This window comes from Nomascus leucogenys, chromosome X, assembly GCF_006542625.1.
Source record: "Nomascus leucogenys isolate Asia chromosome X, Asia_NLE_v1, whole genome shotgun sequence".
NCBI classification, from domain to species: domain Eukaryota; kingdom Metazoa; phylum Chordata; class Mammalia; order Primates; family Hylobatidae; genus Nomascus; species Nomascus leucogenys.
In genome coordinates this window covers 26,267,887-26,339,975 of record NC_044406.1, presented here as the reverse complement: position 1 = coordinate 26,339,975, position 72,089 = coordinate 26,267,887, and the positions used below count along the sequence as shown (strand labels likewise).

Here is a 72,089-nt window from a genome sequence, read left to right as displayed (position 1 = left end):
TAAGCACCATGCCTCTATAAAAGAATCAGGGATCCTTGGAAAAGTGGTTTGTTCCGGGGCAGGGGTATAGGAAATCAAAATCCAACTCTTTCCCTCCCTCCCAGTTGCCCTTTGATCAAAACCACCCCTATTTTCATTCATTTAACCCCTATCAAAATATAGCCCTCCCTTAATTTTCCAAATGATACTGAAATTAACCTAGTTAAAATGCTCCTCAGATGGACTCCTCAACCCAAGGCAAAAAGTGCCAACACAATGGCCTCTGGGCATCCCACCTCCCTTGAGGGTATCACCCTTATTTCTCAGAAACTGGCTGGAGATGAAATACATAGAACACCTAGTTTTTGTACTGGGACAATAGCACAGGGCATGTTCCATCTCTGCACTAGGTGGAGAACTGCTAAAAGCCAAAAGCCAAAATCTAAAGGCAGTTCTCCATTCCAGACTGTCTCTTAACTCTGAGACACACCACCAAGGATCCTGCCCCTCTCACCACTCCCGTACCTCCTCTGATCCGCCACCCAGCTTAAAATTATCTCCCCTTGAGGGACTTGAGATTTTCCAAAGTCCCAAATTGCCTTGCCTCAGGGCATTTACACTTGACTACTCTCCTCTGGACCTCCCCTTTTCCAGCCCCCTCCACCATACATTTTTTTCACTTGTCTTTTATGTCTTACACGGTATCTCACCATCTTCCTTAGAGGATAGCTGCTACTGACTCTAAAATTTTAAGGACAGTGGCTTGGACTTCTTTTTCTTTTTCTTTTTTTTTTTTTTTGAGACGGAGTCTCACTCTGTCACCCAGGCTGGAGTGCAGTGGTGCGATCTCGGTTCACTGCAAGCTCCGCCTCCCGGGTTCACGCCATTCTCCTGCCTCAGCCTCCCGAGTAACTGGGACTACAGGCGCCCGCCACCACACTCGGCTAATTTTTTTGTATTTTTAGTAGAGACGGGGTTTCATCGTGTTAGCCAGGATGGTCTCGAACTCCTGACCTCATGATCCGCCTGCCTCAGCCTCCCAAAGTGCTAGGATTACAGGCGGACTTCTTTTTCTTACAATCCCTGGTACTGCCATGGAGCTTAATGTTTGAGGAATAAAATGCTGGTGAACAAGAGGTCAAATTTATTAACTCTTTAATGCTTTCTACATTCTTGAATAAGCAAAGCAAATTCAGGTATTTAACTTTTATTTTACAGAACAACAGAATAGAAGAAACCAGGAAATACAAGAGTTTACTGTCTTTTACTTTTTTCTCTATTTCTTAATCTTAACTATTTTACTGCTGATTATTTCACATTTCTAAGGAAACGTCTATTTTGGTGTCATGTTTTCTTGTTCCAGATCACTAAATAAGATGAAAGGTTTCTCAATTTGTTTTAACAGATTAAAAAAAGCCTCTTAACTCTTAAAGTGTCATAAACAACATTAAATATGTAACCAATATTATTCATACAGCTAGATTCTAAAGCTAATTAACCTTTTTATAAAATAACATTTGAAAACTTTCAACGAAAACAAAAGATAAGTGTACAAGTTACTCATGTAGAACAGGAATACAGATATAATATGTACTATGTTCCCTCTAACACCGCCAGGGTCCCCCACTACTTAAAAGATTTAGTGTTCTCTTCAAAGTGAGGAAAGTGCTTCAGACTTCTCTAGGGGTGAAGCTGCTGGAATTGACCCTGGAACGTGCACTGGCCCTGGCACACTAGTGGGAAGCATAGCTGCAAATCTGCCTCAGACTCTCTCTTCTTCATCTCGCAAAGCTTCTTCATACAAAGATGGAAAGGAACTGGGGACAGTATCATGGATCTTGGCCAAAAACTCAAGGACTCTCTTACTGGTTTCTGCATGGGCTCTGGGACCCCACAGAAATTCATACCACACAGGATCACTGTTGAGTACCTGCCGGCGCTCCAGGTATCTTTCCTTTATGAAATTTTGGATGATGAGCTTCTTGGGCTGCCCATAGAAATAGTGGTTCTTTCTGGCATCTATCCCTATTACATTAAGCACCTGCAAGATATCTTCCTCAGTGGCACAGTTGCCCTTCATAAAGATCACACACAGGATAGTCATCAGGAGGCCAGTCTTGGGCATGATCTCCTCACCACTCAGCCTTGCATCACAGGTGCGATTCAATTTGCTGATAAGGGCATAGTAGTGCCTGGTTGGATGGACTTCCTTCACATCAATGCCAAAGGCCAGCACCATGAGCTCAGAGGCTTTCTTGAGGATCTCATGGAAGTGCGCCTTGTCCTTTTTGATGACATGCTTTAGCATGTTATGATTTGTTATGGGCTCCTTCATGTTGTACTTGCGCAGCAGGAACTGCACCAACAACATTGCCTTCTGGTCTAGAGGGGTTGTGCTCAAAAGATCACTGGTGGGTGGTGCCTGGGAGGTGCTTGGTTTTTCCTCATCTTGGCCCTTGGCATCTTCGTCAAATTTTGTGCATGAAACACTTGCAGAAGTACTAGTAGTGGATGGGGCTCTCTGAGGGCCCGGAGATTTGCTACTTGGGCCAGCACCAGGGGAGCTCTGGAGATTAACACCATAAAGAGGAGAGGAGGAAGTGGAGGGCCTTTCTTCCCCGGCTGCAGTGGCCTGAGCACCGCAGATATCCTGGGTCTCACTTCGAGCCTGGCGGCGTTTGTCACGGGTACGCAGCTTACTTTTCTGACCCCAAGGCATGATTACTCTGGGCAGGAAGTATAGGCAAGAGAGCAAGTAATTCACGCACCTGGAAGAGGGAGAATTAGATGGTGTGTACACCTTCAGCAGGGAGAGACCACGTTGGTTTTAACCAAAACCACCTCTACAGGCTCCTATTAGGGCCTGCCAGAGCCAATAACAAGAAAAGGATTCTATGGGACTGCGCCTCTATCCTAGATTATTAGGATTTTCAGCCCCACCCCCATTAGACCAAGGCTCCCACCTCCCTAAGATCCCCGGTGGCAAAGAAGTGGCTCTTCAGCTTGAAAGCCCTGCCTGGGGCCTCCCAGGGTAAACTGCAGGGGTCTGACATCTGTGTGACCACCCTCTGTTGTGAGGTTGAGATTTCCTGCACTGGGATTTCTCCCTTTGCTTACCGGAATCCACCAGCTTCAGATCAAAGTCTTCACTTCCTGAGACCCCAAAGCAGAAATGAGAGTGCGTTGGCCCTAACAGCCATGCCTGGAGCCACTTAGCTTGGAGGGGTGGGGTTGGGTGGAGTGGATTCGGGTTCTGAGTCCTTCCTCAGGCCCAGGGGAGATTTGCAACTTGGCCCAGCACCAGGAGAGCTCTGGAGATTAACACCATAAAGAGGAGGGGAGGAAGTGGAGGGCCTTTCTTCCTGCAAATCACCTCTCTCCTCTGAAGAGCCTAGGCTGGCTTCCTCAGACTATGGGTCTCATCTTCCTGAGACCCTTGAGGTGGAAGTCAGAGGGTATCTCATGCTGATAGCTCTGCCCTGGGCCTCCCAGGAGTGAAAGCAGGGCTGGGGCTCAGCACTAGCTGGGCTCCTTGCCTCTGGGGTAGGTTGCCCTATCAGATTTCCACCCTGGGTGTTGGGGGAGGGGAGGAGTAGGGAGTTCTGGCTTTTTCATTAAAGGCTTTGTGGGAAATACCTACTCCCTGAAAGTTCTGGGTAGTTTCCATACTGAAAACCTTGAGAATGGGTCAAAGTCTCAGGCTAGATACGTATGGGGAAGCTGCACCACAAAACAGCATCCCAGTTTTGGGGGGTTATTAAGCACAGCTTCTAGAATCATGCTGTTTCAGCCAACCCAAACTTTTGTGCTGTCGTGATATTATCATATGGTACTGACACACAGGGTCTGAGGTGCCATCTCAGATTGTATTATTCAGTGAAGCAGTATAAATTCATTGTCTCAAGGCACATTGGGAAGAAGCAAGGGCCAAACTTCAAAATCTTTCCTCCAACTAATTCTGTCATCTGCTTCTATTTCCGGCTACGGACCCTGTTTCCACTTGAGGGCATGCCCCCACCTGTTTCCCACACATAAGTAATGGTTCAACCCAGACTTCTTGTCCTTCAGGAATTTCTCATTTTTGCTTCTTTGCTGTTGTTGATACTGTTCTCTCATTCTTTCTATAGTTTCTACAGAGTTGATTTTGGAAAATACTAGCCAAATTCTGGTTGCCATCTTGAATGCTACATGTAAGGTAGTGCATGGGTCTGCTCAGGTTGCCATGACAAAATAACACAGACTGTGTGGCTTAAACAACATATATATATATTTTTTTTTTACCTGGAAATTTATTTACCTCCAGGTTCTGGAGGTTAGAAGTCCAAGATTAAGGTGTCCTCATGGTTGGTTTCTGCTGTGGATTCTCTTCTTGGATAGCAGGCAGCTGTCTTCTTGCTGTGTCCTCACATGGATTCTTCTCTATGTTCTTGCAAAAAGAGAACTTTGGTTTCTCTGCCGTTTCTTAAAGACCAGTCTTTTTGGATTAAGGCCCCACCCTTGTGACCTCATTTAAACTTAATTATCTCCCTGAAGGTCCTATTTCCAAATAATGTCACATTGGGCATTAGGGCTTCAACATACGAATTTTGAGGAGGATACAATTCAGTACACAGCTGGCAGTAAATCTGTAAATAATTTAAGGAGGATTGGCATCTTTATAATATTCTTTTCCCCATAAGTAAACACAGGGCACTGATCTATTTATTTGGGATTTTTATAGTTGCCTCCAAAAAGACTGTGTGCATTTTTGTTAGGTTTCTTTTTAGGCAAATTTGGGTATTTGCTGCTATTATGGTTGAGATATTTTCTATTATTTGCTCTTATTACTTATTGATTTTGTATGTCAAGGCTCCTGAGTTTGCCATAGTGATATATACAATAGCCTTCTGAAGTCTGTTATTTGTTGAGTATTTTGTGCACTGGTTCCTGTGGATTTTCTAATTAGAAGAGCTTATTGTCACCATTTATTATCTCTGTCCTTTCAATATTCATACCTTTTATTTTAATATTTTTATTGCTCTGGTTATGTATTTCAGTTCACTTTAAAACAGTAGAGATGCTACGATACATTTGTGTCTTGGTCCTCATTTTAATGGGGATGCTTTTAACATTTCACCTTTCTGTAACTTTTCTGTAGATTTTAGGAAATGGAAATCCTATTCTAATGTTATTTTGCTTTTTTTTTATACCATGAATCAGTGTTAAATATTTTCTTCCAAAGGCTTTTTCTGTACCCCAGGAAATGATCAAATGCCATTCTCCTCTAATCTATTAATGTAGATAAATCCCAATCAACCATTTTTTTCTAATGTTCTATCATTTTTGCATTTCTTGGATACAGCCTATTCACTCTTACATTAAATATGTTATGAATTTATTTAGGATAGATGCCTCTGTGTGAGTGAAACTGGCTCATGTGATCTATTCTTGGGGTGTCCTTATTTGTATTCAATAAAACTATACACCAAACAAAAGAACATGAAACAAAACAACAAAAGCAATGATTACATGCTAAAAATGTTTAAATCCATGTTAGACTTTAGATTAGTTAATCATATTATACCAATGTCATTTTTTGCATTTTCATAATTGGACTATTATTACGTAAGTTGGTATCGTCAGAGGAAGGTGGGAGAAAGGCACATAATAACTCTCTGTACTATGGTTGCAATTTCCACTAGTGTAAAATAATATCAAAATAAAGGGTTTAAGGATTTCTGGTTTTAGCACCAACATACAAAGGGCTTGGGAGTTATCTTTTTTATCTTTACAACAAGAAATAGCTGGAAAAATTGAAAACCAATGACTTTCCTTGGACCCAACAGAGAACTGAGGTCAAAGAAGTCACAGAGCAACTTGCTACCCTGAAATCTGAAGAGACAGGCACATTCAAATAATTACAGTTATTTGCTTACCTGGAGCAGAAGCTACTGAAAGCCATAACAGTGGAACCAATTAGTTCATTAGTAATATTGACAAATTGCTGTAGGCTGAATGCAGACTAGTGTGAGATTGCAAAAAAAAAACACCTAGGGGTTGCTATCACAGAAGGGACCACACTAATGCAGCCTTTCCCTCCAGGAACTCCACCAGGTTCTCACAATGAGGACCTGAGAGAAATCCCCTGGTGGTTCTGGCAGGGGGAAGGAGAAGAATAACCATTACATAATCTTTCCAGGTCCTTCCATATTACAGAGGTCTATTCTCCAGACTAACACAGAAACCTTATCCCACCTAAGGGAATTAATTTCCACCCCACTATCACTCCTTTCAGCCTTCCTGTCTTATGTAATAAAAAAAAACATAGTCAACATGTGATGATGATAAAAAAAAAATAGATTGGTAATGATGCAACCAGGTAAGGAAGCAAAGGGCTGGAGTGGGTGGGTGGGGTGTTAATACTCTTGGAGGAGGGACAGAAATATTTGTGATCATTCCCCCTAAAAGCAGGATTACTAAAATACTAAGATTTAATTTTTAAAAAAATTATAGAACACTTTCTTTTTCCCACATCCTACCACCACAGAAACAAGCCTCTAGTATAGTAACAGTGGATTACAGCTGAAAGATCTGCAAAACACAGCTGCTCTCTGAGGACAAATACAAAGAGAAACCCTAAAGCAAAGACAGGATAAAAAAATCAAAGACACTAGAGGAATGTGAAGCCTCTAGTACCTATACTATAGCAAACATTAAACACAAGCCAACTCCTAACCATGTTAATATCAATCATCACATTAAAAGCATATGTTCCCTGGTAACTAACACTGACGTATGTCTGGCTTTCAACAAAAAATTATACAGCATACCAAAAAGCAAGAAAGAAAACAATCTAAAGAGACAAAGCAGGTATCAGAACCAGACTTAAACATGATACAGATGTTTAAATTATCAAACAAGAAAACTTAAATAGGTATGATTAGAATTTTAAGGGCTCTAATTGAAGAAACAGATGGCATGCAAGACCAAACGGGGATTATGTTGGCAGAGAGATGGAGACTATAGGAAAGAATCAAAACTAAATGCTAGCAATCAAAAACACAGTAAGAGAAATGCAGAATGCGATTGACAGGCTTATTAGTTAACATGACACAGCTGAAGAAATAATTACTAAACTTGAAAATAGGTTAGTAAAAACCTCACCAAATGAAACAGAAAGGGGAATAAAAAGAATTAAAAATTAACAGGATATCCAAGAACTATGGGATAATATAAAAAGGTATAAATACAGGTAATTAGAATGTCAGAAGGAAAATAAAGAACGGGGCAGAAAAAAAATACTTGTCATGATAGTGTCGAAGGATTTTCTATCACTAGTGACAGACAGCAAGGCATAGACGACCCAGTCAGCTCAGAGAACACCAAGCAAGATAAAGAGCAACTCTAACAGATTATACCTAGGATATCATATTTTAACTGCAGAAAACAAAGACAGAAAAAATTATGAAGAAAGTGGACTGGAATTACTTTCCTACAGAAAAGAAAGACTAAAATTAGAGCAAAATTCTCATCAGAAACCAGGCAAGCAAGAGTAGAATAACATGAAATCCTTAAAGTGTTAAAAGAAATAGAAGTTCAAACCAAGAATTCTATATCTAACATAATTATCTTTCAAAGGAGAAGAAAAAGTAAAGACTTTCTCAGACAGACAAAAACTGGAGCAATTCATTGCCAGCGTACCTGCTCTGCAAGATGTTAACTTCATCATGCAGAAGGAAACTGATATAGGTCAGAAATGTGGATGAACATAAATGAGCATCAGAGAAGGAATAAATAGGGGCAAAACGAAATATTTATTTTTTGTCATTCTTAACTTTAAAAATTATTTCTTTAAAGCATTAATAGTAACAATGTATGGGTTGATTATAGCATATGGATAAGTGAAATGAATGAGAACAGTGTTACAAGGGATGGAGGGAGAAATTGGAAACATACTGTTATAAGGAAGGTATACTACATGTTAAACAGTGTAGTGTTATTTGAACATGGGCTTAAATTATTTAAAAACGTATGTTGTAAACCCTAGGAAAACCACTGAAAAAGTTTTAAGTATGAAGTATTTATCAGGAGAAGAGATTAAATAAAATCATATAAAATGCTCAAGTATAACCAGACAATGCAAAAAAAAAAAAAAAAGCAGATAGAAAAAAATGCAACAGATAGAAAACAGTTATAAAAGAACAGATTTTAAGGCTGGGTGTGGTGGCTCATGCCTGTAATCCTAACACTTTGGAAGGCTGAGGCAGGCATATCACTTGACCTCAGGAGTTTGAGACCAGCCTGGGCAACATGGTGAAACTCCATCTCTACAAAAAATAGAAAAATTAGCCGGGAGTGGTAGTTTGCACCTGTAGTCCCAGCTACTTGGGGGGCTGAGGCAGGAGAATCGCTTGAGTCCAGGAAGCAGAGGTTGAAGTGGGCCAAGATCACGTCACTGCACTCCAGCCTTGACGACAGAATGAGACCCTTTTAATACAACTATATTAATAATCGCTTTAAATGTGAATGCTCTAAACACAGTAGTTAAAAGGAAAAATTTGTCAGATTGGATACAAAAATATAAAAGATTCAACCATATGCTGTTGATAAATCTACTTTGTACATTAACACTCAGGTTAAAAGAAAAGGGGTAAGGGATTTTTAGGGCAGTGAAAATATTCTGTATGATACTTTAATGGTGGATACATGACAATATGCATTTGTCAGAACTTGTAGGACTGTACAACACAAATAATGGAACCTAATGTAAATTATGGACTTTAGTTAATAATTATCAATATTCATTAATTAATTGTATCAAATGTGCCACACTAATGCAAGATGTCAATAATAGGAAAAACCGTGTGTGACAGGGGAAGCGGTAAATAAATGGAAATGATATTTCTGGCTCAGTTTTTCTGTAAACCTAAAACTGCTCTAAATGTAAAATGTATCAGTTTTTAAAAAGCAAAGAAAATCCACATGTATGGTGGGCAAATAACCAGCTTACAGTATTTGAACTAAACTTGTACTATAATTGAACTAAAACGTATTAGATTCACTAATTCCTTGTCTTATTTTTAGCACAGAGTCCCTGTACAATGGTTATTGCCCACAACGTAACAGCTCCAGATCATCTGCCACACCTTCCTTGTCCAACATTCAAGGGTTACCTGAGAACACCGAAGGTCAGGCCAACAATTTAGAGGTGATGACTAGTGACATCTATTTAATGTTCCACAATGCTGTCTCCTTCAAGAAAGTGTCCAATGACCTCCTCACTTCAAAAAAGGGTCACCTGCAGAAAAGGAAGCAGTTTTGAGATGATGTGATAGATTACGTTGTTAACAACATACCTCTCAACTGGCTGGTAGGTTCCCTTTATTCTCAGCTGACTGAGTCTCAGAATGCTCAAGACCAAGGTGCAGGGAAGAAAATGACAAGCCAGGAAATATATCAAGCTGAACATAAAACACAGCAAACTTGTCCCGTTAGCCAATGCATGGTACAGCCAGCCAGACGGCTTTCTTTGATGTTGAAATTAACCTGCTAGGCAAATATGGTAGGTAGCTAGAAATGGGTCTTTAATTGTAGGCATTTCCAGCTGCATAAAGATCTTTAACGTTTTTTGATTAAGCAGTTAAGTTCTGTTGCTTATCTGGCTGTCAAGAAAAGAATGACAGACTTGTCAGAGTCTAGTCAGAACTCACTTATGACATTTATGATTTTATTCTGTGATCATTGTGTTGCTACTGTTATTGTATGACTATAATAAGTAGAAAAACATGGCCGGGCGTGATGGCTCACGCCTGTAATCCCAGCACTTTGGGAGGCCGAGGCGGGTGGATCATGAGGTCAGGAGATCGAGACCATTCTGGCTAACACGGTGAAACCCCGTCTCTACTAAAAATACAAAAAAAAAAAAAATTAGCCTGGGATGGTGGTGGGCGCCTGTAGTCCCAGCTACTCGGGAGGCTGAGGCAGGAGAATGGCCTGAACCCTGGAGGCGGAGCTTGCAGTGAGCCGAGATTGCGCCACTGCACTCCAGCTTGGGGACAGAGCCAGAGTCCATCTCAAAAAAAAAAAAAAAAAAAGAAAAGAAAAAAGAAAAAGGAGGCTGGGAGCGGTGGCTCACATCTGTAATCCCAGCACTTTGGGAGGCCGAGGTGGGCGGATCACAAGGTCAGGAGATCAAGACCATCCTGGCTAACACGGTGAAACCCTGTCTCTACTAAAAATACACAAAATTAGCCGGGCATGGTGGCAGGCGCCTGTAGTCCTAGCTACTCGGGAGGCTGAGGCAGGAGAATGGCGTGAACCCGGGAGGCAGAGCTTGCAGTGAGCTGAGATCGCGCCACTACCCTCTAGCCTGGGCGACAGAGCAAGACTCCGTCTCAAAAAAAAAAAAAAAAGCAAAACAAAACAAAGTAAAACAAAAAAAACAAAAAAAGAAAAACATTCATATAGGCTATGGTGTGAACTGATGTCTGTTCCAGCGTTATTCATGGTTTGTCTTGTAATGCATGCTTGTAAAACTTGATTTTAGCTTTTAAAAAAAATTCTCATGTAGGAATGCTACTTTGAAATTCAATAAAATATATTTTACAGTAAGTCAGTTTAAAAAAAGTAAAGGGATGGAGACAGATATACCATAACAACACTAATCAAATAAAAGCTAAAATAGCTACACAAATTTTAGACAAAACAGATTTCAAAACAAGGGAAATTATCAGGGACAAAGAGGGAAATTATGTAATGATAAAGGGGTCTATTCCCCAAAAGGACACACCAACTCTAAATGTGTATACATCTAACAGAGCATCAAAATACATGGAGCAAAAATTGATTGAAGTAAAAAGATATAGTATTATAGTACATTTAATACATTTTCAGTAATTTATAGACGGCAGACAGAAAATCAGCAAGGATATAGATGACATGAAGAGTACTAATAACCAACTTGACTTAACTGACATGATAGAGTATTCCAATCAACAGCAGCAGAATACACATTATTCTCAAGCTCACCTGTGACATCCACCAAGTAGACCACATTCTAGGCCATAAAACACACAGTAACAATTTTTTTTTTAAATACAAATTGCATAAAGTGTGTTCTCAGATAACAGTATAATTATATCAGAAATCAATAACAGAAAGATAGCTGGAAAGTTCCCAAATATTTGTAAATTAAACAACGCACTTCTCTACAACCCAAAGGTCAAAAAAGTTTCAAAAGAAATTTAAAAATATTTTGAACTAAATAAAAATGAAAATCCAAATAACCAAATCTTGTGGATTGCTGCTAAAGTAGTTTTTCTAGAGAAATTTAGAAGATCAAATTCATGTATCAGAAATGAAGAGATATCTAAAGTAGGCCGGTCACGGTGGCTCACGCCTGTAATCCCAGCACTTTGGGAGGCTGAGGCGGGCGGATCACCAGGTCAGGAGATTGAGACCACGGTGAAACCCCGACTCTACTAAAAATGCAAAAAATCAGCCGGGCGTGGTGGCGGGCGCCTGTAGTCCCAGCTACTCCGGAGGCTGAGGCAGGAGAATGGCATGAACCCGGGAGGTGGAGCTTGCAGTGAGCCGAGATTGCGCCACTGCACTCCAGCCTGGGCGACAGAGCGAGACTCCGTCTCAAAAAAAAAAAAAAAAAAAAAAGATATCTAAAGTAAATAACCTAAGCTTCTACCATAGGAAACCATAAAAAGAGGAGCAAATGAAAAATAAATAGAAGAAAGTGGATATTTTTTAAAAGAAGCAGAAGTAAAAGAAAAATACAGAGCAGAAATAAAACAAGAAAACAATACAGAAAAGCAATAACATCATTAAAATAACCAAACAAATTACTGGCCTCTAGCCAGGATAATCAAGAAAGAGAGAGAAGATATAAACTACCAATATTAGGAATAAAAGGGGGTCATCACAACTCACGACTGATCTTATAAACATTGAAAAAATAATAATGGAATACTACAAACAACTCTGCTTACATATTTGATAACTTAGATGAAATGCGTCAATCCCTTGAAAGATACAAACTACCCAAATTCACATGAGTTGAAATAAATAACCTGAACAGTATTGTATCTATTAAAGATATTTAATCAGTAGTTTAAAACTTTCTTTAAAAAGAATCACCAGGCACAGATAGTTTTCTTGGATGAATTCGACCAAACATTTAAGGAAGAGAAAATACCAATAATCCACAATATCTTCTAGTAAATAGAAGAGACAAAATTCTCAATTCTTTTTATGAGGCTACCATCACTCTAATACCAAAGCCAAATAAATACATTACTAGAAAAATAACAACGGTCCAATATCACTCATGAATATAAAAAATATCTTTCATAAAATATTAGCAAATAGAATACAGAAATATGTAAAAAGAATGAAATACATCATGACCAAGAAGGGCTCATTCCCAGAATGCAAGACTGAGTCCATATTTGTAAATCAATCAATGTAATTCATATTAACAGATTGAATATAAAATAAATGTAATTACATCAATACATGCAAAACAATAATTTGAAAAATTTAATACCAATTTATACTTAACACATTTAAAAATTAATAATAGAAGGGAACTCCCTTAATTTGATAAAGGATATATAAGAGAACTTATCACTAACACCATACCTAATGATGAGAAAATGAGTATTTTCCACCTAAGTTTGGGAATGAGACGAAGTTGATTTTTCATTATTCTTATTCAATATAATAATAGAAGCCCTGTTTAGTACAAGACAAGCAAAATAAGTAAATAAAAATTATATATGTACAGGAGAAGGATAAATAAAAATTGTCTTTTTTGCAGAGGAAATGATTGTCTATGGGGAAAATCCAAAGAATCTAAAAAAACCCTTCCTGAAACAAGTAATTATAATCACTTTGCCATTTATCAACAATAAAGAATTGGAATCAGAAATTAAAAAGCAAAAATATTTACAATCACACAGAAATACTTAGGTATAAGTCTATTAAGATATGTACGGAATCCATATGCAGAAAACTACAAAACACTGATCAAGGGAGATTTAGATAAACGGAGCAGTATTTTCTGTTCCTGGAATGGAAGACTCACTATTGTTAAGATGTTAATTCTTTCTAACTTGATTTATACACTCAGTGCAATTCCAATAAAAATCCCAGCAAGTTTTTTGTAGACAGCAACATACTGACTCTGACATGGTATAACAAAGATCTTAGAATAGCCAATGCAATACTGACTAAGAACAAAGTTTGAAGACTCATACTATGTGATTTAAAGCCTTAATATAAAGCTATAGTAATCAAGACAGTATAGTGTTAGTGAAAGAAAGAACAAATAGAATGGAGAATAGGATGCCCAGAAATAGGCTCACACAAATACAGCAAACTGATTTTTCACAAAGGTGCAAAGGCAAATAAATGGAAAATGATCATTTTTTTCTCAGCAAACAGTGCTAGAACAGTTGGATATTCATATGGAAAAAAATTAACTTAGACACTAAACTGAGACCTTACACAAAAAATTAACTCAAAATGGATTATAGTCCTAAAACAAAATGCAAAACTATAAAACTTCTAGAAGAAAACATAAGAGAAAATCTGTATGAGTTTGGGTTTTGGAATGAGTTTTATTAATATATACAATACCAAAAGCATAATTAATAAAAGAAAAAACACTGATAAGTTGGACTTTATTAACGTTAAAAAGTTTTGCTCCGTGAAAGACACTGTTAAGGGAATAAAAAGGCAATACTGGAAGAAAATATTTGCAAATCACATAACCGATAAATGATTGGTATCCAGAATGCGTAAAGAACTCTAAAACTTCAAAAATAATAAAACAAGCAACCAGTAGTGGGTTGAATGGTGACTTCAAATAGGTATATCTATCTCCTAACTCCTGGGTGAATGTGACCTTCTTTGGAAAGTTTGCAACTGTAATTAGGTTAAGGATCTCAAGAAGACATTGTTTTTGATTTAGGTTGAACCATAAATCCAATGACAAGTGTCATAGAAGAAAGATCAAGGGAGATTTGAAACACAGACACACAGAAGGGAAGGCTGTATGAAGATAAAGACAGATGGAAGTTTATAAGCCAGGAATGTGAAGAATTGCTGGGTAGCCATCAGAAGGTAGGAGAAAGGCATTAAATGGATTCTTTCTGAGAGCCTCCAGAAAGAATCAACATTTCTGACACCTTGATTTCAGACTTCTGGCCTCTGTATCTGTGGGAGAATAGATTTATTTTGTTGTAAGTCACTCTGTTATAGTTGTCCTAGGATACTGATACACAACCTTATTTTTTAAATAGGTAAAATATATGAAAACATATTTCACAAAAGAAGATTTTTCTGTGGCAAACAGGCATATGAAAGGATGCACAACATAATTTTTCATTAAGGAAATACAAACTAAGACAATTATTTACTAGTACACACATATTAGCAGGGCCAAAATATCAATTACTGGTGAGGATGCAACTAGATCTTTCACACAATGATGGTAGGGATGCAAAATGGTACAGCCACTTTGGAAACAGTTTGGCAACTTCTTATAAAGTTAAACATAGTCTTACATGGTCGAGCTGACCAAACATGTGAAAACCTAACGTCAACACAAATAATTGCACAAAAATGCTTATATCAGCATTATTCATAATTAGCAGAACCCAAGATATCCTTAATAGGTGAATGAATAAACTGTGGTGCATGCACACAACGGAATACCATTCAGCAATAAATAGCAATCAACTATAAATCCATACAATAACATAGATGAATCTTTAATGTATATTGGTAAGTGAAATGAGCCAATCTGAAAATATTACATGTTGTAAGCTTTATGTGACATTCTAGGAAAGACACAACTACAGAGACAATAACAGATTCAGTAGCTTTCAGGGGATTGTGGGGAGTGGTTGAACAGATGAAGTACAGTGAATTTTTTATGATAGTGAAACTATTCTGTATGATACTGTAATGATGGATATGAGACGGATTGCATTTTTCAAAGCCCATGGAACATTATAATACAAAGAGTGAACATTGATGTATACAAACAAAAATCAATTAAAAAATCTGGGTATCCGAGCGTGGAATGCAGACTGCAACAAAAGAATTGTATTAAAAATGTGTAAAATGATGTCACTGAAAATAATAGGGAAAAAGAAGTGCTGACCTAAGTAACTTTGGAAATGAGTGGAGACTGTAAGACTAAAGAAAAAAAAGGAACTGTACAAAGACATTAAACTTGTTTCTCACAAGGCCAACAATCTGAAATCAATATTCTAGGACTATATAAATAATTATGTATACAGATGCTGGACAGTGGGAGCCAATTTTGTTATGGAGGTAAGTAGAGGGGATGGCTAAAATGAATTATGTGATACTAGAATAGAGCTAGAAACATCAGTAAGAGTAATGTTCAGCTTAATATAGGTACAGATGGATAAATATTGAAATAATTATAGATCTATGTTCATATACATTTAGTATACAGAATTTTTCCAATATCTAGCTGCTAAGAAGGCTTAGAAGTAAGACTGTAGCACCAATGAAACATTTTGATCTAATAAAGTAACCTAATACTGGATTATAACTTGGAGTATAAGATAAATATCCACAAGTTCATACTGATATAAATAAATGATTGAATGCATAAGTAAATCAAGGAGAATATGCAATTTTTTTTTTAAGATGGAGTCTTGCTCTGTTGTCAGGCTGGAATGCAGTGGTGCGATCTTGGCTCACTGCAACCTCCACCTCCTGGGTTCAAGTGATTCTCCTGTCTCAGCCTCCCGAGTAGCTGGGACTACAGGTGTGTGCCACCATGCCCAACTGATTTTTGTATTTTTAATAGAGACAGGGTTTCACCATGTTGGCCAGGATGGTCTTGATCTCTTTTCCTCGTGATCCACCCCGCTCAGCATCCCAAAGTGCTGGGATTACAGGTGTGAGCCACCGCGCCTCGCAAATCTTTTCTAAAGAAGAATTCCACACCAACGTGGTACTGCACGTTGTGCACATGTAACCTAAAACTTAAAGTATAATAATAATAAAAATAAATAAATTGCAAATCAACAGAGCATCATGGGAAAAAGGAATGCAGACTTGAAGTACTGGAGGAAAAGATCCAGCTATTCAATATTTTTAGGTCTTTTGCCTGATTTCTATTTGCAATGTCTGTATCTGGACTCCACATTTGATAAATTCCAATGTTTGCTCTTTAACATAGTTTATTTACAACCCCAATTTAAATGATCTAATTAAAACCTTCAAAAAAAAAAGAATTCTAAATAATTTGTGTGGATAGTCCATCCTCGATGACAATAGGGTTAAGTGAATACTGAGTGTAAGGGAACTCTGTCTTATCTTGGCAACTTTTCTCTAAATATAAAACAATTTTAATTTTATTTTAAAGAAAGGGTTTAAACATCGCATGAATATTGCAACTTGTGGCACATTTAACTAGTGTTCACCAGTGCCCAGTTCTCCCACTCAGCCCCCTCTGCTTGGGGGCCTCCCACGGCTGACAGCAGGGACAGAGTTCTGTGGAGTTTGCTGTTCTGATGTGGGAAGTTCCTTCGGACCTCACTCAGAATCCTTACCTTAACGTGTGGCAGAGCCTGGACGCCTCCATCTGCTGACTCTCAGCTCCCAGAGTCCTCACTGAGGGAATTCAGAAGGTGCTAAATCAAATGATCCCTGTCTGGGATCTAACACGGCTGAAATCAGGGGTTGGACTCTGTGGGAGTCCCTCCAATCTGTGGTGGGTGGTTCCCTCAAACTTCACTCAGAGTACTTATCTTGCCTAGAACAGGGCCTGGACTCGACCGGATGCCTCCTCACGCATATCAAAGCCTTCACTGCCCTGAGGTGTCAGAGGCAAGGTGGAAGAAAAGAGAAACTACTTCCTGTGTCCCCTGCTTAGTGCCTCCCAGGGCTGATGGAAGGGTGGTGCTCTAAGCTGACCCCCTCTGTTCTAGACAAGGACGTACCTGCAGTACTCAGGTTTTGAAAGAACTGGCCGGGCGCGGTGGCTCACGCCTGTAATCCCAGCACTTTGGGAGGCTGAGGCGGGCGGATCACGAGGTCAGGAGATCGAGACCATCCTGGCTAACACACTGAAACCCCGTCTCTACTAAAAATACAAAAAATTAGCCGGGCTAGGTGGCGGGCGCCTGTAGCCCCAGCTACTCGGGGTCTGAGGCAGGAGAAATGGTGTGAACCTGCAGTGAGCCGAGATCGCGCCATTGCACTCCAGCCTGGGCGACAGCGAGACTCTGTCTCAAAAAAAAAAAAAAAAAAAAAAGAAAGAAGTACTGGACAGTGCTGTGCTCTCTCTGCTGAATTGAATCAGCCAGCCTTAAACAAAGGCTAACTCCCTGTCTTTCTAATCATTGCCATCTCCCAACCCCCAATTGCAACAGGGTTTAGTTAAGGGGCCCCTGTACCTAACAATCATGCCTGGAGCTCCTGAGGTTGACCCCAGGGGTGCAGGGATGGGGGGGTTGTGGGGGGCCTGTGGGCAGGGCAGTATGTTCCAGTGTTAAGTGGTTCCCGCAGACCTTCCTCAAGGTCCTCATATTTATTTCTGCTGAGGCTTGGACTTCTTCCCTTTGCTGACCTGAAGCCGATACCCTGGCCCAGTGCTTTCACTTCTCAGTAAAAGGTAATGAAATTTACTACAGATCTTTTGAAAATGTTAAGAATGCCTGGTACAGATGTTTTTTACATTTTAATTCAATCAACTCCACAGAACTCTACCCCTGCTGTCAGCCGTGGGAGGCCCTCAAGCAGAGGGGGCTGAGTGGGAGAACTGGGCACTGGTGAACACACATATCACCATCACCCCCAGTCAATTTTGACAATGAACTGCATCATCTGCAGTAATTCCCCACCCATCCTGCAAGATGTTTATGCCTGGGGCCAGCCTCCTACCCTAGGCAACGCTCCTATCTGGCGGCAACACAGACCACTTAGCAGAGCCACAGGACATTTGCCCTGTGGCAGCAAATAACTCGGGAAGCAAGGGAGACAGTCAGACGTAGGGAGAGCATCGAGATCTTTTTCTCAAGACATATCCACATTGAAACCTTTATTTGCAGAGTCACTGAGGTACTTAGCCTCAGGGAATTCCCCCTCCAATTTTCCACTGCTTGCAGCTACACACCCTCTCCCATTATTCTGGTACTCCCTGGCCTATTTCAACTGTCATCATTTAGCGTCTTTCCCATACACATAGCGCCAACCTCAATGGTGAAAGGGTACTGTGTACAAGAGAAGAAATGCCCTTCTCCAGCAGGAAGCTAGGCAGCTCACAGCTGCAGTACAATGGCAAAGAAGTACACCCCACTAGAATAGTGAAAAGCTCTCCCAGTTTCCATCAAGAACGTTATTCAGTGACACAGGGGAGCTAGCTGTACTTTGCCTGACAGTGAGTAGGGGAGATTCTAAGTTAGGGTAAGGTATCAGGCATGCCTGTGGTGATTTTCTACAATAGATCTTCCCACTCAGATCACTCTACAACTTCAGATGGGTAAAAATGATTCAGAAATTTGTCAAGCTGCTCTCGTGAGTTGTTCAGGACCCTCCAAGATTCCACATCTTTTCTTTTTCTGATTCATTCTCAACGAAATGGTGAACTCTGCATACAGATCCTTGACTGTCAGTCTGCCCTAGGCTCCCTGAGCTTGGTTTAGCATGTGGTCTCTCTCATGGACTCTGGAAATTATTCTGTCTCCCTCCTGATGTTTCTTACTAACTGAAAGTGCCCTCTCTGGACATTTCCTGGGACTTAGTCATTCTGACCAAAGCCGTGCTTCTCAAAGTAAAAGGAAATTTTCATTGACATTTCAGAATTTTAAAGCTTGCCCAGAGGTGTCTTGGTACAGAAGACATCACTGCAGAAACCCTGCTTTGTAAAGATAGGGGGTTGAATTAATTTTGGATTACCATAATTAGAAAACACGGAAATACAAAATAACAGTGAGAATGTATTTTCACCCAAAAGAATGAATAAATTTAAAATTGATCAAGTAAAATTCCTGTGAGAGTATAAGATATTCACATACACTAATACGTGAGAATATAAATTGGTATAGCATTATCAGAATGGAATTTCAGCAATATTCAAAAAGCTTACAATCATCACACTATTTCCACTTTAATTCAATTCTCAGTTTTCCATGTCTTTCCTACAAGAAAACACCCAAATTTGCCCAATAATTTATGTTCAGTGATGTTGATATCAATTTTATTAGTCATAGCAAAAAATGGAAAACAACTTACATGTCCATCAGGAGGATAATTTTTAAATCAATTATGACACATACACATTTTAGAATTCTAGGAAGTAGTTAAAAGAATGAGACATATCTATAGGTGTTCTCACAGAATGATTCAGCATTTATTTCATTAAGTGACAAGTGCAAGAGGCAAAAGAATATGTACATCTTTGTCCAGGTATATTAAAAACATACAATGTATTTTGTCTAGTATATCTATTTAAGGAAAAGCCTAAAATATATTTTAAAATAATATGCACAAGAATTTGAATTGTGGTTATTTCTGAAGGGAATTGAATTTTGGAGGAATGCAGTAAGGAAAGGGGTTGTGATTTAGCCATATTGTCAGATTTTTTTTTTTTGCATCATGAATGTATGCACTATTATTTTTGTAATTAAAATGTTTCAATAAGACAAAATAGAAATAGTACCTGTGTATTGTTCATATACGGTAACTGCAAGAGGATTTAATGGAAGAAGCCTAAAATCTGAAAGGCTTAGCACAACAAAAGTTTTTGTCTCATGCACTTAAAATCTGATGTGGGTTAACAGAGGGACTCCACTGTTAGGCAACCCAAGTATCCAGGCTGTTTTCCTTGTAGTTTCGCCAATGCACTACAATGTAGCAGCACTGTTTCTTTTTATACTTCAGTTGCAAGGGTAGTCAAATAACTCTTCCTAACTATAAGTGAACTGGGAATGCAGTCTCCTCCTCCCAGGAAGGACAACACTTGCAAACTTTCCATAAACAGTTACATAGTGGGTGATCAGCGAGGTGTAACTTTCACAATTTGTCTAAAAGTCTTCTTCATTCATGGAGAAGTTTCTGAGAAGGCCAAAATTGCCTTGCAACTGGCTAAGTTTTTCTAGTGCCTACTATGTAATAGATGTTTTCATGTATTACACTATTATGCTAACTTTCTTTTTTTTTCTTTTCTTTCTTTCTTTTTCTTTTTCTCTTTTTTTTTTTTTTTTTTTTTTTTTTTTTGAGACAGTCTTGCTCTGTTGCCCAGGCTGGAGTTCAGTGCCATGATCTCGGCTCACTGTAACCTCTGCCTCCCAGATTCAAGCGATTCTCTTGTCTCGGCCTCCCAAGTAGCTGGGATTACAGGCATGCAGCACCACACCCAGCTAATTTTTGTATTTTTAGTAGAGGCAGGGTTTCTCCATGTTGGCCAGGCTGGTCTCAAACTCCTGACCTCAGGTGATCCGCCCGCCTTGGCTTCCCAAAGTGCTGGGATTACAGGCACGAGCCACCGTCCCCCGCCACAATTACGCTAACTTTCTAAAGGACTCTTTAAGAGTTACCAACAACTATGGTTTACCCTTCTTTACTCAGTAGCACTGTTCTCCACTTACCTTTACAATAGTCTCAGTATACTGAGCATTTCTTTCTTCCTTTCACTACATGATCAAAATCATAATTTCGGAGTGTCTTCTATCTATCACTTGATGAATATGCCTGAACACTTATACAGGTGTCTTTACACACAATGAAAAACCAGGATTTTCCCTTGGGGCAGATGCAGACAAGAGTTAGCTGAAACATGGAGATTATTTTTACATTTCTCATAAACTCTAGAAGGCTGGGGAAACATTTTCTACAGTGTTGGTAGACTGAATAATTGCTACAAAAGTATATACATGCACTTATCCCTGAAAACCATGTGTACGTTATGCTGCGTGGCAAAGGCATTTTGCAGATCTATTAAGATTATTAAACCACTTTTAATTTTATTTTATTTTTTAACTTTTATTTTAAGTTCAGGGATACAAGTGCAGATTCGTTACATAGGTAAACTTGTGTCATGGGGGTTTGTTGTACAGATTATCTCATCACCCAGGTATTAAGTCTAGTACCCATTAATTATTTTTCCTGATCCTCTCCCTCCTCCCATCCTCCACTCTCCAAAGGCTCCAGTGTGTATTGTTCTCCTCTATGTGTCCATGTGTTCTCATCATTTGTAAGTGAGAACATGTGGCATTTGGTTTTGTTCCTGTGTTACTTTGCTAAGGATAATGACCTCCAACTCCACCTATGTCCCTGCAAAGGACATGAACTCATTCTTTTTCATGGCTGCATAGAATACTGTGGTATACATGGTGCACAGAATACCATGGTGTATATGTACCACATTTTCTTTATCCAGTCTATCATTGATGGGCATTTAAGTTGATTCCATGTCTTTATTATTGTGAATAGGGCTTCAATGAACATACACGTGCATGTGTCTTTATAATAGAATGATTTATATTCCTTTAGGAAACCACTATTAAATTAGGTAGATTATATTGAATTATCAAGGTGGGCTCAATCTAATGACATGGGCTCTTACACACAGATGATGTTCTCCGGATAGAAGTAGAAAAGAGATACAGCAGAGGAGGAAGTTAGAAAGATTGCAAGTATAATAAGGATTCAATCTGCAATTGCTGACACAAGATAAATGCAAAGAATAGAGAAAGGTCTCAAGAAATTATGGTTGCCATAGACGAATGCAGTCAGAAAGTCGGGCCTTTGTCTTACAAGTGCAGAAAATTGAAATCTGCCAACAACCTGAATGAGTTCTAAATGGGATTCATCCCAGAACCTTGCAATAAGAGTACAGGCTCTGAGAGTTTGGTATGGGCCTTGTGAAACCCAGAGCAGAGAAATCAGCAGAGCCAACCTGGATTTCTCACCCAGAGATGTGACATAATAAATGTGTGTTGTTGTAAAATGCTAGATTTGCAGTAATTTGTTACTGCATTGAGAGAAATCTACCACAACTTCCTGGAAGGACTACAGGGTTTGTTAGAGTCCAGTCTTTTTAGATGGTTGCTAGACAGTGACTTCCTTGATCCTTCCTCATTTACCACTTATATGGGAGGTTTTGGTTTTTGGCCACTTAGTTAAGCTCATTCATCAGTACCCAGTCTCAAATAGGTCACCAGATTAAATTCTCCTGTCTTCCTCATCCAATTTTCTGTCTAAAATCTTTAGCTTCAGAGTTATATGCCAAGAACCAGCAGATTCTGTTTCAAATCTGACTCAACTCACAAGCAAATTTGGAAAAAAGTTTGGTTGGAGTGGAAGCACCCAGAACAGATAAGCAGGTACGTAATGTTCACTGCTTAAGTAAACAATTACATGGAAGGAGCTGTTGTTATCAGAGAAGTTGCAAGCTGAGTGATGTGGCAAACAGAGGACATCTGCAGCGAGTTGGAATGCTCTAAGTCAGGAGAAAGGAAGGAAAGTTATTCTGGGCTTCCTTTCCCATAGCCAGCAGGGTGCAGCCTTCATGGAAGGAAGCAGGGAAGAGCTGGACAGCAGGTAAGGATCCAGATTTGGGCACAAGGACTCACAGGGGCTGACTCAAGGAAAGAGCCATGTAATTTGGGAAGTGCTGGATCTGGTCCCATGTGCCAGCACCTGGGCAAAATCAGCTCCCAAAGAACCCTGGAGCTAGGGGTGGATGGACCCTATGAAATGAGGCCCACAGGCAGTCTCCAAATGGTGTTCAATGCTCGTTTTCTCCATTATTTATTACATCTGGATTTAGTACATTGGCCCCAGATTCCTTCTTTTCATTGCCCAGAGACATAGCGCAGTAGTGAGAAGAGAAATGAATTAAGAGACACAAGTCAGCTTAGTCAAGGAGGAGAGGGAACAATGTGGACTCTAGAAGAATTCAGAATAGGGGTCTAGTCCCAGTATTATCACTTACAAGTTAGGGAAACTCGGGAAAACTGCAGAGTTCTATGAGCCTCAAATTCTTCATCTGTGAAGTTGGTTTGATAAACAGTCCTCTTGCTCCCTGGCTCATGTATTTGGCTTCTCAGTATACTGTACTGTAAAGTAGGAATGTTGGAATGTATCTAACTTATGCAAGACATCTGGCACACTACCTTATATTGAGTTTTAATAAATTACAGTTATTATTATGTTTATATTGACCCAAAACCTACCAATTTTCCCTCTTTTTGTTTGCTTTGTTTTATCCAGGAATTGTCAGATAATTTGCAGCCCACTAGCATATAGCACAATAAATCAGCCAAAATGTTGCTTAGCAGGTTAAGCTAAGTTACACGCTATACAACTTTTTTGAGGATATGTTATTTGTTGTTGGTATGGGGGAGTCTTATCCAGTTTGATGCAACTCAGAGCTCCTAGAAATTGTGTCAAGGTCTACCTCAGTCCCTCCCTTCCAACTGCCCTTCGCTCCAAACCACATGTATTTGCAATTATTTCACCCCATAAAAATCTAGTTTTAGTTTATAGTTTACCAAATTATATACAAGATAACCTAGTTGAAATGCCCATTTAATGGATGGGCTGTGCCTCTCCCAAATCACTGCAGATTGCCAGCACAGTGGCTTCTGAGCTTCTTATATGAGTATCACCATTATTCCTGAGACTCTCCCTTGTGGTAATAGGTGTAAATCACATTTTCGTGCACCTTGTTAAATCATCTTTTTGTGCATTGCGTTCACCCACACTGAGATAAGAGCACAGGACATCTTCCATTTGTGCACTAGGTGGAGATTTCTCTCTGGTTTATTTGTGACCTAAAGGTGACTACTAAAAGCAATTTTCCATTCCAGCCTTCTCAAGTCTGAGACACACCATCTGAGGTGTTAGCCTCTACGCACCACTCCCAGAGGCTCATCTGACCCACAACTCAGCTTAATTTAAGACTATGTCACATTGAAGGACTTGCAGTTTCCCAACCCCAACCCTTTGCCACAGGGCATTTCGACTCAGCTGCTCATCTGAAACCCCAAAGTCCTCACACCTTCTTTTGACTTGTGCTTTTGGTTAGATTATCTCACTGCTATGGATGGAATGATTGTGTCCCCCCAAAATTCACATGTTGAACCCTAAATCCCCAATGTGATGGTATTTGGAGGTGGGGCCTTGGGGAGGTAATTAGGCTATGAGGGTAGGGCCTTCATGAATGAGTGCTCTTATAAGGGGATGAAGAGACCACAGCTTTCTCTACCATGTGAGGATACAAGGAGAAGATTGTTAAGCATTGAGAGAGACTTTACTGAGAACCTGACCTGGAAACTCGATCTCAGACTTCCAACTACCAGAACTATGAGTAATAAATGTTTGATCTTTAAGCCACCCAATCTATAATTTGCTATAGCAATCTGCACTAAGCCATTCACCATCTTCCTTTCATGTTAGCTACTCCAAGGCTTTTCATTTCTATGGGTATAGATGATTCTTGTTTATCTTAGCACTGCAAGTACTAACACAAGCCATCCAGAGTAGACGCTCAATTATTATCTGGGAAAAAAATAAACCCCTGAGAAGGAGGTCTAATTTATTATGATTTAATTTCTCCCACATTCTTGGATAAACTAAGTATTTCCAAGTATGTATATACAAATGGATTTTACAAAAAAAAACAGACTAAAAGTGATAAATGAAACCAACAATTTACAGTCTTTTATTTTTTCTCCACTTTTGATCCCAACTATTACAATTCTATGTCCTTTCACATTTCCGAAAAAAAAATACCAAATTTACTGCCATAATATCTTGTTTCAAACAACTAAAATGGAATGTTCCTAATTTGTTTCACAAAATAATAAAACTCTTACATTCACAGCAATGTTTAAGTAATGCCATTCATAAACTTAGTTTCTAAAGTTACTCAAACCTTCTGATAAAAGGAACAATATTTTGAAAAAACTATCCAGGAACTTATTACAGAACAAGAAAACAAACATGTTATACACTGTGTTGCCTCCAATCCCACCCTGACCTTCCACAGCTTAGAATGTGGACTTTTCCTTTCAACCACAAGGCGAAAAATGCTTTGAGTTCTACTAGGGGTGGGAGAATCTACTAAATATGGCCTTAGAACGTGCATTGGCCACAACCCTAATGCGAGCCCTTGCTGCAAGTCTGACTTGAGCCCTTTCTTCCTCGTCTCTCAAAGCCTCTTCATACAAGGTTGGGAAGGCACTGGGGACAGTATAGTGGATCTTCGCTAAAAACTCTAGTACTTTCATCCTGGTGGTTTCTACATGAGCTCGTGGACCCCATAGAAATTGATAGCGTGGAGGATCACTGTCGGGCACTTGCTGATACTGCAGGTAATTTTCTCTCACAAAATCTTGGGTGATGATCTTCTTGGGTTCCCCAAAAATGAAGTGCCTCCTCCCCTCATATAACCCCATCACATTCAATACCTGCCAGATTTGTTCCTCAGTGGCACAATTACCATTTGTGAAGATCACACCCAGGATAGTCATCAGCAGGCCAGTCCTGGGCACACGTCTGTCATCACTCAACTTTGCATCATAGGTTGGTACCAGTTTGTTGATGAGGAAATAGATGTGCCTATCTGGATCCATTTCCTTCAGGTCAAGTCCAAAGACCATCTCCAGGTGATATGAAACTTTCCCCAGGATCTCACTGAAGTATCTCCTGGGAATTTGGACTATATCTCTCAGCATAGCTGCCTTTATAATAAGCTCTTTCATTTGATACTTGTACAGAAGATAATGCACCAAAATAAACACCTTCTCATCTAGAGGGCTTCTGGTCACGTGCTCATTGGCAGCCGGGGCCTGTGAGGATCTTGGCCTTTCCTCCGTTTGGTTGTTGGTGCTTTCATTAGACCTTACATATGAAACAGCTGCAGCAGTAGTGGTGGTGGATGTGGCTCTCTGAGGCCCGTGGAGATTGCTGGTTGTCTTGGCAGCAGTTGAGCTCTGGATGGTACTCCTGAAATGAGCAGAGGAAGAGGAGGAACATTCTCTTTCCACTCTTGCAGTGGCTTGAGCACCCATCAGAGGCTCTGGCTCTTCTCGAGCCTGACGGCGTTTCTCACGCGCATGAAGCTTACTCTTTTGCCCCCGAGGCATGATGACTTAAGACACGGTAGTAGACAGTTAGACAGGTGAGTTCTGTGACCTAGAGGAAAGAGGATGAGATGGTTGGGTCACTTCAACTGGGAGACACCTCCGTGACTTTATTGAAGGCCGCCTCAGCAGTTTTCCTTGAAGTCACTGCTCTAGGAATCCCATAACGCTCCTATTCCCTGATCTGCTTGTTCCCTAAGAACCTGTGGAATTAACTAAGGTATGACTTAGGTTGTCACTACTTGCCAGATATGCCTAGGACTTACTGGAATTTAGAGAAGTGGCTCTGTTCTGGGGCAGGAGGTCTTTCTCTCAGTTCACATTAAGGATCATTATCTCACTTCTGTTATGACCTGGGGTCCCTCTGATGTACTGCTTTGATGCTGACCCCTCACTTCAAAGCCCTCATCTCTCTGTGATCCCAGAAGGTGAATTCAGGGAAACCTCATCTGACCACACCTGCCTGGAGACACAGAGACAGATGAAAGCACAGGCCAAGTTCTGTGGGACTGTCTATCCTGGGGTAATTAGTGTTCTCAGTCCTCACTTAGTGAGCTCACCTTTGCTTTTGCTAAGGCCTGGGACTCCTCCCTCTGCTGACCTTAGAGCAATCTCCTCTGGGTGAAGCCTTCACATCCTTGAAAGCCCTAATGAGAATATTTGGCAGACCACAGCCTAATATATCTGCTCCAGGTTCACTCAGGTTTGAAGGTCTGGATAGGGCTCTGTGACCCCCTACTGTTCCGGGGTGGGTAGTCCTCTCAGTCCTTACTCAGTGTCCACACACAGACTTCCAGAAGACCATGGGCCTCCTCCCTCTAATGCCACAAAGCTGCCCCTCTCAGCCTAAAGACCTCATCTCCCTGATCACCCTCCCACCCAGCCCCCGACAAGTACAACATGAGGGAGTGCTTTGCGCAAAGCCTCCCTGGGCTGACAGCAGGGGTGCGGCTTTGTGAAGCTCCTTTTGTTAGGGGTGGGTGGTTCTCTGAGACCTCACTCAATATTCTCACTTTAACCCCTAACAGGGTCTGGGAATCATCCTGCTACTGACTTGACATCACTCTGCTCCCATTCCAAGGCATTCACTTCCCTGAGACACCAGAGGCAGAAGTCAGGGTTCCTTGCATCTATGCACCTTCATTCACCTTAGCTTTTCAGGACTGAGAGTACGGCGAGGGCTCTGTGAGGCCCCTCTGTTCGGGGGTTTGGGGGTCCGCTCAGACCTCACTCAGGGTCTTCCCTTTCACTCCTATTAGAGGCTGGGAACTCTCCCTCTGCTTGTCTGAAGCCCGCACCCTGGTCCAATACCCTCACCGGCTCAGTCTACTCGGGGGGCATTTAGAAGGTACTCAGAGGTCGCTACTTCCCACGATCCCTGTCTTTGTTCTATCGGAGCTGAAAGCAGGGGAATAACTCTCTGGGAGCCCCTCTAGTCTGGGGTGGGTGGTCCCCTCACACCTAACTCCGGGTCTTTACCTTAATTCTAGGCAGGGCTCAAAGCTCCTCCCTCGACTGAAGTGAGTGATGCTACCCGCCCTCACCCCAACACTTCCCTCAAACACCACAGGCGAAAATCCGAGTGCCTCAGGTCCTTCCGCCCCCATCTGGGGCCTCTCCAAGGTTGACCGCAAGGGCGGGACTTTGCGAGGCCCCTCTGTTCTGAAAACGGGGCGGACGAGGGGGACTCCCTTTTCTCCTGTTCTTTCAGGGTCTTTGCCTTTACTCCTGTTAGGGCCTGGGAACTCTCCCTCTGCTGGTCTGAAGCCCACACTCTAGTCCAATACCCTCACTCGCCCAGTCTCCTCAGTCCAATACCTTCACCCGCCCAGTCTCCAGGGACTATTTAAAAGGGATTCGGGGGTCGCTATATCAGAGATTCCTGTCTGGGTTCTATGGGAGCTGAAAGCAGGGACGGAATTCTTTCGAGCCCCTTTAGTCTGGAGTGGGTGGCCCCCACACCTAACTCAGGGTCCTTACTTAATTTCAGGCAGGATCTGGAACTCCTCCCTCAGGCGACTGGACACCAGCGCTCTCAGATGCTTTCACTTCCTGCGACCCCACGGCTGGATATCAGGGTGCAAACACTTCCGGGAAAGATTGTTTGGGGGTTACTGGGGCTGGCACTGGGGCGAGGCGCTGTGGGGTTGATAGCTGTGCTGGGTTGCGCGATTCCCTTAGAACTCACATAGGGGCTTTTTAGTGACTCCCGGCCAGGTCGCCTTCTGGTTACCAAGTTAACCAGCCTTAAACCAGCATCCTACTCACATCACTCTCGTTTCCAGAAGGCGAGGTGAAGGGGTTCCTGAGCCTCACAGCCATGCCAGTGCCTCCCAGAACTGACAGCAGAAGCCAGCCACTGTGCTGCCAGTCTGTTTTCAGTGGGCGGTTTCCTCAGAAATATACACAGAATCCTCACCTTTACTTCTATTAGGTCTAGGATTCCTCCTTCTGCTGGCCTGAGTCTGACACAGTGGTCCACAGTTTTCACTTCATAGTTTTAGATTTTACTACATTTGCTACAGATCAGGGACTTTTTTCTTTGTTTTTTTTTTGTTTGTTTGTTTTGAGATGGAGTCTCGCTCTGTCGCCCAGGCTGGGTGCAGTGGCGTGATCTCAGCTCACCGCAACCTCCTCCTCCAGGGTTCAAGTGATTCTCCCACCTCAGCCTCCCGAGTAGCTGGGATTACAGGCACGCGCCACCATGCCTGGCTAATTTTTGTATTTTTGTAGATAATGGAGTTTCACCATGTTGGCCTGGCCAATCTGGAACTCCTGACCTCAGGTGATCCGCCCACCTCGGCTTCCCAAGGTGCTGGGATTACAGGTGTGAGCCACCCCACCGTGCTTGACCCAAGTGATGACATTTTGAGAGTGGCTACTACAGAAACTATTTTTTTGTTTGTTTTCAATTTATTCAGGTTGGGGTAATTACAATAATAAAGAGATATCTTTGTGTCTCACATATACCTGTCACCCCCAGTCAATTTAACACCATTTACACTGCTTCTCCATTCACCCTGGAAATGTTTGCATAGCAAATCAGCCCCCTACACTTGGTATCTGGTGGGAAAAGGCCACCAAACACAGCTGAAGGATATACTTCTTCTGGTGTAAAAAGAAGGCAGGAAAAGTGAGAGGCAATCTGAGCTAGGGATAACATGTGGATCCTTTTTCAAGAGATGTCCACATTCAACCTTTTACTTATAGAGTCAGTGAGGTAGTTCGTCTCAGAGAACTCCCCCTCCAGTTTCTTTTTCCTTGCAGTGACACACTCTGTGCCACTAGTTATTGGTACTACTTGCCCTGTTTTAACTGTCTAATCGCCAATCCCACCCACTTGTACAGCTTCCCACCCACTTGTAGCAGGGTTGAGAGCTGTCATGATGACTGATAAGAAAGATTGTATCTTCCCTTACAAGATACAATCTTTCTTATTCTCACTGGAAAGGGTGCCCTGAACCACCAGAGTAGTGAAGAGAGCTTTCCCAGAATCAATTAACATCATCACTGGGTGATGCAGGGGAGTGAGTCATACCCTGCCTGAGAAGTGGGAAGGGGAAAGTCTAATAGAGCATGCCTTTGGGCCTTTCATCCAATAGATCTGCCTACTCAGATCACCCTACAATTTCATGCGGGTAATGATTCAGAGATTGCCAAGCCTATTCATAAAAGTTGTCCAAGACACCACCAGTTTCCTCACCTTCACCCCTTCTGGTCTCATTACTATCCCATGCTGAACTCTGGATATAGATCCCTGACCACTCCCTACCCTGAGTTGTCTGGACTTGGTTTAGCTTGTGATCTCCCTCATGGGTTCTGGAAATTGTTCTAGTCCCCGGTTTTCTTGATGTTCTTCACTAACTGAGGTTTTTTTTGTCAGGGCACATTTTCTAGACCCTGGTCATACTGACCAAGTTCTTTCTTCTCAAAGTGAAGACAAATGTTTTCCTGACATATGAGAATTTTAAAGCAAATGCCCAGAGAAATCTTAGTGCTCAAGACATCACTACTGATGTCTCACTTTGTATGGATGAGGGATTAAGTTCATTTTCTGTTCAACCTACTTAGAAAATGGAAATTAAAATAGAAATAGCAGTGAAACAATACAACTTGGCTAAACATTTCCCCCAAATTTAAAATTTATCAAATAAAACACCCGTGAGAGTATACAACATTTTTGGAATGAAAGTTTAGTAATATTCAAAAAATTGACAATCATCACATTTTTACCATTTTAACTGAATTTATACTTTTCTACATCTTTCCTGTAATAAAACATCTACATTTACCCAAGAAGTCATGTTCAGTAATGTTTATTTCAATCTTATTAGTCATAGCAATAAATGGAAAACACTTTATGCATCCATCAGTAGAAGAATTGTTAAATTAATTATGATACATATGTCCCTTGAAATTCTTGGTAGTAGTTTAAACAGTGAGGTGGATCTATATGTGCTCTCATGGAAAGTTCCTGCATCCATTTTACTTAGTGACAAATGCAACAGGTACAACAAAATGTACATCAGTATATATATATATATATGTTAAAAGTTCACAATATATTTTCCTACCACATGTATATAAGAAAAAAGCCTAGAATATACATAAAAATAAGAGACTCAAGGTTTTTAATGGTGGTTACTTCTGGTAGGGAATACATTTTGGAGGAACAGAGTAAGGAAGCAGAATTGTGATTTATCCATAGTGTTAGAACTTTCTTAAGCAGCAAGAATATTTGTGTAATTAATATATTTGAGTAAAACTAACAACAAAAATAGTAACTGTGCAATATTCTGATAGTCATTGCTAGTGGATGTAATGGAAGAAGCCTGAAATCCTAAAGTCTTAGCACAGCGAAAGTTTATTTTTCACGCACATAAAATCTGATGTGAGTTAACAGGGGGTCTTCGCTGTCAGAGGACCCAGGGATCCAGGCTACTTCCATCATGTGGCACCACATCTCATCAGGAGAGCTCCATGTTTGCTGCTGAATAGACCAGAAAGCATAGAACTGACATACTGACTCTCAAATGCCTTGGCCTGAAAATGACAAGCATAGCTTCTGTTTATATTTCAGTGGCCCTTTCTAACAACAGATGGACTGGGGAATATAGTCTCCCCATGTGCCCAGGAAGGACAGCAAAACAAGTGGATGGAAACTTGCCTCTCCCACAATCTATTACCTATTAGGTGCTCAATAAAAAGCAAATATGAAACTTTGTTTTGACAACAATCTCTATTCTTGAAAAAGTTTCTGAGAAGTCCAAAATTGCCTTGCAATTTGGGAAATTTTTCTAGCGTGTACTATGTGACAGTTGTTTTCAAATACAGGATCACACCAATTTTCTAAAGAGCCATGAAAATCTCAGCAAGGATGATCCTTTGTCTCTCATCACAAAATAGTACCTTTCTCTACTGACCTTTGCAATAATCTCAAAATATGGAGGATGTTATTCTTCCTTTTAGTGCGTGGTCTACATAATACCTTGGGAGTCTCTGCTACCACCTGATTAACACACCTAAACACTTGTGCAGTGTGTCTTTACACAAACTGAAAAGTAGGATTTTCCCCTGGGGCAGATAGAAACAAAAGTCAGGAGAATTATGGTGAATTATTTTATTCTTTTCTTATCAAAGCACTACCAAAGACACGTTGTCTACATCAATAGTAGGCTGAATAATTGCTCCACAAAGGTGCTTATACCCTTATCCTTGAAAAATGAATATGCTTTGTTATATGACCAAAGGCACCATGCAGAAGCATTAAGGTTATGTAACTGAACTTAAAATAAAAATATTACACTAGGTTATTCAGGAAAGTCCGATATCATGACATGAGAATTTACAGGCAGAGAACTTTCTCTGGCTGGAGGCAGAAGAGAGATGCAGTAGACGGGAAGTTAGAGAGATTACAAGTGTGAGAAGAATTCAACCTACAAGTGTTGACTCAAAATGTATGAGCCCACATTCAAGGACTGGAGAGAGGCCTGCCAGCTCCAGCTGATGGTCAGCTAGGAAATAGGACCTCAATCTTATTACCACAAATAACTGGATTCTGTCAACAACCTGAATGAGTTCAGAAGGAGAATCTTCTGAGTCTCATAAGAAGACTGCCAGCTGAAAGCCTGATTTGAGCCTTGTGAAAATATGAGTACAGAATCTAGCAGAACCATTCCATCCTTCACACGTACAGAAATGTAGACAATAAACCCTACAAAGGTAATAAATGTGTGCTGTTGTAAACCACTACATTTGTGGTAATGTGTTACCATAGAAAACTACTACAACTTTCTGGAAAGACTACAGAATTTGTAAGAATTCACTCTCTTCAGATGGTTGCTACACAGTTATTTCCTTGGTCTTTCCTCATTTAACACCTGGGAGGGAAGCTCTGGGTTTTGGCGCTTAGTTGAGCTCATTCATCAGTGTATAGATTCAGTAGCAACATTCAAAAAGTCACCAGATTAAAACCTCTTCTTTTTCTAATCTCACCTGCTTTCTAAAACCTCTTCTCTACTTCAGGATTATATCTCTGCTTCAGGATAAAGTATCAGTTGATTCTACCCCAAATCAGACTCTCCTCACCAGCAGATTTGAAAGCACTTTGAGTGTGGTGGAGGCACCCAGAGATGAAGAGGTGTCTAAGATTCACTATTTGAAGTGAACAATTACACAGAATGGGCTGTTGCTGTTAGGGGGAATCCAAGGTGAGGGGTGGGGCTTCTAGGGAGTTGGAAGCTTCTATGTCCAGCAGAAGGCAGGCAAATCTGGGCTGTCTATTCCTCTGGGAGCAAATGCAGGCTCCAGAGAAGGACACAGTAAAGCTGGCCAGCAGGTCAGTTCCAGTTTGGACAGGAGGCACAGTGGGAAGACCCAGAGGAAGGGCACGGTAGTGTGGGGAAGTGCTGGACTGAACCCATTTGAAGGGACCAGGGCAGAGTCAGCTCCGGAAGAATCAGGGCTAAAGGTGGGAGGACTGCAGGCCAATGAACCCCACAGACAGTCCCAGATTGTGTCTCATTCTCATTCCACCTTCCTTTTTAGAGCCGGCTTTTAGTGCTTTGGCCACAAGGTCTTTCTTTTCTTTGTCTGAGAGACATTGTGGAGTAGCAAGAAGCGAAATGAATTAATAGACCTAAGATCTGCCTCAGGCTGAGAGGACTGGAACAGTGTGGGCTGTAGAGGATTTCAGACCAGGAGGTCTCATCTCAGCCTTGTCACTTATATGTGAACTCGAAAATTCTATGAGCCTCAATTTCTTTGTGAAGTGGGCTTGAAGAAGTCATTTTGTTCTTTGGCTAGTGTATACCTTGTGAAGTCTGACTTTTACAGTGTAAGTTATTTGTGTAGGGCAGCTGGCACAGTGTTAGCGTGTACTGGGTTTTTGATAACTAACAGTTGTTTCTATTATATTTTAGATTGCTAACACTACCAACCTTCCCCTCTTGGAAATTTTTACTTTATTTTTCATCCTGGAGATGTTAAGAGAATATGCAGCCCTCTGAGACATGGAAAACCAAATCAATCAAAATGCTTCTTACCGAGAGGAAGTTACTTACTTGATAAGAATCTTTTTGAGGATATACATTTTTTATATTGTGTGTTGGGAGAATCTTCCCCAGCCAGATGCAGCTCAGCTAGATGTTCCTAGAAAATGTGTCAAGGACTCGGCCGGGCGCGGTGGCTCACGCTTGTAATCCCAGCACTTTGGGAGGCCGAGGCGGGCGGATCACGAGGTCAGGAGATCGAGACCACGGTGAAACCCCATCTCTACTAAAAATACAAAAAATTAGCCGGGCGTGGTGGCGGGCACCTGTAGTCCCAGCTACTCGGAGAGGCTGAAGCAGAATGGCGTGAACCCGGGAGGCGGAGCTTGCAGTGAGCCGAGATTGCGCCACTGCACTCCAGCCTGGGTGACAGAGCGAGACTCCGTCTCAAAAAAAAAAAAAAAAAAAAGTGTCAAGGACTTCCTCATTCACTCCCATCAAAACACCTATCCCTTGCTTTGAGTTTGCCAAATTACACTCAAGATAATCTAGTTTAAATACCCTACTAATGGAATGGACTCTGCCGTGATATGAATGTGTCTCCCAAAAAGGCAATCCAACAGTACTGTGAGGTAGGACCTGATGAGAAGTAATTAGGCTGTGAGAGATATGCCCTTATAAATGGATTAATACCTTTATCACAAGAGTGGGTTTGTTTCAAAAAGTGTTTGGTCCCCTTTTCTCTCGCTTTCCCTTTCTCACTGCCTCACTTTCTGCCATGGGATGGCCCAGCAAGACATCCCTCCCTTGATGCCACCAAACACCTTGATCTTGGACTTCCCAGCTTGCATTACTGTGAAAAAAATTCTTTTCCTTAAAAGTAATCCAGTCTCTGTCATTCCATTATAGCAACACAAAATAAAATAACACAGGCTCTGTCTTTCCCAGGCCAGAGCAAAGAGGGTCAGTAAAGTGGCTTCTGAGCATCCCATGTTAGGACAGTATTACCCTTATTTCTCAGAAACTTGCTGGAGATGATGTGCACAGAACACGTGGTTTGTAGTCTGTGATCAACTGCACTGGAGTTAGGAGAGCACAGGAAACCTTTCATTCCTGCCCCAGGTGAAGATTTCTTTCTGTTTTATCCATGAGCCTACGCAACTGCTGGAACTACCTGTCCATTCCAGAACTTAGTGTTTCAGCCCTGGACATGTCTTCAGAGAGGATGGCCACTGCTCACCACTCTCAGAGCCTCATCTGACCAACAAAGCACAGTGGCTCACACCTGTAATTCCAGCACTTAGGGAGGCTGAGGCAGGCAGATTGCTTGAGTCCAGGAGTTGGAGAACAGCCTGGGCCACAAGGCAAAACCCTATCTCTACTAAAAGTATAAAAAATTAACCAGGCACGATGGCGTGCACCTGTAGTCTCAGCTACTCAGGAGGCTGAGGTAGGAGAATCACCTGAGCCCAGGATGTTGCGGCTGCAGCGAGTTGTGATCCCACCACTGCACTTCAGCCTGGGTGACAAGAGTGAGGAAAAAAAAAAAACCTGCAACTGATTCACACTGAAAGACTTTCAATTTCCCAAACCTCCAATCCCATTTGCCTTAAGGCATTTACATTTGATGCTCTCATCTAGATAACCCTCTTCCTACATTCTCACTTTCTTTGACTTGTCCTTTAGGACTTAGTGGGTATCTCACCATATTCCTTATGTAATATCTACTCCTAGATTCTAAAACCCAATGAGCACAGGTAGATCTTCCTTATCCTGACATCCTAGCACAAGGCCTTCCAAAGAGCAGATGCTCAATTAATGTTTGAGGAACAAATGAGCCAATGGGCAAAAGGTCTAATTTATTACAACGTAATTAATTATATATTCTTGAATAATGTAAGCATATCCTGGCATATATCTTTTAATTTTACATAACAACAGAATAAAAGTCAATAGGGAATGTAATAATTAGCCATCTTTTACTATTTTCTCAATTTTTTTTTTTTTTGAGACGGAGTCTCGCTCTGTCGCCCAGGCTGGAATGCAGTGGTGCGATCTGGGCTCACTGCAAGCTCCGCCTCCTGGGTTTACACCATTCTCCTGCCTCAGCCTCCTGAGCAGCTGGGACTACAGGAGCCTGCCACCATGCCCGGCTAATTTTTTGTATTTTTAGTAGAGATGGGGTTTCACTGTGTTAGCTAAGATGGTCTTGATCTCCTGACCTCGTGATCCACCTGCCTCCCAAAGTGCAAGGATTACAGGTGTGAGCTACCACACTCGGCCCTCTTTGCTCTATTTCTTGATCCCATTTATTACACTCCTAAATTATTTCACATTGAATTAGGAAATGCCTAATTTACTACCATGCTATCGTGTTTCGATCACTAAATAAATGGAGAGTTTCCCAATTAGACTTACAAAGCAATAAATCGCTTACTCTTAATCTCACATACAGAAAAATTTGAGCAATGTCATTCATAAACTTAGATACTGAAGCTACTTTAACCACTTATTAAAGGAACAACATCTTCAAAAAATTCCAAGCCACCACATAGAACTTTAACACAAACATGTTATTCACTGTGTTGTCTCCAGTCCCACCCTGACCTCCCACAGCTCAGAATGTGGATTTCTTTTCAAACACAAAGTGAAGAATCTCCCTCAGACTTTACTGCAGTTGGGAGGAGTTGCTGGACTTAACCTTGGAACGTGCACCGGCCATGGCACTAATGCGAGCCTTGGCTGCAACTCTGGCTCTGGCTCTCTCTTCCTCATCTTGTAAAGCCTCTGTATACCAGGTTGAGAATTCACTGGGAGCTGTATTATTTACCTTGGCCAAAAACTCAAGAACTTTCATCTTGCTGGTTTCAGCATGGGCTCTTGGGCCCCATAGGAATTGATAGCGTGGAGGATCACTGTTGGGCACTTGCTGGTACTCCAGGTAATTTTCTTTCACCAAATCTTTGGTAAGGAGCTTCCTGGGCTCCCCAAACATGAAGTGCTCAATTCCGTCATATAACCCCATCATGTTAAACACTTTCCAGACTTCCTCCTCAGCGACACAATTGCCGTTTGTGAAGATAACACCCAGGACAGTCATCAGCAGGCCAGTCTTGGGCACGCCTGTTTCATCACTCAGCTTTGCATCACAGCCTAGATTTAGTTTGTTGACAAGGACATAGATGTGCTTATTAGGCTCCACTTCCTTCAGGTCAAGACCAAAGATCAGCTCCAGGTGCTCAGAAGCTCTCCTCAGGGTTACAGCGAACTGGCTCTTGGACATTTGGGTTACATTTCTCAGCATATCTGCCTTTGTAATGGGCTCTTTCATTTGGTATTTGTACAGCAAGTAATGCACCAACATAATTACTTTCTCACCTACAAGCCCTCTGGGAAAGCTATCAGTGGCTGCTAGATCTTGTGTGCATCTTGGCCTTTCTTCCATTTGGTCGTTGACTCCTTCGGGATTTCCTGTGTGTGAAGCAGCTGTAGCAGATGTGCTGGTGGATTGGGCTTCCCAAAGTCCGTGGGGATTGTTGGATGTCCCATCAAGTGAACTCTGGGAAACATCCTTCAAACAAGCAGAGGCGGAGGGGGGATATTCTTCCTCCTCTTCTAAAATGGTCAGAGCATCTATCAAATCTTCCAGCTCTCCTCGGGCCTGACGGCGTTTTTCCCTGGCACGGAGTTTACTCTTCTGACCTCGAGGCATGATGACTCTGTTTAGGTGCAGCAGCCAAAAGGGCAGGTGCAGGTCTCTCCGTGACCTGGAGAAGAGAAGATAAAATGGGGTGTGCCCATTCAGCAGACAGATACAACTTTAGCTTTATTGAAGGCCACCTCTTAAAGTTTTCTTGGTGCATTACTCAAGGAAAAACAAGGCCCCTATTCTTTGATTTGCCTGCCCCCTGAGTATTCTGTGAAATAACTAGGGTGTGTTTTAGGTTGCCACTTGCCAGATCTGCCTGGGGCTTACTGGGTGATGACAGCCAGGCCTGGCAGGTCCAGGCTTTGTGGAGGCCCCTTTGTTCTTGGGTAGGGACTCTTTTCTTAGTTCACATTCAGAACTGTCCTCTTGATTTCTGGCAGGTTCTGGGATCTCTCTACTCTACTGACCCCTCATTTCAGTCCCCTCATTTCCCTACTACCCTGGTAGAGAAACTGAAAGAGAAACTCATCTGACCACACCTGCCTGAGGATATCCAGGATGACTACAATAGAAAAGCTCTGAGGGACTGTCTATATTCTGGGATCCTTAGCATTCTCATTCTTCACTCAGGGTTTTCACTTTGGCTTCTGCTAGGCCCTGGGACTTCACCCTGTGATGGCCTGAGACCTGTCCCCTCAGAGCGAGGCCCTCACATCTCTGAGTTACAAAAGGAGAAAGTGAGAGAGACCTCAGCCTAACATATCTACCCCACAGTCCCTCAGGGTTGACAGCATAGATGGGACTCTGTGCTGTCCCCTTTTGATCTGGGGTGGATGGCTCCCTCAGAATTCAGGATTCTTTTTACTCTCCTTAGGGCTTGGGACTCCTCCTCTGCTGACCAGAGGCTGACACTCTGGTCCAACGCCCTCCCCTCCCTGAGTTCTCACCAGAATTCAGAGGGTGCTTCATCAGGCCCTGTCCTGGACCTGTCATGAATCCATGGGGCCCATCTTTTGGAGTGGAAGTCCCCCTCAAACTTCACTCAAGATCCTTGTATTCCCTTTTGGTAAGGCCTCAAAATAGCTCTTCTGACAACCTAAACCTCTTCACTTCTTTGAGAAAGCAGTAATGGAATTCAGAAGGTGTCACAATAGCCACTCCAACCTGGGGCCTCCCTGGGCTGACAGCAGGGGCAGACTCTGTTATGAACCCCTCTCTTTTGTGGTGGGTGGTTCCTTCTGACCTCACTCAGTTTCCTCACCTTTACTTCTGTTAGGGCCTGGGACTCTTATCTGCTGGCCTGAGGCTGTAACCTTGGTCCAATACTGTCTTCTCCTTGAATTTCCAAAGAGGGAATTCAGAGGGTGCTATATAAGAGGTTTTTTTTTGCCCAAGGTTGGCTACCACTAACAGCCAGGGCATGGCTATTACCCTTACACCTCACAAAGGGTCTTTATCTTACCTCCTAGCAGGGCCTGGAACTCCTCCCTCTGCTGATTTAACACCTCCCTCTGGCACCAGTTTTTTAACTTCCCTAAAACTCCAGAGATGGAACTCAGAGACTGTTATATCTGGCCACTCCATTCATGGGCTTCTCAGGCCTAAAAACAGGAGCCTGGATGCTGTGGGGCCCTTCTGATCTGGTGTGGATAGTTGCCTCAAATATTAGGGTCTTCACCATCACTGTTGGAAGGTCTGGAATCCTGCTTTCTACTGGTCTGATGCCAAAGCGTGGTTCAATGCTGTCACCTCCCAGGATCCTGGGAATTCAAAGGGCACTACATCAGAGGATCCCTGTCCAGGGCCTCCCAGAGCTTACACAGGGCTGGGATTCTGTTGGCCCTTCTCTCTTCTGGTGTAACGAGTGTCCTCAGATCTCACTTAAGGTCTTTAACTTAACTCCTGACAGGACCTGGAAATCTCTGGAACTCATCTTTTCTGCTGATTTGAGGCTACCCTGCTCAGACTAATGCCTTCATTCTTCTGAGAAGTTAGAGTCAGAAGTTGGGGAAGCCAATTCTAGCCACCCCCATATGGGACCTAGTGCTGAGGGCAGGGGTGCAGCTCTTAGAAGTAAGGGGGTGGCTTGTGTTTTGTGGGAGTGGGGAATTCTGACAGAAGTTGCATAGAGGTCTTTCATTGACTCTGGGGGGCCTGGACGACTCCTCCTCCTGATCTGAGTCATTCAGCTTTAAAACAAAGCCTTCGTCCCCAACCACTTCACCCCACAGTCCCATATCCCTGGACTACAGAGGGTGAAGTGAGGAGGCTTCTGGGCCTAACATCAAGGCATTGGCTTAGAAATGTTAACAGCAGGGGTGGTCTCTGTGCTGAGCAGTCTGTTATGGAGTGGGTGACTCTTTCAAAACTTCCTCAGGGTCTTCATTTTTATTCCTTTTAGAGACTGGGACTCCTCCCTCTGTGGATCTAAGAACGACACCCGGTCCAATGCCCCTACCTCACAGTGAGAAGTGATGTAAATTTTACTACAGATCATGTGATAACTTTGCAAATGGCTAGTGCAGAATCCCCCTTTATAAAAATTTTCAGTTGATTCGAATCAAGTCAGGATTATAACAGTAATAAAGACAGAGATTTGGACTCCACCTATACTTGTTACCTGCAGTCAATTCAATAAGGAACTGCAGCATCTACAATGGTTCTCCATCTACTCTGGAAATACTTGCCTTGAAAACCAGCACCCTACTACAGGGTTTGGTGGCAACAAAGGCCACCAGACACAGCAACAAAAAATTATCCCTCCGTTCTGCAAAGAAGTCAGTGATATTAGGAAGTATTCGGAGTTGGGGATAACATCTGGATCCTTTTTTAAAGACGTATGCACGCTCAGCCTTTTAGTTACAGTCAGTGAGGTAGTTAGTCTCAGGAAATCCCTCCTCCAACTCCCCCCTCCTTGAATCTACACTATGCCACTACTCATTGGTACTACTTGCCCTGTTTTAACTGTCATTAATCAGCAATCACGTCTATTTGCACAGCTTCAACCTCAGTGGTAGGAGGGCCACATACTCAAGGGGGGCCACATATACAAGGGCCACATACATTCTTTCTTTTAGGCATCAAGACAGCTCTCAACCCTGCTACACTGGAAAGGGTGCACTGAATGACCACAGTAGTGAAGAGACGTAGCTCTCCCAGAATCAATTAATATCGTAACTGGGTGATGCAGGGGAGCAAGCCACACTCTGCCTGAGAAGTGGGAAGGGAAGACTCTAGCAGATCATGCCTCTGGACAGCTCAGCCCACAACTTCATGCTGGTAATTATGATTCAGAGATTGCCAAGGCTATTCAGAAAAGTTGTCCAAGACACCACCAGTTTCCTCATCTTTACTCCTTCTTGTCCCATTGCTACTCCATGCTGAACTCTGGATACAGATCCCAGACTACCCCGTGCCCTGAGTTCTCTGGACTTTGTTTAGCTTATGCTCTCTCTCGTGGATTCTGGAAATTGTTCTAGTGCCCAGTTTTCCTGATGTCCTTCACTAATTGAGGTTTTCTTGTTAAGGCACATTTCCTGGAACCTTGTCATTCCGAGTAAATCCTTTCTTCTCAAAGTAAAGAGAAATGTGTTATTGAAATATCAAAATTCTAAGGCATATTGTGCAGCAATATGTAAACAGTTATCAATGTATATTTAAAACTCACAGTAACCAGGCACAGTGGCTCCCAACTGTACTCCTAGCTACTTGAAAGGCTGAGGTGGGAGGATTGCTTGAGCTCAGGAGTTCTAGGCTGTACTGAGTTATGATCACATCACTGCACTCCAGTCTGGGCAACAGAGTGAGGCACCGTCTCTAAAAAAAAAATAAATAAGTAAATAAAAATTAAGAAGAAAAAGGAGCAAACAAAAACAAAAAAACCCTCACAGTGTATTTTTGTTGCACATGTATATAAGAAAAAGCCTATAATACATTTAAAAATACTACATGCAGGATTTAAAAAATGTGGTTACATATGAGGAGGTATTGAATTTTGGAGGGACATAGTAAGGAAGTGAAATTTTGATTTATCTGTATTAGAATTTTTGGCAACAAGAATACATGCACTATTTTCTTGGTAATTAAAATATTTAAATAATAATAACAATGGAATTAGTAGTTGTGTATTGTACAGATAAAATATGTATGAGATGTAATGGCAAAAGGCTGAAATCTGAATGGCTTAACACACTAAAAGTTTATCTCTTATGCAAATAAATTTTGACATTAATTAATAGGGAATTTTTGCTGTCAGGTGTCCCAGGGATCCATGCTGCTTCTATACTGTGGCTCCATATCTCAGCATGGAAGAGAAAGCATGGAGGTGGCAGACTGGCTCTCAGACACTTTGATCTGAAAGGGAAAAGCATGCTACTGTTCATATTTCAGTGTCAAGGGGGGTAGTCACATGACCTTTCCAAACTACAAGTGGACTGGCAATGTAGTCTCCATATGAACCAAGGATGGAAAGCAAGACACAAAGTGGATGAGCACTTGCAGTCTGTCCAATTAACTATTACAACAGTAAAAGCTCAATGAAAGCTACTACTATAAATTTGTTATGACAACATCCTTCTTAAGTCTTGGAGGAGTTTCTGAGAATATCAAATATCTTTGCTAAACAACAACATTTCCTAGTGTCTATATATGACAGGTAATTTCAAATCCAGAATCACACTAATTTTCAAAACGATCCTGTAAATCTCAGCAAGGAGGGTTCACCCCGCTGCACTCAATAACACCTTTCTGCACTGACCTTTTCAATGACCTCTATAATCTCAAGAGACTGAAAAATTTCTTCCTTCTTTTGATGTATTGTTAAAAACATAACTTGTGAGCCCTGCTACCCACCACCTGATGAACATGTACACCTGAGCACATGTACAGGTGCCCTTAGGCGCAATGAAAAACCAGGATTTTCCCTTGGGGCAGATATAGACAAGAATCAGGAGAATGATAGCGAATTATGGTTTTTCTTTTCTTATCAAAGCTGGCATGTCTGCCAGAGAGACATATTCTACCTCTGTGGTAGACTGAATAATTGCTCCACGAAGATTCACATATCCTCATTCCTGAAACCCATGAATATGTTATGTTACATGGCCAAAGGCACTTTGCAAATATAATTAAAATTATGAAACCGACATGAAAATAGGGAGATTACACTGGATTGCCTACATGGGCCAAATCTAATTATATGAGCCCTTAACAAGCAGAGAAGTTTCTCCATCTGGAGGCAGAAGAGATATGCAGCAGAGAGAGAAGTTAGAGAAATTCCAAGCATGAGACAGGTTCAATGTCCCAAGTCTGACTCAAAAGTAGAGGCCCACATGCAAAGACCAGAGACAGGCCTGGAGAAAATATAGCAGCTCCAACTGATAGCCTGAAAGGAGACTTACTCCTCACTCTTCTTACAACCACAAAGAACTGGGTTCCTCATATGACGACCTGAATAAGCCTGAAATGGGATTCTTCACAGTGTGTGCCAATAAGAAGCCAGGCTTTGACAGCTTGATTTGGGCCTATGTAACCCTGAGCAAAGAAACCAGCAGAACCAACCCATACTTCTCACCTACAGAAGGGTGATATAATCCATATGTTATTTTAAGTGTCTTACTGCATGGCATTTGTTATGTCAGCATAGAAATCTACTATATGCTCCCAGTACACCAGGATTTTTAGGAATCCAATTTCTGGACATGGACAGTTATTTCCTAGGTCCTTCCTTATCCACCACTTGAGACAGAGGCTTTGATATTTTTACCATTCAGTTAAGCTCACTTACTAGTGTATGGATTCAGTGCTAGTCTCAAATAAGTCACCAGATTACATTCTCCTCTCTTTCTAACTTCATCTGCTTTCTACACCTCCTCTCTAACTTCAGACTTATCTTTCAAGGTTAGATTCTGTTCCAAGTCTGGCCTGACTCACAGGCAGACTTGGAAAAAACCTTGAGTGTGGTGGAATTACCCAGAGCAGATGAGCAGGTATGTAGTGTTCACTGCCAAAGTAAACAATTACATGGAAGGGGCTGTTATCAGAGAAGTTCCAAGTGAGCGATGTGACAAAACAGAGGACATCTGCAGGGAGTTGGAATGCTCTAAGTCAGGAGAAAGGAAGGAAAGTTATTCTGGGCTTCCTTTCTCATAGGGAGCAGGGTGCAGCCTTCATGGAAGGAAGCAGGGAAGAGCTGGACAGTAGGTAAGGATCCAGATTTGGGCAGAAGGACTCACAGGGGCTGACTCAAGGAAAGAACAGTGTAATTTGGGAAGTGCTGGGTCTGGTCCCATGTGCCAGCACCTGGGCAAAATCAGCTCCCAAAGAACCCTGGAGCTAGGGGTGGATGGACCCTATGAAAATGAGGCCCAAGGGCAGTCCCCAAATGGAGTTCAATTCTCATTTTCTCCATTATTTATTACATCTGGATTTGGTACACTGGCCCCAGGTTCCTTCTTTTTATTGCCTAGAGACACGGTGCAGTAGTGAGAAGAGAAATGAATTAAAAGACAGACATCTGCTTCATGCAGGAAGGAGTGGAACAGTGTGGGTTCTAAACAAATTCAGACTATGGTTCTAATTTTGACACTTATGAACCATGTGAAGTCAGGAAAATTGCAAAGCTCTATGAGGCTCAGGCTTTTTGTGAAGTGACCTTGATAAGCCTTGCCTTGTAGGATTTCTGGGTTGTATGTAATGTATGAAAACTCTGGGCACAGTGCCTATTATTTATTGCATATTTAATAACTAGCGTTTTTCACTATTATTAGTTTGACCCCAGGCCCTCACAAATATCAATAAATGTATGACTTATTATCACTTATAATCTTGGATTCTTAAGCTACTTTAACCTTCTATTAAAAGGAACAACGTTTAAATATCCAAGTTACCCAGAACACGTTATGTACTGTGTTATAACGAGAAACAGCCAACCCTCCACTAGTGAAACACTGACTGTCCTCTTCAAAAACACAGTAAAGCATTTTCCTCAGCCTTCACTTGGAGGAGGAAAGGCTGCTGGACATGGCCTTGGAATGCGCACTGGCCATGGCGGCAGTACGGGCCCTGGCTGCAATTCTGGTTTGGGATCTCTCTTCCGCATCTTTCAAAGCCTCTTCATAATGGGATGGGAAGGCACTGGGGACTGTACCATGGATCTTGGCCAAAAACTCTAGGACTTTCATCTTGCTGGTTTCAGCATAGGCTCATGGATGCCACAGGAATTCATAGCTTGGAGTACTGCTGTTGGGCACTTCCCGATACTCCAGGTACTGCTCTTGCACTAAATCTTTGGTGAGGAGGTTCCTGGGCTCTCCACAGATGACATGCTCCTGTCCCTCGTATACCCCCATCATATTTAGCATCTTCCAGACTTCCTCCTAAGGGGCACAACTCCCCTGCCTGAAGATCGCACTCAGGACGGTCATCAGCAGGCCAGTTTTAGGCAAACTTCTGTTAGGATTCATTCTTGTGTCATGGCCTAATTCTAGTTTGTTGACAAGGACATAGATGCTTTTGTTGGGATCCACTTCTTTCACCTCAAGGCCAAAGACCAACTCCACGTGATCAGAAGCTCTCCTTAGGATCTCAGGGAAGTGGCTCTTGTACGTCTGGATTACATTTTTCAGCATATCTGCCTTTGTAACGGGCTCTTGCATTTGATACTTGTACAGCAGGTAATGCATCAACATAGCAATCTTCTTATCTATAGGGCCTCTGGGCCACTGCCCAGTGGTTGCCTGGGCCTGTGAGGCATTTGACCTTTCCTCAACTTGGCTGTCGATGCCTTCATTAGATGCTGTGCATGAAACAGCTGCAGCAGTGGTGATGGCTAGAGCTATCCCAGGCTCTTGCTCATTGCTGGGTGTTTCGACAGCAGATGACCTCTCAGGACTATCTTTGAAATGAGGAGATGAAGTGAGAGACTCTCCTTCCTCTGCTACAGTGACTTGAGCACTTTCCACATCCTTGGGCTCTTCTCGAGCTTGGCGGCATTTCTCACGGGCACGGGGCTTACTTTTCTGACCCTGAGGCATGATGACTCTGCTCAGAGACTAGTAGTGTGAGACAGATGGCAGGTGATGAAGTTACTTCAAGGAAAGATGGTGTGATCCTCCAGCAGGAAGACATCACCTTGATTTTATGGAAGTTGCTTCTGTAGGTTTCTTTGAGAACACTGTTCAAGGATCCTGAGGCTACTCTTCTCTGAAGGGCCTTTCCCCTGAGGAATCAGTGGAAGTAACTAGACTGTACCTTTGCTGAAGCCTGCCAGTCTTACTTGCATCTTACTGGGACTGATACAGTGACTGGCAGGTCCAGACTATATGGAGCTTCCTTTTTTTCTGGGGTAGATGATGTTTCTTTCAATTCACATTCAGGGCCATCACCTTGACTTCTGGCAGGACCTGTTATCTCACTGCTTAACTGTTTTGATGCTGACTCCCTCATTCCAAAGCGCTCATATCCTTGACTCCCCAGACGAGGAATTGAGGGGGAATCTCATGTGACCACATTTGCAGGGGGACATTGTGGAATGGCAGCAATGCAGAGATCGGTGAGACCCTCTTTATCTTGAGGTAGTTTTCGGTCCTCACTCAGTCTTTACTTTTGCTTCTTGGAGGGTCTGATTGCCCTCCTTTTGCTTACCCGAAACCTATCCCCTCCAAGAAAGGCCTTCACATTCCTGACATTCCTGATAAAGATATTAGGGAGGCCTCAGATGTATCTTCCCCAGGGACCCCTATCAGGAATGACAGCACTCTTAGGGCTCTATGAATCCTCTTTTTCTTCTAGAAATTCAGGTTCCTCCTAATGACTCCTCACCTTGACAGCCTCATACCTTCCCCTCTGAGGACTTGAGGCCTATACCAATCAGAGAAAGGCCCTCTTCCACCTGACATCCCAGAGTATGCAGTTGGAGGGAGGGGGTGGGGTGCGTTCAGAATGACAAATCTGCCCAGGGCTTCCCAAGGCTGACCACAGAGGCCGTGCCTAGCCCCACTGGTCCTCACTTTGACTTCCATAAGGACCTGAGTCACCTTCCTCTAATGACCTGCCACTGACTGCCCTGTCAAATCTATGTCCTCATCACCCTGTGACCACTGAGGATAAATTGAGGGATACATTAGCCTGAGAGTCATGCTGAAAGGCTACCAAGGCTCATAGTAGTGATACTCTGTTGGGTCCCCTTTGTTCTGGGGAAGAAAGTCCCTTCAGTCTTTGCTCCGGGTTCTAAACTAAACTCCTGGTTACCCCCAAAGACTCCTCCCACTGCTGACCTGAATGCGCTAGCCTTAGTTTGTACCCTTCCCCGTGACCACTGCCAGAATATGAAGCGAGGGGTCACCTGGGCCTTACAACCACGCCAGGGACCTCCCAGAACTTACAGGAAGGGCAGGATTCTGTAAGGCCGCCATCTTTATGGGAAGCTAGTTTCCACACAGGGGCATTTCATTAACATGTGGCAGAGCATAGTGTGTCCAGAATTGGTGGGTTCTTGGTCTCACTGACTTCAAGAATGAAGCCGCAGACCCTCGCGGTAAGTGCTACAGTTCTTAAAGGTGGTGTGTCTGGAGTTTGTTCCTTCTGATGTTCGGATGTGTTCAGAGTTTCTTCCTTCTGGTGGGTTCGTGGTCTCACTGGCTCAGCAGTGAAGCTGCAGACCTTCCCGGTGAGTGTTACAGCTCATAAAGGCAGTGTGAACACAAAGAGGGAGCAGCAGCAAGATTTACTGCAAAGAGCGAAAGAACAAAGCTTCCACAGTGTGGAAGGGGACCCCAGCAGGTTGCTACTGCTGGCTCGGGCAGCCTGCTTTTATTCTGTTATCTGGCCCCACCCACATCCTGCTGATTGGTCCATTTTACAGAGCCCAGTGGTCTGTTTTGAGAGGGCGCTGATTGGTGCGTTTACAATCCCTGAGCAAGACACAAAGCTTCTCCACGTCCCCACTAGATTAGCTAGATACAGAGTGTGGACACAAAGGTTCTCGAAGTCCCCACCAGAGTAGCTGGATACAGAGTGTCGATTGGTGCATTCACGAACCCTGAGCTAGACACAGGGTGCTGATTGGTGTGTTTACAAACCTTGAGCTAGATAGAGTGCCAATTGGTGTATTTACAATCCCCTAGCCTGACGTAAAGGTTCTCCAAGTCCCCACCAGAGTAGCTAGATACAGAGTGTCAATTGGTGCATTCACAAACCCTGAGCTAGACACAGGGTGCTGATTGGTGTGTTTACAAACTTTGAGCTAGATAGAGTGCCAATTGGTGTATTTACAATCCCCTAGCTAGACATAAAGGTTCTCCAAGTCCCCACCAATCAGGAGCCCAGCTGGCTTCACCCAGTGGATCCCAAACCGGGGCGCAGGCGGAGCTGCTTGACAGTCCTGCGCCATGCGCCTGCACTCCTCAGCCCTTGGGTGGTCGATGGGAGCGGGCGCCCTAGAGCAGGGGGCGGTGCTAGTAGGGGAAGCTCTGCCGCACCGGAGCCCACGGGGGGTGAGGGGGGGAGGCTCAAGAACGGCGGGCTGCAGGTCCTGAGCCCTGCCCCACTGGAAGGCAGCTAAGGCCCGGCGAGAAATTGAGCACAGCAGCTGCTGGCCCAGGTGCTAAGCCCCTCACTGCCCAGGCCAGCGGGGCCTGCTGGCCGCTCTGAATGTGGGGCCTGCCAAGCCCACGCGCTGGGAACTAGTGCTGGCCCGCAAGTGCCACGTGCAGCCCCGGTTCCCACCCGCACCTCTCCCTCCACACCTCCCCGCAAGCTGAGAGAGCCGGCTCCACCCTTGGCTAGCCCAGAAAGGGGCTCCCAAAGTGCAGCGGGGTGCTGAAGGGCTCCTCAAGTGCCACCAAAGTGGGAGCCCAGGCAGAGGAGGTGCCAAGAGCGAGCGAGGGCTGTGAGGGCTGCCAGCATGCTGTCACCTCTCAATAGGACTCCTTCCCCTGCTGCCCGAGGCAGACACTGTGGTCCAATACCCTCACCTCCTTGAGAGGTTAAAGGTGGAAATTCCAGCTACCCCTACATAGGATCAGCCAGGCCTGAGAGCAGAGGCTGGGCTCTGTGGGGACCGGTCTGCTATGGCAGAAAGGGAGTTTTATGGAACTCACCCTTTATTGACTCCTGGAGGGTTCTAAAACCCTAATCTCAGGTGGCTTGATGCCAACACCTTAGTCCAATGCTATCGCTTCCCTGACTCTCCAGAAGAATAATGCAGAGTGCGATACCTAAGAGGATCCCTGACCGGGGCTTTTTCGGCTTAAGGCCGAGGCCGGACGGCATGGCGTTCTTTCTTTTGCAGTAGGGGTTCCCCTCAAACGTTATTCAGTGTCTTTGCTTTACCTCCTGGCAGGGCCTGGATGCCTTCCTCTGCTGACCAGATACCAACCGCCTCACTGCAAGGCCTCACCTCCCACGGACAGCAGAAGCGGAAGTGTGCGTGACATCCGGGCATCCTGCCCACGGACCTAAGGGCTGCCAGCAAGGGCGGCGTGGCATGACTTTCTGTAGCGCCCCCTTTGTTATGGAGTAGTAGTAATATTAAGTCCTCCTCTCGGAAGTAGATCCATGTTTTCCCTCCTAATTCATTGATTAAAGGCTCCTTAGGGAAATAATAACCCTTTATTGACTCCTGGAGGGTTCTAAGACCCCAATCTCTGGTGGCTTGATGCCAACACCTTAGCCCAATGCTATCACTTCCCTGACTCTCCAGAGGAATAATGCAGAGTGCGATACCTAAGAGGATCCCCGCCCAAGGCTTTTGCGGCTTAAGGCCGAGGCCGGACGGCATGGCGTTCTTTCTTTTGTGGTAGTGGGTCCCCTCAAATGCTATTTAATGCCTTACCTCCTGGCGGGGCCTGGATGCCTTTCTCTGCTGACCAGATACCAATCGCCTCACTGCAAGGCCTCACCTTCCACGGACAGCAGAAGCGGAAGTGTACGTGACATCCGGGCATCCTGGCCACGGCCCGAAGGGCTGCCAGCAAGGGCGGCGTGGCGTGACTTTCTGTGGCGCCCTGTTTGTTATGGAGTAGTAGTAAAGTTCTCTCGGAAGTAGATCTATATTTTGGCTCCTTGTTCATTGATTACAGGCTCCTTAGAGAAATAATCACCGAACAATAAGCTCTGGACAGTTTCGCAACATAAACCGTTACGGATAATGGGTTTGCGTTCCAGGGTTGAGGGGAGAAGAGAGGCTGCAGCACAAAGGTAGGGTGCCCAAGACAGATTCTGAGATGTCGAAGCAAGTGCATTATGACTATGGGGTCTCTTCACTGGCGAAATGTAGACATTGGGAACTTTCTGTTCTAAAAGATCTACTTTTTATAGAGAAGCCACAGATGTACACAATTTTGTGAGACCCAGATCTCTTGACTTTATCTAACATTGCATTGTATTGTGCAGTGAAATTCATTTTAATTATGATCTCATTTGTTCCACCAAATATATTATATGCATGTTCTATTACTACTGCTTTGTGAGGCAAGGCTTTTGATTTTGCTACAGTGATTTATATACCACTTTTCAGAAGTCATTTATTCATTTGGATCGGGTGTGGTCTTTTCCTTTGGATTTTCTAAAATGATGATCACATTTTCACCAAATAATTTCTATTTCTATTAAATATTTCCAAGTTACATTTGTTTTTATAGTCTTATCCTCTTGCCATGTATTCAGCATACATTTATGTCTGGTTCCTTGCTTTAATGAGAATGCGTCCAACGTTTAGCATTTCACATTTAAGTTTGTTTGCCATAGGTTTTAGGAAATGAAAATTATCTTCTGATGTTAGTTTGTGGAATATTATCAAGCATTTGTGTTGAATTTTTTTTTGAAAAATTTTTCTGTACCTCAGTACATGATCGAATGCCCATTTAAAAAAATCTAACGGCCGAGCGCAGCTACTCGGGAGGCTGACACATTACAATTGCTGGAGCCCAAGAGATCGACACCAGTCGGCAACATAGTGGGAGTCGGTCGCTATAAAAAATTAAAAAAAAAAATTAGATGGACACGGTGGCATGCACCTGTAGTCCCAGCCACTCTGGAGGCTGAGGCCCAAGGATCTTTTGAGTCCAAGCAGGTCGAGGTTGCTCCAGTCTGGGCGCCAGAGCAAGACCTATCTCAAATCATCATCATCATCATCATCATCATCTAATCTGTTAGTGTGAGAATATTTTAGGCAATTTTTTTCTAATGTTGTATTATCTTTACATTTCATGGATACAGACTTTTTTTCCATTGAATTAACTGCAATATTGGACCTGCTATGTGTTTATTGAGGATCTTCGCCTCTGTGTGGGTGAACTTGGCTCAGTTGTTCCCCTCCCCGCACCCAGGGTATCATCAGCTGTTTTGTTTGTTTGTTTGTTTGTTTTTTGTTTTTTTAATCAAAGAAAGCTAGCCTGGGAAAATGAGTTGAACATCATAAGATGGTGGTTATTTTTGTGTTTACATAAGATGGTCAGTTTTTCACTGCTTATTTGGTAGAACTGGTCCCAAAATGCCTGGTCCCAAAACATTTGAGGGTGGCTGGAGCTTTGATCAGCTTCATTTTGCGTTTTGCAGTTACAGATTTTTATTTCTATTTGGATTAATTGGGCCATTCATATTTTCCTAAATAATGGTCTGTTTTCGTTTGGGGCTTCAAATTTAATGATTATATATATTTTTTTTATTGTAGAAATTCTCAAATATATTCTACTGTAGAGAGAATATACCTGGAACTCAGAATCAACGCATGGCCAACCTGGCTTCGTCTATACTCACACATAACACCATGTCTGCCAGTGGAATAATGTGAAACAAATCCTAGACATCACATCATTTCATCTTTAAATATTTCAGTATGTGTTTTTAAAGACAGAAATATCAACCAATAACACTACCCCACCTTATAAAATTAACTCCTTCATGTAATTAACTGTCCAGTTATTTTCACATTTACCCACTGACATCATTTAAGTGTGTTTTTTCTTGAACCTGGGTCCAAATAAATCTAATCATTATCATTGCACTTTATGACCATTAATTTATACATTCTTCCCCCCAACACACATACATTACTTCTTTATCCCTGCAATCTTTGTTTTTACAAAAAAACAGATCTTATGCTCTGTTCAGTTTCACATGGTCTGGATTTTGCTTTGTGCAATGTTAATGTCATTCTTTTCTGTATTTCTTTCAATTGGTAGAGGTTTTATCATATTAAAATTTAATTTTTATTCTCTCTCTTGTTTTATTTGGAAAGATCACTTTACAGGTGATGTGAACTTTCATTACGAGGAAGTAACTTCCATTATGAGGGAGACGGAATATTTGTCTCCCTTTTTGTTGATGTTGGCAGTCTTTGAAAATTAGTATATTTATCCATTAATTAATTAGGGGTTGCAAAATGTTAATTTTTCTAATTCTGCCATTCCTTCTGATTTCATTAGATGAAATATATCTTTATGTAGAAATCATCCCTTGTCTATCATTTGTTAATGATATTTACAGTGTTCTCTTATGGTATTCAAGTTCCTTCTGCACCTATATTTTGAACAATATTTTAAAACTACTATCACTTAGTTTTCTTTTGTAATTGAAGATGCCTATAAAATTGTCTCCTATATAAATCTTTTAAAAGAATAGGCTTTTGTTAGTTGGCTCCACTGTCTTAATTAATCATTCCTGCATTTATCTTAGTTATTTCCTATGTTTTATTTCTTTGGGTTAAATATGGTTTTATTTCTCTCGCTTCTTGAAGTTTTGCATGTTTAAAATATTTCTGTTTTTTTCTAATCAATTTATTTAAGGCTGTAAATATTCCTTTGTGTACCATCTGATTTGTTTCCCACAACTAATGCTATAGAGTTTTATGTGCAGTGCTTGATTATTTTACAAGCTGAATGTATCTCTGTATTCCTTATGCTCTTAGAATTTTTTGAATATGTGTGTGCAAATGCTAGTGAGTGCAAAAATTATTTTGGGGAAGGATGTGAAGAAGAGAGACATAGTTATTTAGAGGAGGTTTCAGTCTCCCAGGGATGTTTTGTTTTGGTTACATATAATATAAAAGACTTGAACACATTTTACTGCTAGTGACTCAGTTAAGGCTTTCCTATGAATGAAATGGTCTCACAGTAGAAAAATTAATCAATATAATTAGCCAAGTATAACTGTTAAAAATTATCCAGGAAAACAGAAATTACTTTAAATACATAGGTCAGGTTGAATATGATGCACAAAATTTGTTTCTCAAGTGATGGAGAAGCCAAACAGGGGAGAGGCGGGCAAGCCAATATTTGGCAGCTTAAGAAATTTTCTTCAGTCTCTAGGATAGAAACAAATAAAGGAGATAATGTTAATGGAGCCTTGGAGTTGGGGTCAATAGGATCTGGAACTAAGGTGGATAAGTATGATGAGGGTGAGAGCCATGGAGAAGATGTAAACCTTGAAAGCAGTTGAAGGCACCTGATGCAGAGAGAGAAAATAAAAAATAAACTCTAGCTGCTTCTGTCCTCCTGTACTGTACTAACCTCCTGCTGGTGCCTTCTGTTGCCTGAACCATGATGGCAGCCAAATGTTTGAGAACATAGGAATTGCAGCCTACAATCATCTCCTGAACACTGGAGAACAGAGCAAGGAAAGAGAGAGAAATGGATCTGAGGCCAATCAGGTCAAGGACTGGCATATTGCCTTGACATATTGTGAGAAAAATCATATCTAAATTGATACAGAAAAGTATTTTGTAAAAATCAGCATTAATTCATAAGAGATGTTATCAAAGTAGATAAAGGATATCTACCAAAATCTATAGCAAATATTCTACTTAGTAGAAAAACATTGGCTACTGGAAAATAGATAAGAATAGCTGCTATCGCTATTTTTATTCCACATTATAATAGGGGTTCCTGCCAATGCAGTAATGGGAAACAGATGAAATAAAAGGATTGGAAAATAAGATGATTTAGATGTCAGTTCTTAAATTATCTTTAATCAAAATCCCAGAAGGATTTTTGTAGAAGTTAATACACTGACTGTAAAATTAATATGGACATGTAATTGACCAAGAATAGCCAAAACGACTTTGCAAAACAAGAGCAAAATAAGAGGACTAATACTACCCAATCCCAAGACTTATTATAAAATTAAAGTAATCATGACAGTGTGGCATTTTTGTAAAGACAGGCAAATAGATCAGCGAAACAGAATAGAAATACCAGCAATAGACTTCAGCATATATAAGCAGCTGATTGACAGCCACGGTGCAAAGGCAATTCAGTGAAGAAGGGATAATCCTTTCAACATAGGATGATGGAACAGTTGGAAATACACACATACACAACACAACACAAAACAAAGCAAACAAAACAAAAACTTTCAATCCACTCCTTTCACCATATAGAAAATTAACTAAAAATAGACCACCAACTTAAATGTAAAATCCAGAACTATAAAACTACTAGGAAGGAAACATAAGATAAAACCTTTGTGATCTTTGGCTGGGCAAATATTTCTTAGGCACAACTCCAAAAATACAATCCATAAAATAACAAATTGATTAATTTGACTTTACCAAAATTGAAAACATATTTTCTTCAAAAGGCACTGCTAAGAGAATGAAAAGACAATCTATAGAATGGGATAAAATTTTGGTAAAGCATATATGTGAGAAAGGAGTTGTAATCCAGCACTTAAAATAATTCTCAAAACTCAGTAAGAAAATAAACAACCCAATATAAATGGGCAAAAGGCTTGAACAGACAGTTCAAGAAAGGACAGTTATAAATGTCAAAGAAGCACATAAAATGCTCAACATCATTAGGCATTAGTGAAATAAAAATTAAAACCCCAGTAAGATACTATTACACACCTATTAGAATATGCACAATTAAAATGACTGACTGTACTAAGTATTGCCAAAGACGTGAAGGAACTCTCACACCTTGCTGGTGGGAACGTAGATTGGACATCCACTTTGGAAAACAGTTTGGCAGTTACTCAAGAATTTAGACATACACATGCAATATGACCTAATTATTATACTCCCAGGAAATAAGGGCATATGTCTGTGCAAAGATGTGTATACAAAAGTTCATGGAAGCTTTATGTGTAATAGTGAAAAACTGGAAATAACTCAGATGTCCATCAATAGGTGACTAGATAAACTGTATTATACACAATAAAATATTATTCAGCAATAAATTGAACTATTGATACATGCTATAACATGGATATATTTCTCAATAATTATTCTGAGTGTTAGCCAGACAAAATAGTACATATTATGTTATTCCGTTTTTATAAAATTGTAGGAGATGAAAACTAATGCATAGTGACAGAAAGATGGTTGCCTGTGGACAGAGAGGAGTGCAAAAGAGCTTACAAAGGAACATGAGAAAAGTTTTGGGGGTGATGGTGATTGACATATTCATTGTCTGGAATGTGATGGTGGTTAAATGGAGGCATAGATATGTCAAAACTTATCAAATTGTATGCGCTTTATTGTATTCCAATTGCATCTTTAAAAAGCCATTACAAATTCTGGAACAAGCAAATCTAATATACAGTTGAAATCAAAACTGTAGAAGAGGGGTGATGTGGAGGTGTTTTATTGTGATTAGCTTGGAAAGACATGATTGATCTTTATGATGCACTAAAATTTTACCCTATATTTTGATTGGGGATGGGTTACACACATGTATGCATATGTACATTTAGGTTCTGGCATATGTCCTATTAATACTATTTCATAATAATAATAATACACACATTGTATCAGAATAGAACCACAAGGATCTTTGAGGAAAACAAATATCCAATAAGCTTTATATGGGTTATGCTTAATTAGGCACTTTATTTAATTTGTTAATAAGCATAGGTCAAATATTACTTAATTATTTTTAGCTTTGTAGATGCCCAATATTTGGGTAATTTCATTAGATTTTCAATTTCATATAACCGTGATAGTATTGTATATTACTCAACTGATTTTTGAAATCTCAGACATTTTAAGACTCACTTTATCGCTTAGTCTATAATTGATTCCTAACATTTTTGGTCATAATTAACCAAATTCCAAATTTCACAATAACAAAAATAACAAGGTGAAGGTGCTTTGTAATTAATGCTAATTAAGTTCTAGGTGAGTAACTTTTTGAAGCCAGAACTATTATAAGACAATCATATAGGTGGCGTAACCATGTAACGTTACTAATAAACATCCATTAATACCATAATGGGGCCAGGAGCGGTGGCTCACGCCTGTAATCCCAGCACTTTGGGAGACCAAGGCGAGTGGATCACGAGGTCAAGAGTTCAAGACTAGCCTGGCCAAGATAGTGAAACCCTGTCTCTACTGAAAATACAAAAATTAGCTGGATGTGGTGGTGGGTGGGTAGGAAAATTCCAGCTCACTGGAATCTTCAACTGCTGGATTCAAGTGATCATCCTGCCTCAGCCTACTGAGTAGCTAGGATGACAGGTGTGTGCCACCATACCCAGCTAATTTTTTTAAAAAAAAGTTTTTGTAGAGATGAGGTGTTGCTATGTTGCCCAGGCTTTTCTGGAATGCCTGGTCTCAAGGGATTCTCCTGCCTCAGCCTCCTAAAGTGGTAGGATTACAAGCACGAGCCAGTATACTGGGTCTAGAATTTACTTTTATCGTGATTTCTTAACCTCAGTGAGCTTGGTGTTCTGTTAAAATGCAGTACTATAAGCAGACATGTTAAAATAATTGCAAATTCAGTTTGATAAATAACTGATGTCAAAACTGTATTCCTTGTTTTACTTCTACTCTTCACTGTATTACATGTATCAAATTTTAATGGGCTATTTTAAGCCAGTTAATTGGCTTGAAGTTTGAACTGGTAATACACATTAAGTTTATCATAAAGCAAAACAGGAGAAAAATGAAAAAAAGATTAAATGTTATCTATGTTTATATCTTCTGAAGTCTATTAATAGGTTTTCGTTTACAAAAACAAAAAAAAATTAATAGGTTTTCGTTACAAAAAAAAAAAGACTTTACATCTTCTAAAGTCTATTAATAGGTTTTCCTACAAAGGACATGGATGAAGCTGGAAACCATCATTCTCAGCAAACTATTGCAAATTTTCAAGGCTGTTCTCTACACAAATTTCCTCGAAAAGATAGTCTAGAACGAAGGGCAACTAGTGTCTCACAAGACATGCAGAAATGCAAGTGACCCATAGAGAATTGTCTCTTAACAGTGGCATATTTAATAGTGTGGCTGACATTCTCCTTCTTTCACCTAAACTTTTGGTAATATAAATGGATTTACTTGGAGTGGGGGAACACCTTTACAAAGATGATTGTCTCACCTAATTCTTTTTCTAAACATCCATATGAATATCATGTTTGGGAGAAAAGAAACAGTAGGACATCAGTGAAAATTCACATAAAGAAATTGGTTTGAATTGTTATATGTTTAAGTGACAAGTTGCAAAATGCATTTACTATTGTAAAGTTTATTTCAGATGAGTTTCTTCAACAGAAAGTTATAGCTTAAGCAAATTGTAATAAGGTCCCTTCTTTTTCCATTTTATATATAAAATAAAATATTTTGTGAAAATATGGGTCACTAAATGAAATGAAGCTATAAAGGACAGATAGGTGAATATAACAGAAGCCGTAGGGTTGGGAAAACTTCCTTCATCTTACATTTTACATACAATTATCATTAGTGTGTGACAGGTAGATGTTCTTAATTCTTCTTACCTCAAGGTTCTAAAATTTTCAATGGCACAATAGTAAGCATTCATTCTCCTCCATAATGAAATATATTGCATGGTCTCTAATATTCTATGAAAAAGTAATCAATGAGGTGTCATGATACATGACTCCTTACCAGTTTTCTAATGGGAGTAACTTCTGGTTACAGGGAGATGAGGCATTAAATATAAAATTTGATGTAAAGATTTAAAGATTTACAATTTAACATTCTAAGCACTGTGATAACCTCCTTACAAAAAAAAATCTGAGTGATCATCATTACTTAGAATTCAAAAGAAAATTTCTCTATTTGTATTTTTGAACCCACTAGTGACTTTAACAGATAAAATTCCTTGTTATGGAGGTTGAGGGGATGCTTCTGGAGCAAATAGTCATCAGATTAACTCAAATCACAGATACACACAAAACTGCTAAAAATCTTCTGGTTATTATGTCACTTATCAGAATGTGTTGAAGCTATGTTTCAAAACCAAATATAGTAACATTAAAACTGCCTATAAAATTGTCCACAACATATCAGCTCTGCTTCTAAAAATTCAAAAGGGTATAAAAATAAACACTGAGTATACCATGTTAGGTTGAAGATCCTTTATGATTACTTTTTATTTCTTGCTACAAGTTTGTAAACATGCCAATAATTACAGCACTAAATGAAAAAAAAATCTTCCTTATGAACTGACCATGATCAAACAAATATAAAAGTCTACATTTTTAAAATATCAAATCAAATTTCTTTTTAGCATTGACATAAAAACAAGCAGTGACTAGAGTTGCATCAATCCTTCCCAACTGTCTCAAAAAATATGTGAACCGTTACAATAAAAACAGTTCACCAGCTGTTTATGTAAAAATTATTTGATGAAAAACAAGCATGGCCATATGGTGCACTAGCTCTGCTGTGGGAGCATGAAGAATAATTTTGTAGGCTGTAGTACATAATGGTCATGCTAAGTAGGGTGTCAACTATTGCAGGCACATTACATTAATAGTTAATCTGTCCTTTTATCCTCTAAGTACTTACATTTCTTAATACCTTGTATTTGGAAACAAGTTAACAACTCACTGATTAAGAATTAAAATTTTGGAGTTCGTGACCAGCCCGACCAACTTGGTGAAACCCTGTCTCTACTAAAAATACAAAAATTAGCCAGGCGTTTTGGCGAATGCCTATAATCCCAGCTACTTAGGAGGCTGAAGCAGGAGAATCGCTTGAACCCGGGAAGCTGAGGTTGCAGTGAGCTGAGATTGAGCCATTGCACTGCAGCCTGGGTGACAGAGCAAAACTCCGTCTCAAAAAAAAACCAATAAAAATAAAATTAAAAATAAAATAAAATAAAATTTTGGAAATGACAAAATATTTGATGTAGTGTCGACATACATAGTATTCATTTGTTAATTAAATATATTGTTTAAATCATACATTAATTGAATGATATGAATGTGATAGGGCAGCTGGTTCTCATTTCTAATGAGAAGTTCCAAAAATATGAAGGTACTACACTGATTTAGAAAAAAAAAAACAAAACCTAGTTAGAAGAGGTACTTCATGTAAGAGCCAAATTAACGTACATACTTGCATTCCTAGAGTGTTAAGAATTGTACCTTACTCACCTGTCTATATCTATTGCTGTGTCTTGCACATAGTAAACATGAAATAAATATTTGCTGAATAGAATCCTTTTTTTTTTTTTTTTTTTTTTTGAGACGGAGTCTCGCTCTGTCTCCCAGGCTGGAGTGCAGTGGCGCGATCTCGGCTCACTGCAAGCTCCGCCTCCCGGGTTCCCGCCATTCTCCTGCCTCAGCCTCTCTGAGTAGCTGGGACTACAGACGCCCGCCACCACGCCCGGCTAATTTTTTTGTATTTTTAGTAGAGACGGGGTTTCACCGTGGTCTCGATTTGCTGACCCCATGATCCGCCCGCCTCGGCCTCCCAAAGTGCTGGGATTACAAGCGTGAGCCACTGCGCCCGGCCTAGAATCCTTTCAGAAAAATGAGTTATAAATGCCACCGGCAGACCCTTGAGCCTCATAAGTTTATTTTGAAATTCTGGAATACATCTGAGAACAACCCTTATCCATTACTTACACCGCACACGTGAGTATTTATTAGGTTATGAAATTCCACTATTTAACTCTCATATCAATATTTCCTTCTTTAGTTGTTTACATATTGAGAGCTAGAGTCAACTGAAAAAGAAAAAAAAAAAAAAACTGAAGAGCCCAGCTCTCATTCAGCAAATCAGAGTACTGACTTAAGATCCTTTAAAAGAGGATGGAAACCAAAATGGAAAAGGAAAAAATGAGGCTAGAATCCAGTCACTCACATTTGTATGCTTTGGTCGATACCCTGACAAAAAGTTCATTGACATGTGGCACTGTCATTAATAATTTCAAAATGTCAGTTGAGTGTCATGGTGACATTAATAACTGAGAAAGAAACCACAGCAGAGATAGTTCTGTAAGAAAAATGTTGCAGATGTGCCATCTATTTCTAAAATGCTTATTCTCTATGGTTTTCATGGTTCATTTGATACATGAATATCTAGTTTAAACTCATGGTCGATGTGATTTTTTCACTTATACCAATTCCAAGCCAAATGTATCAATTTTTAATTTCAGAAAATTGGAGCGCCACATTAAAGAATTTCAGATTGGTAGTTATATCCTTGTTTACAAGTGGCAAACAAAACTAGTGTGTAGGTGATTATGTCTCAAGACTTATGGTAAGAATGCTACAAACTCTGGTATGAATACATACCTAGTATTAGTTCATGGAATATAACAGTCATAATAAGGATGTATTAGGAAAATCACTTGAAAGAACATTTTAGGGAACAAAGTAATTAAGTTGATAGAGACACAGATAGGGAGCTCTCAAGGCTTAATATTTGAAGGATGGGTCAAATACTGGAATCACAGAAGTATCAGTACTTTAGTAAATGACAGTAGCAATGGAGCAAAGCTCACAAGATTAGAAGAGACTGTAAGATATAAAATTATTATCTATGATATTAATGTTTAAGGAAGATTAAACTTTTTTAGTTTAGTCTGTTTTATATATTACAAAAACCCTATCAAAAAGACAGTTTTCCTGGAGTGCACATCTTTTTATTGATTTTTACTATGGTATGTGATTAGAGTGATTTTTATCACTTTACAATATGTTTTTATAAAACAAGAAAGCCTGCTGTTTATTTGTTGACTATGAGAAATAATATCTTTATTAAATTGTTAGATATATATTTAAGATTTCAAGGGTACACAGAAAAGTTGAGAAGGCAACGGTTTGAATGTTAAAATATATACTCACCCAGAATGGAACAATATGGGTAGTGTGAGGTAATGGGTGATATTATATGGTGAAGTACAATTCTAATTAGTGAAATAACAGTCATCTGGTATTAAGAAATAAAAATACATTTGAGGTAGTGGTTGAGATTTCTTGATTTATGAATATATATTTTTAAATATTCATTATATGCTATTCAGATATTTATACTCAGATGTTTATTTTTATTTTTATTTTTATTTATTTATTTTTATATATATATATATTTTTATTATACTTTAGGTTTTAGGGTACATGTGCACAATGTGCAGGTTTGTTACATATGTATCCATGTGCCATGTTGATTTCCTGCACCCATTAACTCGTCATTTAGCATTAGGTATATCTCCTAATGCTGTCCCTCCCCGCTCCCCCCACCCCACAACAGTCCCCGGTGTGTGATGTTCCCCTTCCTGTGCCCATGAGTTCTCACTGTTCAATTCCCACCTATGAGTGAGAACATGCGGTGTTTGGTTTTTTGTCCTTGTGATAGTTTACTGAGAATGATGTTTTCCAGTTTCATCCATGTCCCTACAAAGGACACGAACTCATCATTTTTTATGGCTGCATAGTATTCCATGGTGTATATGTGCCACATTTTCTTAATCCAGTCTATCGTTGTTGGACATTTGGGTTGGTTCCAAGTCTTTGCTATTGTGAATAGTGCCGCAATAAACATACGTGTGCATGTGTCTTTATAGCAGCATGATTTATAGTCCTTTGGGTATACCCAGTAATGGGATGGCTGGGTCAAATGGTATTTCTAGTTCTAGATCCCTGAGGAATCGCCACACTGACTTCCACAATGGTTGAACTAGTTTACAGTCCCACCAACAGTGTAAAAGTGTTCCTATTTCTCCACATCCTCTCCAGCACCTGTTGTTTCCTGATTTTTTAATGATGGCCATTCTAACTGGTGTGAGATGGTATCTCACTGTGGTTTTGACTTGCATTTCTCTGATGGCCAGTGATGATGAGCATTTTTGCATGTGTTTTTTGGCTGCATAAATGTCTTCTTTTGAGAAGTGTCAGATGTTTATTTTTAAAAGTAAGGAATTGTTCAAAGAAGAAATAAAAATTATCATAATTTCCCAACAAGAGATAGCCAATATATGTATTTTAAAATTTATTAACAATATTTTAAATTTTCTGTAGTATTAGTTGCAGATACTTTCCCATATATGTTTTTACATATGGAATTTATATTTATATTTATATTTATTATTATTATTATTTGAGATGGAGTCTCACTCTGTCACCCAGGCTGTAGTGCAATGGTGCAATCTTGGCTCACTGCAACCTCTGCCTCCCGGGTTCAATCAATTCTCCTACCTCAGCTTCCCGAGTAGGTCGGGTTACAGGTGCCTGCCACCACGCCTGGCTAATTTTTGTATTTTTAGTAGATCTTCTTTTTTTTTTTCTTTTTAGAGATGGGGTGTTGCATTGTTGCCACGGCTGGCCTGGAACTACTGGGCCCAAGCAATCTTCCTGCCTCAGCCTCCTGCGTAGCTGGGACTACAGGTGCGCCACTGCACTCTGCTTCCATTTTATATGATTTCTGTATTTGAGGTCATAAAGGTTGTTCTTTCTTCCAAATGTTCTTTACTATTATTTCAAGACTTTTTTAACCTTTAAATTTATAATACATTTACCAGGAAAAAATCATAAACTGGTGGTCTGCAGACTGGATTTGGCCTGGAATTTTTTTTTTATTTACACAGTGAAGTTTTTGTGGTTGTTGTCATTAGTTTGCCTTAGTTTGTTAATGTGTGTGCTTATACACTTATTACTCAAGTAGAATGTACATAGGAACAGAAATGTGAACAGATCACAAATATACAGCTTAATGAATTTTCATAAACTGAACATTCTCATGTAACCATCATCCAGATCAGGAAAAAGAACCACATCACAGTACTGTAAAAAAAAAAAATGTGCAGACATGCCATCTACTTATAAAACTCAGGACCCCCCCACACCTCCTTCCAGTTGCTACTCCTTCCCAAAGATAACTACTATCCAACTTCTTAAAGTTCTAAAAGATAAATATGCCAGTTTTAAAACCTTATGTAAATTGAAAAGATGGAAGTTACTGTGTTTCATGTGATTATTGGCCATTTTGATATCCTCTTTTGTGGAGTTGTTAATCAAGTCTTTTGTTCATTATTTCTATAGGGTAGTCTCCCTTTTACTTATTGCTTTATAAAAGTTATCTATGTATTTTGGAAATAAGAGCTTTGTTGGAAGTTTATAGTCAATCTATCTCCACTTATGCCAATCTTAATATATTCTAATTGATCAGTTTTTACCATTTTTGATTATTTTTTGTCCTGGTTAAAAAATTGTTGCCAATTCCATGGTTATGAAGATGTTCTATGAAGACACTATATTGTTTTACCTTTCACAGCTAGATAGGGAACTCATCTGGAAGTCTTTTTTTATTATGTTAATTAGAAGTCAAGGTTAATTTTTTCCTCATAAATATCTAGTTGATCCAGGACTATTTACAAAAAAGTTCTTTCCCTACTGCATTCCAATTCTCATAAATCAAGTGACTGTACATGTAGGTATATTTCAAAACTCTCTAGCCTTTTCCATTGGCCTACTTATCTCTTCTTCTGCAAATACTGTATTGTCTTAATTACTGTAGTTTGGTATGTAAAATAGTATCTGGTAATTAGTGACAATTCATAGCCATTTATTTTTTTCTTTTGAAACCTTATGTCTCAACTTATAGTATATAAGTATTTTTGCTTCATTGAACTGGCTGGAACAGCTTTTAAAATGATAAATAGAAGTGATAACAGTATTATTAACATGCATATTTGTCTTGTTTCTGATCTAAGAAAGAAAACTTTCAATGATGTCTCTGGTAATTTAGATGTTCTTCATTAAATTCAAGGCATTTTATTCCTTTTCTATATCAATAGCTTTTATCAGTAATGAGTACTAAATTTTGTAAATACATTTTCATCATTGATGTATATGATTTTCTTCTTTTGTTCCTGTTCAGTTTATGAATTAAAATGTTTGATATTTTTAACGTTAAATAAATCGTGTATTCCTGCAATAAAACCCTCTGGTCAGGATGTATTATCTTTTTATTTATCTTTTAATCTATATTTAAATTTTATTCATCTTTATTTATTTACATCCGCTTGGTCATGATGTATTATTTTCCTTGCTTTTTTATTATTTAATTTTTTTATTTATCACTAGATTTTAATTTGCTGATAATTTGTTTAGACTTGTTGTATCTGTGCTTATGAAAGGAATTAATTTTAATATTTTTCATAATGTTTTTTCAGGATTTGATGTTATAGTTATACTGCTATTATAAAATGAGATGGGATATGTTTCCTCTTTTCCTGCTCTTTAGAAGTACTTTTGTGTAATATTGGTTTTGTTGTTCCAAAGCCATCTAATTCTGGAGTGTGCTTTGAGGGAATTTAAGTTATGGATTCTGTTTCACAATTTTAAACAATGAAATTGTAAATTCATTATTACACATCTTTTCTATTTCTTTTTTCATCAATTTTAGTTAGATGTGCTTTTCTAGGAATTTGGTTTAATTTTTCAAGTTTTCCATGGTATTGTTGTTGATGCTATCATATAGTATTTTCTATGTGTGTTGGATTTGTAGTGATACTTCTTTTTCATTCTGACAGTGGCTTTTTCAGCGTTTATTTTTCTTGATCATTCTTGCAGAGTTTATCTATTGAATTTATCCTTTTAGAGAACTAACTTTTAGTTTGGTGATACTAAGTTATGGATTTGAACTCTATTTCATCAATTTTTGCTCTTATTATAACATTTTGCTTTATTTTCTTTGGGTTTATTTTTCTTTTGCTATTTTCTTTTCTTTTCTTTTTTGTCTTTTTTTTCTTTTTCTTTTTCTTTCTTTTTTTTTTTTTTTTGAGATGGAGTCTCGCTCTGTTGCCCAGGCTGGAGTGCAGTGGCTGTGATCTCAGCTCACTGCAACCTCAGTCTCCCTGGTTCAAGTGTTTCTCCTGCCTCAGCCTCCTGAATAGCTGGGATTACAGGCGTGTGCCACCACGCCTGGCTAACTTGTATTTTTAGTAGAGACAGGGTTTCACCATGTTGATCAGGCTGGTCTCAAACTCCTGACCTCGTGATCAGTCCGCCTCGGCCTCCCAAAGTGCTGGGATTACAGGCGTGAGCCACCGCGCCTCGCCTGCTATTTTCTTAATATAGGTGTTATTTTATTGTTAGTTCATCAATTTTTACCCTTTCTTACTCTCTAACATATGGCTTTTAAACTGTAAACTTTCCTCTAAATATATGTTGAACATTATACTCTAAATGTTATGGTGTATTTTATTTTTCAGTCATTTCAAAATACATTCTACTTTCTGTTTTTTTTCTTCTTTTCTCTGTGGTTTATTTAAAGTGCATTTATCAATCTCCTAAGTTCCTAAGTTAGGGAGATTTTTAGGTATTTATTATTGATATTTACATTTAATTACATTGTGATTAGTGACTGTAATTTGTAGTTTTCAATTCTTTCAAATTATCTTAATGTTATTTTATGGCCCAGAATATACTCGATTATTTAAAGTATTTCCCGTCTGTCTGAAAAAAAAAAATGTGTGTTGTGCATTTTTTGGACAAAGTGTTTTGTATATATAGTTCACATCAAATTTGTTAAAACTATTGAAATATTCTCTATTTTGTGTTTTATTTGATCTGCTTGATCTACCAATTCAGGTAGGTATATTAAAATCTATTATTATTGTTATTATTATTATTTCTGAGACGGAGTCTCACTCTGTCACCCAGGCTGGAGTGCAGTGGAGTGATCTTGGCTCACTGCAGCCTCCACCTCCTGTGTTCAAGTGATTCTCCTGCCTCAGCCTCCTGAGTAGTTGAGATTACAGGCTCCCGCCACCATGCCCAGCTAATTTTTGTTTTTTTAGTAGAGATGAGGTTTTACCACGTTGCCAGGCTGGTCTCATACTCCTAACCTCTGGTGATCCACCCTCCTCGGCCTCACAAAGTGCTAGGATTACAGGCGTGAGCCACCGCCCCCTGTGCCACTATTATTTTAAATTTTTCTATGTCTACTTGTAATTTCGTCAATTTTTGCCTGTGTATGTAGAGTCCATTTTATTTGAGGTATAATAACTTAGAATAGTTATGGCCTTCCAGAGAATTGCATTTTTGATCATTCAGAAGTAATTTCTATAAATCTTATTATTGCTTTTTGGCTTTAATATGTATTTTTTCTGTTATTAAGATAACTATACTAGATTTGTTTTGATTAGTGATTACATGATAAAACTTTTCCTATACTTTGTCAACCTTTTCGTATCTTTTTATTTCACATAATTCTCTTGTAAATAGCACATAGTTGATTTTAAAAATCAAGTCTGAATTGTTTTCTTTATTTTGGCAGAGTCATTCGATTTCCTTCATTAGGTAATGTGTTCAGTTTACAAATACTATTTATTATTTGCATTCTTATTGTCCCACTTGTTTTAGGAGTCCCTTTTTCTGCTTCCTTGCATTATTTTGAATTGCACATTTTTATTATTCCTTGCCCCTCTATGATGCTTTTAGTTTTATATTCTTTAATTCCTCTATTCATTTTTCTCTAGAAATTACAACATGCATGATAAAATTACCAAAATCTTTTATTTGTTGATTATTTTACTGTTCTCTCAGAAAACACTGGAAATGTAGACTCTTCATTACAATTACTTCCTTTGTTGATTTACATACTATTATTTTTGTGGATTTTAATTGGTTAGTAATGGATTTTTTTTTTTTTTTGGTCAGTCTATGTCTTTATTTCACATCCATTATTGAAGGATACTTTTGTGAGAAATAATTTGTGTTGGCAGTCATTTTAACACATTGAAGTTATAGTCCTTCAGCTTCTGGATTTTATTGTTGTTGTTGCAAAGGCAGCTGTCCTTTTGACTGTTGATGCTTTAAATGTGATCCCTTCATTAGCTATTTTTAAGATGTCTTTTGTATTTCGTGTTGGTTTTTTGCAGGTATATTATAATATGCCTATGTCTGATTTCCTTTTGTTTATCTTTCATGCAATTTATTGTGATTCTTGAATATGTGGATTGATATTTTCCATTAGTTTTGGAAAATTTGTAGCCCTTTTTTGGTTTCAATTTTTTTCTTTCCTTATAAACTTCAATTAAATGTGTTGTAGAATTTTTCGTTTTATTCTCTGTTTCTTTTTTCTGTATTTTCTCCACTCTTTTGTCTTCATGATTCATTCTGGGTAGTTTCTTCTGACCCATCTTTCCAAATCATAAATGTTTCAGCTGTATTAAATATGCTGTAAGGCCGGGCACGGTGGCTCACGCTTGTAATCCCAGCACTTTGGGAGGCCGAGGCGGGCGGATCACGAGGTCAGGAGATCGAGACCACGGTGGAACCCCGTCTCTACTGAAAATACAAAAAAATTAGCCGGGCCTGGTGGCGGGCGCCTGTAGTCCCAGCTACTCGGAGAGGCTGAGGCAGGAGAATGGCGTGAACCTGGGAGGCGGAGCTTGCAGTGAGCCGAGATCGCGCCACTGCACTCCAGCCTGGGCGACAGAGCGAGACTCCATCTCAAAAAATAAATAAATAAATATGCTGTAAAATCCACCTTCCATGTTCTTTTTTTTTTTTTTTTTTTTTTTTTTTTTGAGACAGAGTCTCGCTCTGTGACCCAGGCTGGAGTGCAGTGGCGCGATCTCGGCTCACTGCAAGCTCTGCCTCCCAGGTTCCCGCCATTCTCCTGCCTCAGCCTCTCCGAGTAGCTGGGACTACAGGCGCCCGCCACCACGCCCGGCTAATTTTTTTGTATTTTTAGTAGAGACGGGGTTTCACCGTGGTCTCGATCTCCTGACCTCATGATCCGCCTGCCTCGGCCTCCCAAAGTGCTGGGATTACAAGCGTGAGCCACCGCGCCCGGCCCTTCCATGTTCTTAATTTTCGTCATTGTATCTTTCAGTTCTATGATTTCTGGTTGGTTCTTTTAAAAATTGTATTGTCAGTTTTTACACTTTCTTATTTCTTGGTAAATATTTTAAGTTTAGTACTTACCTCCATGATCATAGTTAGCATAACTATGTCTGTTAATTATAATATCTATGTTCATTGTGAGTCTGTTTCAATTATCTTGTCCCCTCATGTGCTAGGTTATGATTATGTATTGATCATTTCTGTACACATTTTTAGATATTTTATTGTGTTCTGAATATGAATTTGATGCCTAGATTCAGGTATTTGCCCTAAAGCCTCTAGGGAGGATTTTTTTTCTGTCTAGTGTTTGGAGGCACTAGCAATGTATTACCACCATAATCCAATTTCAGGGTTTGAGATTTTCTAGAGACCAAATGACCTGAAACTGAGCTTCAGCTCATGCGAAGGCTTGTTTCCTTCTGTTTCACACTTACTCCTGTATGCAGGTTTGCAGGAACTATTTTAAATAAAGTATACCTTACAAGACTGCTCTCCATCTTGTTAGGACCTGGAATTCATCTTTTGATCACCTGCCCTTCGAACCTATCACAGGCATCACTTGGCCCCTCAATAACCTGTGAAAACTGGCATCAAATACTGCAAGTACTGCTTTCACTTCTGTGGATTTCTGTCTTCCCCAAGATATTGTCTCTTCACTTCCTCATCATTTTGCTACTTTCTGATTATATATTTTTCTTGTCCATATTTTCAGTTATGTTTATTGGGGTGGAGGTTCTCAACTATGTAATCCATCATTTCAGTAAACTTTATTGGGCTTTTCTCAGTCATCATTTTATACTATTGATACACAAGTGTTGGGAATGAGTGTATGTTCCACCTCCGGTAAGGTTTCCTCTGCCTCTAAATTTGTTAGGGCAAAGACTATGTGTGAAACTTTCTCTAGAAAATACAAAAATTGGTACATATTTAGCAACGGTTATATATAGAATATGCAAGAAAACTTTTTGTCACTTTCTGTTAGCCTTTAAATTCTGTTTTCTGTTTTTAGGCTTGAAAAGATACATTATTGTCACACTAATTCTCTTTAATGTAAATCTTGAAATATGTAAAAAAAAATTAAGCACAAAGCTTAAACACATTTGGCTGCTGGCAGGATGGATGATTCTCCTTGTTTGCCTCTAGAAAATCATACTGGAACAAACTGCAATAAAAAAATACTGATATACTGGGCATCTTGAACCATGCATGCATTTCTCATCTGGGCATTTAATCACTTTATTTAACAACTTTTAATAGTAGCTATCATGTGAGGGTATAGAACATACAGGTCCTGTTTTCAAAGATGCCAGAGTCTCATGGTAGCAATTGTTCAGTAAAGAGATACGTGTAAAAGAGTGTAGTGAGTTACCTGGTAGGGGCATTGACAATCAGTTCTCAGAGTCCTGATGATAAAAGAGTCAATTGACAACAGCACAGCTTTGAGAAACTGATGTATCTTTCCGCTTATCCTAGCTAAGGATGTGCCTAAAAGCTTATTCCAAAGCCAATCCCTCTTTATCCCCTCTCTTCTGCTTTCCAAGGGAGAATGGCATCATTTCTAGGCTTTCTTTACTACTGCATGCCACATTCACAAGTAGAATACTAAAAATATTTAAATAAAAATCATGAGCAAAAATAGCATATAAAATGTGGAAAAAGAGGGGACAGAAGTAAAAGTAATCAAACACATTGTTTTTGAAAAATTATCAAAGAAAAAACAATGCCTTAAGGAAATACAGCAATTTTTTTCTTTGGTGACTACAATCTTTAAGGTAAATTTTAAATACTTTTCTGAAATATTTCAGATCTTATTTCCTTTTATGCGTTAATTTACTGGCAATTGTAATTGTAGATATTGAGTTTATTACCATACATAATATCATGAATTTCAAATTCCTTCAAAAATGAACCTTCAAATAAAAGTGAGTTTTTTGAAATAAACTAACTCATGGCATCACTTCAACTCAGAGACTTATAAAGTGTGTGGTAAGAATTATTTTGATTACTTTTAATTAACTTTGGGCCTATGCAAGTTAGATATATTAACAAAAGGATTTGATTATTTTAAAAAAGATAAAGGGCCACCATTTGGAGGAAAGTACAGATTCAAAACAAATCTTCTTCAGTAAATAAAGGGATATGAAACCAAATTATTTGGACTCTACACTGCAATAGAAAACAAAAGAAAAGTAATAAAATGAATTAACTTAGATCAATGCTGATACTCCAGTTAGCCATGTATTCTTACATATTAATTTCTTTCCATTATTCCAAAAGTGTTAGCAAATGAATCTCATTTTAAAATATATTTGCATATGTTAATTTCAGTCTGTCTTCCAAAAATATGAAAATTTGCCTTTAAAAATTAACATGACTAATCTAAGAAAAGTATGTTAAAAATGTAGCTTCATATATTAAATAGTACAAAGACAATATGGTTGAGGATTACTTCTTTTTCATCATATAACACTTCTGTGTTTACTTATATACCCTGATGACTTTTGATGAAAATATAGTTTTAAAGTAGGAAAGCTTTTCTAATACTCATGCTCATGGCCTCATAAAATTTCCTTTTGGTACCACTGATTATATAATATTTATCAAATGTAGATAGAATTAAGTTCATTGATTTCATGAGCATGTGAGGAAATTCACTTTGTACATCTGTGCTGAGAATTAACATATACAAATCAATATATACGAACTGTTGTATCTCTCTTTTGATAATGTTATTTCATTTAGTAGATATTAAAGTCCTTTTTAAATTGGATGATGGAGTTATTAGATAAAGGGAGGAGCAGAAAGAAATGTTAATATCTTTGTTTCAACCTACATTTTAATTTTTTTATAATTATGACTTTTGGATGATATGTGCCTTGTCACCTATGTGTCTGATTATTAAGTAACAATTTTAATTAAAAATATATGTATCAGTCAGGGGCCAGGCATTAAAAGGTAATTTAAGCTATGGAGTTCAATAGAAGGAATTTAAATTGGGAATATTAATGTCGAAAATTGTTAGAAGAACTGAAAGGGCAAAAAGAGGACCATGAGGCAATCTGGCTGTCAGCACTGAAGGAAACAGGCCCTAGTGCTAGAGAGGCAAGGATGCGAGGTGCTGTTACCAGGTGATGTTACCAGGTAGTGAACAGAAGTAAGGGCCTTCTGGTAGGAGCCAGAACTTAAGAAGGGGGAGGGCCTCTGGAAGCTAGAACCACATGGGAGAAGCAGCCATAGCCAAGAAGGCCATCTGAAGCAGTGAGAGGTGGGAGAAATACCTTAGATTCTCCTCTCCATTCATCCTCAAATATCCTGCCAGTAGCTTTCAGTGGCAGAACTCAGTCAGAAGCTAATTGGTAAGTAATTGGTAAACTAATCAGTAAGGGATATGTACTTGTAGGGCTCAGTCACCCAATACACACAGTAGAGCAGGAGGAAAGAAGGACATGGCTCTAAGTGCATGCTGGCCAACAAACAGAGCAGTATATTCAAAATAGTCAGTAGAAAAGAAAAAAATAGCATTATATAATATTATTTATATAACGTTATTTATAACATAACGTAATTTCAAATTTAGAGAAGACTGGAAGAAATCAGACTAAAAAATGACAAACTTTAAATAATTGCATGGGTTTGAGGTAGTAGGAAAAGATTTTTAAATAAAAAATTTAAACAGTGTACCAAAAGGCCCTTGATAAAAAGAAATGTTAACCTCTTCTGAAAAATTAATAAATATAAATATAAGGATTCTTGCTTAATGTGATAAAGAATACCTTTGTAACAGCTACATTGTGAAGCATTGAATTTACATTTAATTCTGAAATTAGACAACGTTGATATAGCTATTGTATTTCTTGGTATTGCTCTGCTAGTCCTGGCCTATGGAACACTGTGGCAAAACAAAATGAGATATAGTTATGTGAAGGTAGTGAAGAAAATTACCATTATTTCCAAATAATATTATATGCTCAGAAACTTATATGAAAAAATATTTCAACTTAAAGTGCATTTGATTACTAAGAACAAAAAATAAATAACAGTTGCTAATAAAACTTTTATGTATTATCACAATTAATGTGGTGGCTGGGAGCGGTGGCTTAGGCCTGTAATCCCAGCATTTTGGGAGGCCGAGGCTGGTGGATCACTTGAGGTCAGGAGTTTGAGACCAGCCTGGCCAACATGGTGAAACCCTGTCTCTACTAAAAAAAAAATACAAAAATCAGCCAGGCATGTCTGTAGCCCAGCTACTAGGGAGGCTGAGGCAGGAGAATCTCTTGAACCCGGGAGGCGGAGGTTACATTGAGCTGAGTTTGCACCACTGCACTCCAGCCTGGGTGACAGAGTGAGACTCTGTCTCAAAAAAAAGAAAATTAATGTGGTAATATAATGAAAAAAAAAAAACCTCCATTTATAACAATAACAAAAAGTAAGTACCTAACTACCTATAATATGTTGGAATAGTCATAAAAAAAGAAAGTAAATTTCATGGAAAATTTTACACAACTTTAGATGAGACCTAAAATGTTAAGTAAATAGAGACTTATGTCAGGTTTTTGGATTAGAAATCTTATTTTAAGTATCAGAATTCCTCTTAAGTTAATGGGTTGGTTTATTTCAAGTTTATTCACACTCTCACTGGGATATTTTGGAGGGATAGTATTGAAAATGATGCCAATTCCTATTTGGAAAATAAGTTAATGATTGAAGCCAAAAATATTTTGAGAAGGAGAAGTATGAAATTTTAAAATGTAATATCTATTTTCAATTTCACATGACAGGCTGAGCAACTGTGACTAC

General features: G+C 40.0%; 3 protein-coding genes across 3 annotated transcripts; all 3 read right to left on the bottom strand.

Moving 5' to 3' along the window:
- Positions 1-1,741: 1,741 nt before the first annotated feature.
- On the bottom strand, positions 1,742-2,698 carry LOC100603162 (melanoma-associated antigen B10-like). Its single transcript, XM_003261170.2, has 2 exons — positions 2,524-2,698; positions 1,742-2,442 (listed from the first exon to the last, which is right to left on the bottom strand). Exons 1-2 carry the CDS (start codon positions 2,696-2,698, stop codon positions 1,742-1,744), a joined length of 876 nt encoding a protein of 291 aa, XP_003261218.2.
- A 22,369-nt stretch (positions 2,699-25,067) lies between these two features.
- LOC100602819 (melanoma-associated antigen B10-like) lies at positions 25,068-26,111 on the bottom strand. The gene has a single exon (XM_003261169.1). It carries the CDS (start codon positions 26,109-26,111, stop codon positions 25,068-25,070), a length of 1,044 nt encoding a protein of 347 aa, XP_003261217.1.
- A 9,495-nt stretch (positions 26,112-35,606) lies between these two features.
- LOC100602161 (melanoma-associated antigen B10) lies at positions 35,607-49,121 on the bottom strand. Its single transcript, XM_003261168.2, has 3 exons — positions 49,081-49,121; positions 40,915-41,063; positions 35,607-37,365 (listed from the first exon to the last, which is right to left on the bottom strand). Exon 3 carries the CDS (start codon positions 37,308-37,310, stop codon positions 36,267-36,269), a length of 1,044 nt encoding a protein of 347 aa, XP_003261216.2. The 5' UTR covers positions 37,311-37,365; positions 40,915-41,063; positions 49,081-49,121; the 3' UTR covers positions 35,607-36,266.
- Between the last annotated feature and the right edge of the window lie 22,968 nt (positions 49,122-72,089).

Coding starts and splice junctions, on each gene's coding strand:
- LOC100603162 (XM_003261170.2), bottom strand. CDS start 2,698: ATGCCTTGGGGTCAGAAAAGTAAGCTGCGTACCCGTGACAAACGCCGC. Junction 2,443..2,523: donor CTCCCCTGGTGCTGGCCCAA/GTAGCAAATCTC, acceptor AATTTGACGAAG/ATGCCAAGGGCCAAGATGAG.
- LOC100602819 (XM_003261169.1), bottom strand. CDS start 26,111: ATGCCTCGGGGGCAAAAGAGTAAGCTTCATGCGCGTGAGAAACGCCGT.
- LOC100602161 (XM_003261168.2), bottom strand. CDS start 37,310: ATGCCTCGAGGTCAGAAGAGTAAACTCCGTGCCAGGGAAAAACGCCGT.